Source organism: Euprymna scolopes, chromosome 14 (genome assembly GCF_053919585.1).
Source record: "Euprymna scolopes isolate OS-2025 chromosome 14, ASM5391958v1, whole genome shotgun sequence".
Taxonomy (NCBI): Eukaryota; Metazoa; Mollusca; class Cephalopoda; order Sepiida; family Sepiolidae; genus Euprymna; species Euprymna scolopes.
Genome location: NC_136495.1, coordinates 158,899,967 through 158,972,055, shown reverse-complemented (window position 1 = coordinate 158,972,055; position 72,089 = coordinate 158,899,967). Strand labels below are relative to the sequence as shown.

The window sequence follows — 72,089 nt, the reverse complement described above, 5'->3', positions numbered from 1 at the left end:
GTTTTAACACACTAATTTCAAAACAAACAAACCAGAAAAAAATACAAATAATCAAAAATAACAAAAACCTACTTTAAAGTGACTGAAAATATTTTATTTATTTATTCATTAATTTAATATTATTATTATTATTATTATTATTATTATTATTATTATTATTATTATTATTATTATTATTATTATTATTATTTATCAACATTAATTTTTTTTGTTTGTTTGTTTTCTTCAAGAAAAGTCAATGTTTTACTTTTATTTTTTTTTTTTTACCATAAATTGTTAGCTTGTTTGTTACGCTGTTTTGCTTCCTCCCACATTCTCTCGACATCGTTCGTTATTGCTTTCGTCGCGGGGTCTACAAAATACACCGTCAGGTGGTGGAATCCTTCTCCTCCCACTTTGTTATAGGCCCTTCAAAGGTGTTTTCATTTCTGTTTCTAACATGCAGAGATTTATTTCCTTGCCTGCCATTTTCTTTTTGGCGAGTTTGAAACTAAATTTGTTTGTTTGCTTTTTTGTTCATTCACTTTCTTCCAATTCGAATGACGAACAGCTAATGAATAAATAAATCACCAGAAAGACACAGACACACACACACACACACACACACACACTTAACATCACCAAAAAATACGAAAAACATTACATACAAAAATAAATAAATAAATAAATAAAAGTCGATTTAGCGTTTCAACATTTGAACAACGCTCAGTCGCTCAGAAGCTTAAACCGATGATTGCAGGAAGTCCCGCCCGATCCATGCTTTTTTTTTTTTTTACAAAGGCATCACCACATTATCAAGGCCCAGAGGCCACTCAAGGATAAGGGTTAAAGAGTGTACAGTAGAAATTGGTCAATATAGTAATCATTAGTAATGAAAATTTGGTAAATTTAATAACTTATATGGAACGGCTCATCAAGAACTTATTTACTTTCTAGCAGCTCCTGCCCAGATGTGGCAACAGTATTCCATCCTTGGACGTACCTGGCTCTTATATAGGTAGAGAATAGCATCAGCAGTGAGATATCTACTGGATCGATAGAAAGATCCCACCATTTTTCCAGCGGCCTTGGCAACAGATTTGATATACGTGTTCCATTTAAGATCAGGAGTAATGGTCAAGCCCAGAAGCATGTCAAAACTTGAGGCCTCCTGAAGACGAGAGCCATTCATTTCAATTGATGACAAATGTGAATTAGAATGTTGATGATGTAAAGAGAGAAGCTTGGTTTTAGATGCATTAAAAGTAACCAGCCACTCCTTTCCCCATTGTACTACGTGCTCAAGATCAGAGGAGAGAGAATTGGAGAGAACTTGGTCGTTTACTGTCTTAGATGTGGTACCATAAATGGTAGTGTCGTCAGCATAAATGTCTACAAATGATGTAAGGATATGATTTGGAAGATCATTAATGTAGATCAGGAAAAGAGTTGGGCCCAGGATGGATCCCTGAGGGACACCGGCATTAATACTGTGAGCTTCTGATTTTTGCCCCTCAACTACTACTCTTATGAACCTATCAGAAAGAAATGATTTAATAATTGAGAAGACTTTTCCAGCTATACCATAGCTAGCGATCTTATGAAGTAAACCTTTATGCCATACCCTATCAAAGGCTTTAGATATGTCAAGAGCAATTGCCCTAGAAAGATTGCCACCGTCGAGAGATTTGCTAATCCTATGCGATATAACTGTAAGGACATCTGCTGTAGATCTAGCAGAACGGAAACCATATTGAGTGTCACTAAGAAGGTTATTTTTGTTGAGATGTTTGATTACTTCTGTATTTAACACAGATTCTAGCAACTTACTCATGCCGCACAGGAGACTTATTGGCCTGTACTGAGAGGGGGATGAGCGATCACCTGAATTCTTAAATACAGGGCATACCGATGAGATTTTCCAGGGAGATGGGAAACTATTCTCCTTAAGACAACGTTTAAACAGTTTTGTAAGTATGGGCGCTAATTCAGGTTGGGGTTGCTTTACGGGAATTCACAAGAATCCGGGTCAAATTATGCCAGAGTACCAAATAATGATTACACCGGATTGTTACGATGACTTAAATTCGTTATTTATTGGCAGTTGATTTTCTGTAAATAATTCCACTTTTAAATTGTGTTTTCCATTTTTTTTTAAGTTTGATTTCTTTATATTTTCATATATTTTATTTCTTAATGAATTGGACACGAACAACAAAATTGTATAAATTTACTAAAGAAATCCGAACAAACAAAACAAATGGTCTGTTTTGAACACAAAAGAAAAAAAACGAATTCATTCCGCTTTTTTTTTTCTTTTTCTTTTTTGAATTCCTGAAATGAAAGGTAAGTTTTTTTCTTTTTTTTTTTTTTTTTGGAATTCCTGAAATGAAAGGTAAGTTTTTTTTATTTTATTTTTTTTTTTTTTTACATTTAATAAAATTCCATGAGTTAATTTTTAATTGCAACCCAATAAAAATATTGATTCCGCCATGCTTTATAACAAACATGAATAAAAAATATCGACGAATATAAAAAAAAAATGGAACTTGTACAGTTTAGTCAAAAATTAAAAAATTAAAATATCGAAAGAAGGTTATATTGCACGTATGGAACGAAGTTCTCAAAAAAACAAAATTTCACTTAATTTCATCAAGTAGTTTTTTTTTTTTTTTTTTTTTTTTTTTTTTTTTTTTTTTTACAGCGAAAAAACAATTTGTTATGATACCGAGCAAAAGGTTCGATTTTTAGGAAGAAAAGCTAGAATTAAAGATGGGAAGGGAGTGTCGGCACTTTAGGTGGAGTTATCTCCCCATGGCATGTTGTTCAGCTTCAGCAAATTTCACAATAGCTGACTTCAACGCGCTCTCATAAGAACGTGTTTTTCCGCTGTAAAAAAAAAAAAAAAAAACTATTCGATCAAATTAAATGAAATTTTTTTTTCGGAGAACTTCAGTCCAAAACGCATACGTACAATATAACCTTTTTTCGATATTTTGATTTTTGAATTTCTTGATTAAACTGTACAAGTGCCAAAAAAAATCTAAAAATCTAAAACTGACATTTAGATTTTTGTCAAAAATGTGTTTATTGTTAGTAAAACGTACGCGATTTTTGAGAAAATAATTTTTACCATAAACACAATAATTTAATTTGAAGTTGGTCGAATTGTTATACAACAAAGCACAAAAACTGGGTTTTTTTTCGATATTTAACTGTTTTAATATTTTTAAATATCGTTTACTGTGTACACTTATCTTTTATGTTGCTAGAGAATTCCGTTTGATTTTTGATGCTTTATCTAATATTTAAAATTTTAGAATGGGGGTCATTTTCTTTTATAAAGTTTACATCAAATGAGCACTCATTTATTGGTCATTACCAATTAGCAGAAAGGAAAAGATATTGGTAAATCTTTACGATCTAACTAACGTAAATTATGCCGTAATTTTTTTTAATTTATTTTTTTATTTTATTTATTTACTTATTTTTATTCATTTATTTATTTTGGCTATTACGTTTCAACAGCCTTAAAAATATCCATAGATTAGGAATTAAAAATGGTGATAATAAATAAATAAAGATTTTAGAGAGAGCTATCACTTTATTATAGCAATTTAGCATAAAATGAGCAGCAGTCTCCTGTGTGCCATGAGTAAGTTTCTTTGGTCCATGTTAAATAGAGAAATTGTAAACCTCCTCCCCAAAATATGTGACATCTACAGCTAATTTACTGCATGTAATTTCACATAGGATCAATGAATTTATCAATAGCTCTTGACATATTGAAGGCATTTGATAGGGTTTGGTATAAAAGTCTAGTTCAAAAGATTTCAGCTATGGAATATCTGGAGATGTTTTCACATCAAATCTTTTCTTTCCGGTCGGTTTTTGAAGTAGCTGTCGATGGGCAGAAATCCAAAACTCTAAGTATGAATTCTTGTGTGCATCAAAAATCCTACTCTTTTCCTTATTTTTAGTAATAATCTCCCAAATTACATTCTAAGTTCATCTGTCAAAATATATGCAGACGACACTGTCATTTATGACAACACTTCAAAGGCCAGCAACGACCAAAATCTCTCCAAGTTTCTCTCCACCGACCTTTAGTATGTGGTGCAATGGAGCAAAAGGTTAATGTATTAAAAAGGTTAGTGTATCAAAAACTAAGCTGTTATTTTTTCACCATAAATGCTCTGATCCCCAGTTGACCAAAATTCATATGAATTGCTCTTGTCTAAAGAAGTTCCCTGATTTAACAAGCTTCCTGCTCTGATCTTCACTCCTGGCCTACATCAAATCAAATATGTTGCCAAAATCGCCGTAAAAATGGTTCCGTCATTCTACCATTCAATACAATCCTCTACCTATATGAGAATGAAATATGTCCAAAAATTGAATACTATTGCCATATTTGGGCAGGAACTGCTTACAGCACCCTATCATACCTAGACAGAGATCAAAACCAGCTTGGAATCCAAGTAGTGATGCCCTTTCCTTTTCCTTGCTATATTTTTGCCACAAGAGAGACGTTGCAAACCTGTGTCCGCTCGATCGTTATTTCCATAGTGAGTTCTTGTTTGAAGCTTTATCTATGGTTCCCCTTTGCCAAACTTTCATGAGAAAGTATTTGTCTAGCTACAGGTAGATCAGCAATTTCTTCCACTCCTTATCTGTGCCTAAATCTAAACACTTGGATGTACGTCTGTCGATGACAACCTGTATGCTTCTATTGTCTAAGAAGGATCTAATTATATTCAGTATATGTCCAGTTATACCATACAATTTAATTTTCATTTGCCGCCTTTTGTGCCAGACTTTGTCAAAGGCCTTGGATATATCAAGGGCTACAGCCCTGGCTTTGCCTGCCTTATTCAGTACATTGTAAATGCGTTCAGAGATGACTGTTAAAATATCTGTAGTAGAACGACATTGCCTGAATCCATACTGTTTGTCAGAGAGAAGATTTGCTTTTGCAGGGTGGTGAACTAGTGCTTGATTAATTAAGGTCTCAAAGATTTTAGCAAAGAGGGGGAGGAAACTAATAGGGCGATACTTGAGAGGGTCTGTTCTTTCACCAGAATTCTTGTACACTGGTACCACAGAGGCCATCTTCTAGCTACTAGGGAAGCAAGATTCAGCAAAGCATTTATTGTAAAGCTTAGAAAGTATGGGGGCAAACTCAGCTGAACATTTCTTAATTAGTATAGCAGGGATGAGATCAGGCCCACACGCCTTTGAGGTGTCTAAGTTTTTTATGATATTGCATACATAAGAATGGGTAATTTTTACATCATCTAATGTGGTTTCAGTCTGCATAGAGATATTTGGGAGGGAGTTGTTTGTTGGCTCTAAGGTAGAGTTTGAGACGAATCGCAGGGAAAGCATTTCCATCTTCTCCGTTGCCATGCATGCGACCTTCTGATTGTTGGATAGTGGAGGAATTACTGATTACCATTTATTCACTACACTATTATAGATTTTCCAGAAATCACAAGTTTCTATCTTTTGCGATTCTATGCATTCCCTGATTATTTCAGCAGGCTTTCTTTTGACTGTCGCTATTTCTCTCTTACAATGAATTCTAGCATTTTTGAATTTGACTTATGGTGTACAAATCGTCGGAATACATGCTGTCTTTGTGCAATAGCAGCTGTACAATCTGTAGTGAACCAGGGGGTGAGTAGGGCTTGCTATAATACTTCCGTGTGGGAACATGTGTGTCAATGCCCACTTTGCACTATTCAGTTCTCTCATTGGCACGCTGTTCAATAGAAAGAGAGAAGATATCAGTCCATGGAGCATCTCGAATGTGTTCTCTAATGGCTTCCCAGTCAGCCCTGTTGTAGTACCTTGTTATTTTAAGCAATGGCTCCTCACCTTGAGGTTGAGATTTAAATGTGATGTCAACTGATATCACTAGGTGGTCTGCGTTTTCAAGTGGATTGTGAGCATTAGTCACACAATCCTCAGGTACTGTGGTGAGGAATAGGTCTGAAAGTGAATCCTGCTGAGGTTCACAATCTGGTAGGCGGATTGGGAACATTACTATCTGTGTGAGAGAATGGGCTATAGAGAAACTATAAGTAGAGCGTCCAGCTGCATCTGTGTAACCTGAGAAACCAAGCAATTTTTATGGTGGACATTAAAGTCAGCAAGCACATGTATTTGGGCGTTACTATCTAAGGAGAGTGCTGCTTCTATACTATCAGAGACATGATCGATTGGGGTACAATCCTGACTTGAGGGAGAACGGCCGAGAAAATACAAGTAACTAATGCAGTGATGAAATGTTAATCAAAAGCACATAAAAGCCTGGTCATCCGATTCAAGATTTTTCTCTCTAGTTTAAGGAAGGCTGCTACAGATATAGACTCCAAGCCAGTGCATATATCTATCAGAGTCCTTACAGCAAAGAGGGAGGTATACTGTCATGCTAAAGTAGTTAGAGGGGATCGAAGAGTGTAAGTTTGTTTCAGTTAATGTTAAGATATCCGGGGAGTTTACTAAAAGGTAAGACTTCACATCATCTACGTCTAAGCACACGGATATTTTTGGAATTGGTTTTGTTTATCTGGTTGTATCGTGATATTTGTTTGGATTGTCATTTCATTACGTTTTTGTTTAATGTCAGGTTAGGGGAACAGTATTGAGCAAAGTAGGCAGGTTTTGATGCCAAATATACACACACTGTGGTCCATTAGCCAAGTCCTGTCTAGAAAGTTGTGGCTTCATGAAAGCCCACCAGAGGTAGCAGCAGGGTCTCTTTCCATAGGCAACATGGCACTACAACTATCCTTTTGATAGATCTGCCACTCTAAGCGCTACCAAAGAGTTAGGGCTCCTGTACTGTCAGTTGGAAACAGCAGCCAGACAAACTTTCAATCAGGTACAATCAACCTCTCAGACAAGTCTAGTTAGCACAAGAGGCATGCAAGCAAACCCAATTTGCTCAGTTTCTGAGAGAAAGAGAAAAAATTAAAATAGGGATTAGGGGGATGGCGTTCAATGCTCTAGTCAGGAAACAATGCCAAGCACAGAGCCTATCTACTTCTTAAGCAACCGGGAATTTGTTTGAGTCACCAGTTCTAGGAAGGTTGTCGACCATGACTGAGGGAGTCTTTCTCTATGAAATCTAATGCGGGATAACAGAAATTCATTTTTATACAGGCATTCCCGCACTACCTCCAGGTACTTATTTAATAAATCTTCCTTAGATGTTAATATGTGATATGATAAAAGTATTTCGATTTATTTGGTTTATACTTACTAGCCCTCCCTACTATGAAGCATTTTAATTTATATTCAGTTTTATTTCTATGTTCACCTAATGCTATGTTGTTTGTCCTCTTACTTTTCTTCATCCTATTATTTATTCCCTTATTACTACTATTATCGTTATTATTGTCATTCTCAATGCTATTGGTGTTTGTTTCATTACCTATATTGAAGTATAATAGGTGGTTACGGAATCTATTTTTGAATTGGCATTTTGCTGATTCCAACCCTAGCTTTCAGTTACTATCTCATATCTATAGACAATATTCAGAGTTTCTAGAATTGCAGCTATTCCTGGGTTTCCTAATCCACATCCTTACTGATTTTGTTCAATTTTTCATTGTTGGAACTTATTATGTTTTTATGTTCTCTTTCCTTCATGAAAGGGTCAGGGGTTTATGTCATCTGTATACTGAAAGCCAACTTTCACTGAACAGTACCTAAGCTTCAACTCCCACCATCCATATAATATTAGTAAAGGAGTCGTCCGTTGCCTACAAGACCGAGCAAAAGTAATATGTAGTAACAGCAGAGATGTACTGTTTAAGAGAAATCCTCCACCAAAACAACTATCCAGAGAGCATGACATCAGTTCCAAGAAATCAGGACCAGACATAAAAGGACACCACTCAGAAACTCACCACAGTTTGTATACTGTACATGAAGGGCTTGTCTGAAAAACCGATATGCAATCCATATGACACCAGGACAGTCTTCAGGAGCGATTGAACTCTCTGGAAACAGCTTGTGAGAGTTAAGCCCTTTACAGAAAAAAAATCATGATTAAGAACTGTGTATATGAAATCCCATGTAAATGTGGAAAACTATACAAAGGTGAGGCATGTCGTCCGCTAAAAGTACAGTTAAAAGAACACAAAAAGCCGTAGTATGTGGAGAGATTAATAAATCGGGTATAGCTGACTATATCTAGAGGGAAAAGGAAAACAATCTTCCATTGTAGGACGAAGTAAAAATTATAGACAGAGAAGAACGGTGGAGAGTAAGACGACTCAAAGAAGCTGCACACATGCTGGGAGATAACGCATTACTAAGTAAACCTAGTATAGAAGTTAATAGGATATTGATGCCTCCGTTCAGTCTCAAAAGACAAAGGATACTCCCTGTAGGGGCAGCTGCGTATGTAATTGTGTGGCAAGGGTTGTGCAATCCCAACCACACCTCTCCTGAATCGGCATTGCTTGAGTCCAGTGGCAAGGAAAGGTTAAGGGCGACTGGAAACACTGCCGAGATAAGTGATACGATATAGGAACCATTGATTATAAACAATAGATAATATATACAGGTAATAAGCAAAAAAAATAATATACATATGCTATATATGATAATAATTAGTAATACATACTGATATTTACAACTTATAATTAGTAATACATACCTATATTTACATATGATAATAATTAGTAATACATACTTATATTTACATATGAAAATAATTAGTAATACATACTGATATTTACATATGAAAATAATTAGTAATACATACTGATATTTACAACTTAAAATAAAATATGTTTAAGGTTCCTTAAATTTGTACTAGAATTTCTGTGAAGACCCATGGTGCAGTGGTTAGAGCACTTTGAAAGATCAATTTTAAAATTGATATTTATATGAAGGTAAAATTCGCAGTGTGAGAGACCGAAAAATACAATTGCAAATTACTTAGGACCTCTATCCAGTCATGGCTGACGGAACAAGAACATTCTACTCCATGAAGTAAATAAAGTGTTCCATTCGAAATTCCATCCAAATTCCAGAGTATGACAGAAATATTCTTGATTTCTACAAAATACCCCTGAAGAAGGTCGGAGGTTGCATCGATCGAAATGTGAAAATCACACTCAAGATGAGAACAGTAGTCTGATGAATCAAGGAAATATGAAAAACCAATCCTCATCTCCAAAAGTCAGAAACAATATATAAACATAAATATATATAAACATAAATATATATATAACATATATAAACATATAATATATAAACATATAATATATAAATATATATAAACATATAAATAGTTAAATGGAATATTTAAATATGTATATATATATATAATATGCATGTATACAGCAACTCATTTTTTTAATGTCACAAAAACGGAGAGAAGTGAAGAGTATTATTGTCAGCTTCTAGTTTATGCACAAAAACTGTGAACGATTGTGCAGTTCATGTCCACTAGTAGATGACAAAACATGTCTTTTTTTAGATATAGCGTTGCTTTTACATGTAAGCGACAAGTTGATAAAAGGAACTCTAAATTGCATCTGTCTGGTTTCTCAATTTGCAGTTGAGATACATTGACAAAGAAAAGGTTCTCTGAGAAACTAAAGATTTACACATTTAGTATGATACAATTCCAAATTAATCCACTTGTGCTTTTTAGATGTAGCATTGCTTTCACATGTAAGATCTTTATCTGTTGGAAATCAATTCAAATATAGAGGAAATTAAAAGAATGTTGCACGCAACTACTTATCAATAGTAATAATAATAATAATAATAATAATAATAATAATACATTTAGTTGCTGTCTGTTACAATGCATATCTCAGGTGCAATTGCGGCTCGTGCATGGAACTGTGGGACTGCAACACCCCCAAGTATTTTCTACACAATATTAATGATGAAATTTTAAAAAATAATACGTTTGTTTTTTGTTATTATTATTATTATTATTATTATTATTATTATTATTATTTTATTTTATTTTTTTCTATGTGTACATTATAAAATCATTAAGTTTTTGTCGGTATCTCCAAAGTCATATAAAAATAAAAATAAAACTTGCTTGGAGCTGTGAAATTCACTGTTACACTTTCTTAATGAAATTCTCTTGTGCGCATGTGCGCTTCAGACGCTTTAGACCGCTGATAAAAGCTGTGGAGGAACTGTCGCTTGTCACAGCTCCACGTCTCAGACGCCCATGAAATTCGTTGTTTGCTAAGAGCGTGCGTCTGTATAGATATGATAACATTGTTAGTAATTGTCTGTATTTTTGAGATGAGGTGTTTTCATTGATTGAGATTGTCGGACTGACTTCCTCATCTTGGTTGTTATTGTCACAACGTTTCGGCCGTTTTGCTCACATGCTCGGACATAACAACCTACTGAGCAAACCAAGCATAGAGCTGAATGCAATTTGGATACCTCTGATAGAGAGAGAAAACCTTGAATAACAACATAGGTTTAACATTAACAAAAACCAACTAAGAATTGTCCTAGTGACATATGGCCGAGTGGTCCTCGACGTTGTATCAAAGTTTACAGTTACCCAAAAGATGCTGAGTTCAATCCTGAACGAAGGCAGTGAAAAAGTAACATTCAAAACAGAAAATCAGCAACTATGTCCCAAAGCCTAGCTGGAGTCCGAACACGGTACCCCCGTAATAATAATAAAGGGTTGGATTCGAGACTCCTAACAAACGGTTCCCCAGTTCGATACAAAACACCTGACAAAGGCCGGAGGGCAAAACGGCCGAAACGTTGTGACAATAACAACCAAGATGAGGAAGTCAGTCCGACAATCTCAAACATGATAACATTGTTATTAAAAAAAATAAAAAAGGAGGCTTATATACATTTTATTATTATTAAAATCTGCATATAATGTGTTCTTGTACATAAAACATTGTGCTTTTTCTTTTTTTTTAAATGCGCACACTTAGCATTGCGATTTAATTCGGTAGCAGACGGAAATATATAATATGCAGAAACTGATTTTTTTTTATTAAAAGTATTCGGGGATTTAACAGTGAAAACACGCAACTAAGGGTAAAAATCAAATATACAATAAATAAATCTTACCATAAAATGAAGTTACTTTTCCATCTACCTGCCTTTTTGTTTGTTTGTTTTAAGTAGTTTTAAATGCTATTTATTTTGCAACAACTAAAATTAACAAAATAAAAAAAACTGTTTACATTTTTTTTTCCTAGAAGCAAGCAAGCGAAGAAACAGTTTGTTGAAAATACATTTTAGTTAGAAATCTTTTTAACTTGTATGTTTTAGATATAAAAAAAATTAGCATTTATTTGCCTCCAATGAGGACAATGTTATAAGTTTTACACTTTGAAAAATGGGTTTTTTACACAAGGTTTTTTAATTAAAATGTGTTTGTAAATAAAAAAAAAACAATTTTTATAATTATGCATTTTTAAACTTTACATTGAATTTATCAATAGATGGGGCAGATAATACGCATTAAAAAAAGTAATTAGAAATCCTTCTGAACTGAGACAATTTTAATTTTTTGTTTTCTTTGGGGAGAAAGCTACATTAAAATTCGATGTTTTATAATGCTTATATATAACATACTATTTTCTTATAATAAATTTCCACTTTATGTCGATTTTTACCGGCATGGGAAAGTCAGTAAATAGCCAAGTTTGTTTGTTCTTTTTATATAAAATGCAAGTTGTTAAAAGATTTGTAAATAAAATTTCGTATTTTTGTTTGTTTGCTCACTATATAAAAATGTAAACTTTTTTATTTTGTAATTTATTTACAAATACGTTTTGTTATAAATACATTTTTAAAAATAAATTTTGTAAATAAACTGTTATTAAATAAAACGCTATTTTCAAATAGTAAACTCCTAAATTAACCCTCGTAGGGAGGCAAGTAAATTTCAAAGTTTTTCTTTTTTGTTTTTATAAAAAAAAATACGTTATTAAAAAATTGTAAATAAAATGTATTTTTAAAATGTTTTTCGTTTGTTTGCAAAAACGCAAACTTTTATTTAATCTGAAAAGTTTAAAAGGAATAAATGTATATATTATTTTTATTATTCTGTAAAGTGTACACAATTTAGAATATTTTTAATAAAAAAGTTTTTGCATATTATCCATTTCTGATTGATTATTTGTCTTTGTTATATATTTGAATATTTATTTGAATTTTGTTTATTATTTGATTAAATATTTATATATTCAAATTTCTTTTACACGATATTAAAACAATACGTAACATTTTTGAAGCATCACCCCTCTAATCTCAGGCATGAGCTGCTACTGCTCAGGTGAGATTGAATCAAGCACCACTGAAACGGTCAAGAATTTTTCCTGTCAGAACCACATACATCAAATACGACAGGAGAGGCTATTTTATATATATATATATCGATGTTTATTTTGTCACGTCGGTGCTAATCATATAAAATTATACTTGTCTATAGATTATAATCAAAGAAACGCTTGTATTGGCTGGTTGTCATGTTAAAAATTATTCAGCTATTTTTCTTCCATGTCTCATATACCTTTATCGATTAAATCAATGTAGAATTTGTTATTTTTCTCCAGTAATAGTCACAACAAAATATAATACTAATATGTAAAGGGTGATCCTTAAAATATTGATCTTCAGTTATTTTTTTATTTATTTACAGATGATCCTGCATGAACAGCTTTACTAAATTCTAATAGATCATCATGTTCTTTAGACATTGGACTATAGAAATTATTATTTTATTTGGAAGACAACGGAGACATCTGTGTGAAAATATATTTATCTGCATACTACTATTAAACAATTTCTCTGAAATAATGATGACGAAAATCACACATCCCAAAGATAATATATTGTTCAAATAAAAAAAAACGTCATTCAACCATAAATCACTAATATTTTACAGAAAGAATCCTGACTAAGAACTGTGTATATGAAATCTCATGTAAATGTGGAAAACTATACAAAGGTGAGACATGTCCACTAAAAATACAATTAGAAGAACACGGAAAAGCTGTATTACGTAGAGAGATTGAAAAATCGGGTATAACTGACTATATCTGGAGAGAAAAGGAAAATAATCTTCCATGAGAAAAACATAATAACAAGTGTTTCTTACAGATGTAAGTGTTATATCATTGAGAAGTAAGTGAAGTTTCTCAAATTTGCTTTAACATCTGTCAATTTAGAGTAAACATACGATGGTAAAGTTTCATACTATTAATAGCTGCGTTGATTATCTTGTTCAAATATAAATTTAAATGGATTTTAAAAGTTGATCTAAAAAATTGAGACATGAAAAACACTGGGGGAACCCACATTCTTGTAAAATGTGTTGATATTCTTTCTTCTAAAGATCGACAGTAGTGAGACATGAAAACTGCAACAATGGAAAAGCCACATTCGTCTGAATGGTGTGGATACGTGTCTTCTGAGAAATCCAATTTAATCAGACAAATGGTAACTCACAGTGGGGAAAAGCTACATTCTTGTGAAGTGTGTGGATATTCATGTTCAAAAAAGTCATATTTAATGACACATGTGAGAACTCACAGTGGGGAAAAACTATATTCGTGTAAAGTGTGTGGATATTCTTGTTCTGAAAAATCAAGGTTAGTTGTACATATGAGAACTCATACTGGCGAAAAGCCACATTCTTGTGAAGTTTGTGGATATTCTTGTTCTGTTAAATCAAGTTTAGTGAGACATATGAGAACTCACACTGGGGAAAAGCCATATTCTTGTGAATTGTGTGGATATTCTGGTTCTGACAAATCAACGTTAGTAAGGCATATGAGAAAGCACACTGGGGAAAAGCCACATTTTTGTAAAGTGTGCGGATATTCTTATTCTGAAAAATCAACATTAGTGAGACATATGACAACTCATACTGGGGAAAAGCCACATTCTTGTGAAATCTGCGGATATTCCTGTTCTGATAAATCCAGGTTAGTTGTACATATGAAAACTCACACTGGCGAAAAACCACATTCTTGTAAAGTGTGTGGATATTCTTGTTCTAAAAAATTTAATTTAGTGACACATTTGAGAACTCACACTGGGGAAAGACCACATTCTTGTGAAGTGTGCGGATATTCATTTTCTCAAAAATCAAAGTTAGTAAGGCATATGAGAACACACACTGGGGAAAAGCCACATGCTTGTGAAGTGTGCGGGTGTTCTTTTTCTCGAAAAACGACATTAATAAGACATATGACAACTCACACTGGGGACAAAACACATTCTTGTGAAGTATGTGGATATTCTTGTTTTGAAAAATCAAAGTTAGTAAGGCATATAAGAATGCACACTGGCGTAAAACCATATTCTTGTGAAGTGTGTAGATATTCTTTTTCTCAAAAATCATCGTTAGTGAATCATATGAGAATTCACACTGGAGAAAAGCCACATTCTTGTGAAGTGTGTGGATATTCTTGTTCTCTAAAATCATCGTTAGTGAAACATATTAAAACTCACACTGGAGAAAAACCACATTCTTGTGAAGTGTGTGGATATGCTTGTTCTCAAAAATCGTCGTTAGTGAAACATATGAGAACTCACACTGGGGAAAAGCCATATTCTTGTGAAGTGTGTGGATATTCGTGTTACGAAAAATCTGCGATAGTGAGACATATGAGGAAGCACTCTGGTGAAAAGCCATACTCTTGTGAAGTGTGTGAATATTCTTGTTCACAAAAATCATCGTTAGTGACTCATATGAGAACTCACACTGGAGAAAAACCATATTCTTGCACAATATGTAAATATTCTTGTTCTCATAAATTAAGTTTAGTGATACATATGAAAAAACACACTAGTAATGTAAGCCATACGCTTGCAAATTGATTAAAAAAAGAACAGAAAAAACATTAGACTATTCCAAATGACTATTGCCATAAGATGCAATATAATCAGAAACAAAACTAAAAGAACTCATGATTGATGAAACTTTTTCAAAAACTATTATCATAATATCTATCCATAAAAGAGCCTTCTCGTATATATTTAAATCCTAATGAAATCAAACATAATAGTCAACAGGTAATAATCTGATTTTTGTCTTACTGGTGCACGTTAGAAAAGAGTAAAATGTTTAGTTGAAATAAATAAACAATTCACAAGCGTCATATTCTTACACATTGTAAATATTACTATTCTATCATAAATAAAATGTGAAAATAATTCATAAAACCATTTTTGCATACTATGTATACATCTATATACCCAGTGAACCAGGTTGACTACTACTTCAAAGAATAAAGCATTGAGATGATCGGATTCTTTAAAGATCTCCTGGATGTATGTATGAGATAGCGGGTTAATATCTGGCATCATATAGTATGCGTCATCCACAGATAGATACAAAATGATAAGAAAATTAAAAAAGGAAAATAAGAAAAGATCAAATAGATATTGGATATAATCAATTGAAACAAACACAAATGAAATAACACAGTCGAGAATAACGCCTGGAATATTAAAGATATAGTTAGATCGATTCCAGTATCACTAAATACCTGCATGGCTAGGTGTGTCAGAATTGTTTGGGAATTTTTGACACCCTTAACACAAAACTGCGAATAAAATATACAAAACTCGTCATTTCTCTTTTTAAAGTGGCTTGTTTAATTTCTTTATGGAATATACTTCCAAAATAAACTATTAAAGTTTTTTTTTTTAAATAATAGAAATATTATTTTTTTATTTAAAAAAAAAACAGTGTTTACAAAGTGTCTGCGCACGCATGCAGCCATTTTTTTACGTAATGAAACGAATTGAATTGTACGAGTTACAGTTTTTTTCAATTTATAAATCTATCAAAATTTTTCTATTGGTTCAATTTTTACGATATTTTCAGGTTTAATGTGAAATTTTATGCTCTTTCCAATAAACTGAATATAATATTCTAGGCAAACGGTTTTTATTTTAATTCACCCCCATTTTGAAATGTCTATTAAAAAGAAAATGATTAATTTTCTCACCTAAGGTTTACATATCACAAATTGAAGATAAATGATCAATGCATAAAATAATCTAACTTAAAACAAAAAATAAGAATAGTTATTTGCACATTTACCTGTAAAGTCCAAAGTTTAAAACCTTTTTTTTAAACCATGTTTATTTTTTTAATTGAAACTTCATGTTCTGGTAAGATTCTCCAGTAAATATCGGATGCTAACAACAATTTTTTCTATTTCATTTAATGTTTTTTTTTGTTAGATATTTTAAAAAAATCACTTTATAAAGAAGAAATAAAATAAATTAAAAACTCATGTAATTCTTTAAGAGAATAAAAAATGGAAAAGTGGTAGAGCAAATTTTTTAAAACGGCTAAAATTGATGAGTGAAATGTGATCATTTTTCAAGTACGGTGACCCATATTTTCACGCACAAGGCGTGATGGCTCATGTGTATGCGTTGTTTGTACATTTTTAAAATAATTATATCCCTTTTAGCCATCCTTATTTCACAACTGGAAGAAAGACATGAAACACCGGCTTGCTAACACTAAGTGATTGCTTACATTATGGCGGTCTATTCAAATGGTTGCTTAAAAAATCTTTTGTTTAAAAAGTAAATGAAATATAAAATATAAATATGGACAAATTCTCGTAAATGAAGAATGGAAACACCCATTGATTAGTATTTTATATAGGTAAGTGATTTTTTTATTTATATATAATTATTTTATTTAGATTAAGTTAAAATTCGAATTTCGGAAAATCTTTTTTAAAGAAAACCGATTTAAAAAATATATATATATTGTATATTTTTCGCTTAAACCTTTTATTATTTTAAAGTTTGGTCTTTGCTCATTTTATTGAAAAAAATTAGGGGTTAAATTACATTATTCATGTTGGTATAAGCTTCGAAAGATAGCGAGTCTAACTAATCACTCTTTCTTGATGGCGACCTCTGACACTCCTACTGCATGGCTTATAAAAGGTGATACAACCTTCATATCCCCAAAATGGTTATACACAGCGCCTTAACAATTCCAGAGAAATCTTCTGTCTCTCTACAGTATAGAAAGTCTCCACTTGCTTGGTTGCATAATAATAATCCTTAGTTTGAAAAGTATCTTTTTTTTTGCATAGGCATCACCACTTATCAAGGCCAAGAGGCCACTCGAGGGTAAGGGTTAAAGAGTGTACAAAATTGGACAATATAGTAACCGTTAGTAATGGAGATTCGGTAAATTTGTTAACTTTAAAAAAAACAAGCAGAGTGCAGTAGGGAGTGATTTGACACCAAGAACAAGATGATTAATAAAAGCATCATTAAATAACATGTAAATGGATGAATGCTTTTGATTAACAAAACATCTGATAGTATCGCCCACTCGTGTTTACTATGATGCTTTTATTTTTGATTTTATCAGATCAATGCGATAATAAAGCAAACCATGGATCTCAATATAAAGATGTGGCAAACAAATATGTCTTTGATTTCAACATTCTAAAAAAAGAAAATACACCAATTAGAGAGGGGAAAGGAAGGGGATGGAAAGAGTAGAAAGACACTAATAGCGGGAGAAGGGAAGGGGAGGTAAATAGAGAAAAAGGAAAATAAATTTCTACAAAACAACTATGTCTTTGATTTCAACATTCTAAAAAAAAGTATTTTCCAAGTAGACAACTTATTTCTTAACTCAATTGTCTGGCGATAAATCTATTACTGACTAAACGTATGAGTGTTTAAAATCTGAACCAAGGCTTTCTGATGACTACGACTGATTTGCAAACCAGAGTGATTGTTACGACCATAGCCATTGGTCGGCTATTCCTATCGGCTGACCAATCAGGCGCTGCTGATTATTCAGGATTTGTCCGATTAATAAATACCAAAAGCGAAAAATTGAGTTCGCTCGTTTTTTTTTTTTTGTTGTTGTTTTTTCGCTGCTTAAAGAACCAAATCCGTTGCCACTGCATTCTTTATCATTGACGCTGCCTTATTGCAGTTAAGATTTCTTAAGAAAACTTTGTTCTGCCAGTCAAACACATTCACCTCCCGCTGCGCTGTTGAACATTATCGATGAAAATTGTGTAAATAAACGTTTGTTACTGTTTATAACAAGCGCTTCTCATCATTTTATTTGTTGATTGCTTGGCGAATTTTCTTCTCTTCAACACCAAATCCAACCTTCATCAACTGTACTGCGCTCATCTGTTCTTTCCACAGATTTTAAAGCAATGTGGGTGTGGAAGGAAACAGAACAACCATCGAAACATGTGGTAATCACAAGATCACCGGGGAAACTCGGTGTTGTTTAGTTATAATGCCACATTTGATTCAACTATGAATCCGTGAAGCTCGACTCACATCCTTCTAAATCTCAAAACTTTAACTTCTTGTTTTTCTTTTAAATCAAAATGGCACGTCGGTAGAGGAGTGAAGATCGATTTTGATTAAATCAGCAATCTTCTTCTGCCAAGGTTTTCTGAAGATCAACTCGGTTTCAGTATAACAAGATCTCTCCAATTCCACTACTTGACTTGATACCACTGAGTGCATGCGTGATATTCTTAGTATAAGAATATCACGCATGCACTCTTTCTCGATATGATGTCCAAATGAATGACGTAACATTCCCCTTAAATATCACTTGATATTGTGTGAAATCATTGTAATAGTTTGGATTTTATTTTAACAATTACCACACATACCTTGAAAAATTTTGGTGGATATCATCGACAAAACTATTCTACTAATTCTTGTAATCATATGTGATTTGCTTTTACTTTCAACAAAAAACACACATTTGTAAGTTTATGGTGTATATTATAGATACTTTTACTATACTTCTCTACAATTCTTGTAATCATATATGAATTGGATTATAATTCAATAAATACAATACATATATTAAAGTTTTCAGTAAATATCAATTTTTTTTTTACAAAACTTCTCCACAATGATTGTAATGCTATGTAATTTTGATTTTATTTCAAGAAAGAAAGTAACACTTACTAAAAAGACATAACAAAGAAGACAAAATTCTATTGTTGGCATTGGAGTTCCCGATATTTTTCTTGTAAATTTATTTCTAGAAAGACATCGAGGACATGGGAGGGACAATGTGAAGGTTGCCAATATCCTAAGTAAAAGTGATTTTTGTTGGATCAACTGGATTCGAACTTGGAACAATAGGTCGTCAGTCTGTGTCGCTAACCACTGGACCTCATCACCTCTCCTCAGTCTTAATATATATATATATATATATTATTTATATTTAATACAAAATATAAAAATATTTTGATTTTATGATGTCCTGTCAAGATGTAGCCAAGACTATGACATGAGAAAAATAAGTTGGCATCACCGAGTAGTGGCGCCTCTCTCTAAAAGAGGAGTTAGTACCTGGGAAGGTTCAACTCATGGCAACTAATATTTGCCTTTAATTCGCCAGAATGATGATAATGCGAAATATAACTGGTATAAGAACACGATCCAGGAACAGATACTACACGGTATGCTGATTGTCTAACAGACGGGCTAATTAACAGGTTTAAGTCTCGAATAATAAAAGAAGGTCATCGGAAGTTATCGGTTTCAAAATAAGTTTCAAGTTTTATAATGTAATCCTTTAATACTTTATGTAATATATTTTAGTTTTTTCATCCTTATCTTTTATTTTATTTTTTTTTTTTTTATTTTTTTTTCGTTCACCGTTTGGGCAATTCCTTTCTCTAATTTGAGTTGCTTACGTGAAATATTCAATTCCGCAATTTGTATATATGAGTATTATTTGGATTATTCACAGTATCGTTCTTATCTTGGATATTAACAATAGTTCGACTAATCCAATCAATAATGAAATGTTCAGTCTTAGAAAATAAACCTGGCTTTTATATCTTTATATATTTTATTTTTGATAAATTAGACACACAAAAGGAAAAATTAATAAAGAAACACACAACAAGCATTGAGAATTGACAAATATAAACTAAACTTCATAGCAAAACCATTCAGCACACTTGATTAATGAACAGACATTTTAACACAAGAAACGAAATGATTACATCGTGTTATGATGGCCTAAATTTATTGTTCATTTGATTTTCTCTTAAAATAATTTTTCATTTAAATCGAGGTCAGTATTGCAGTTACGCCCGGCCAAGTCTTGGTTGGTAGCAGAACGTGAATTAATTTGATTCGTCAGTTCTTAGCAGCATCGTTTATAAATAGAATCGTCCGACTGTGTGTGATCATACCCCATTATACAACCAAAATATTGCAACATCCTCCCTATTTTTTTATAATGGGGAAGTCCCTTGTGTTTGTTCTGCTCAAAAATAAATATATATTTTTATATTCACTTAGACATAACAAAAATTAGAAATCATTTGGATCTTAGAATTTTAGGATTTAAAAAGACGCCATTTTTAATTGTGTTCAAATGTCAAAAAGGAAAATTACAAAGAGGTTTTTTTTAGTAAAGGTATTAGTTACGCATTAGTAGGTTAAAGTGTTAATACAAATAAAATGGATACAGTTTAACGTCTTGTCCAGGACTATTTATATATATATATATATATATATATATATATATATATATATAGAGAGAGAGAGAGAGAGAGAGAGAGAGAGAGAGAGAGAGAGAAAATCTATATACATACAGGGCAGTGGAAAAAAAAAATATTCACTCGAATTCCCCAACAAGTTTTGAGAAAAAACGTTGTAACTTTATCCTTGTTGCGGGTTTCGTAAATACATCAGCGATATTTTGTTCTGATGATATGTAATTCAAAATAATTGAATTCCTTTTTTATCTCGTTTTTTATGAAATGGTATTTTATATCTATATGCTTAGATCTTTTGTTGATTATCGTATTCTGTGATAAGACTATACTGGCTTGATTATCACAATTAATTACTACGGGGCTTTTAATTAATTCTGGCTCTAAAATAGTCTTTAGGATATTTTTAAGGTAGAGTGCTTCTTGGGTCGTGTGTGTGATCGCTATAAATTCTGCTTCACACGTAGAGAGAGATACAATCTGTTGCTTTTTAGATTTCCATGAAATAATAGGCCCATTTTCTGAGAGTCTGAAACAATATCTAGATACACTCTTGCGATCTTCGTCGTTTGCCCAGTCTGAATCCGAAAAACCTTCTAATTTTAGGGGATTTCTTGATTTTCTAAATACTAACTTCTGTTCTTTAGTTCCTTTTAAATAACGCAGGACTTGTTTAGCTCTATTTAAATCCTTAATTGTTGGTCGTGATAATTTTTTTGACAGTTTTGTTACGGTATAGCATATGTCGGGCCTGGTTGCAGTCATTAAATATATAAGACTACCTATAATTTCGCGATATTGTGTGTCATTTATTATTTCAGATTTTATGTGTATATTTTTATTAATATCATTTTCGACCAGTTTAGAGCGTTTCTTGCACTCTCCCATTCCAAATTTTAATAGTATTTTGTCGATGTATCTCGATTGAGTCATCGTAACAAGTCCTTTGCTTTGAGTAAATTCTATCCCCAAAAACCAGGATATTTTGCCAAGATCGGTCATTTGGAATCTTTTACTTAATTTGTTCTTAACATCGGTTAACATTATGTCACAATTTGATGCGATTAAAATATCATCGAGCCACAAAACTAAAATCAATAGTGTATCGTCTTTGTGTTGGGTATATAAACAGGGGTCTACAGCGCATTGTTTGAATTGTTGTTTAATAATATAATCATGAAATACTGTATTCCAACACTGAGCACTCTGCTTTAGACCATATAATGACGTGTTAAGTCGCCACACGCTATTTTTATTTTTCAGTATAAATCCCTCTGGAGGGGTAATATAAATTTCACAGTCTATTGGGGCATTCAAATAAGCATTTTTTTTACGTCCATTTGATGGATGTTTATGTCATGTTGCGATGCGATTTGCAGTAAAATTCTGATTGTCGTTAGGTTTGTGGTCGGTGAAAACGTAGAAAAATATTCTATACCGTAAATCTGAGAGTACCCTTTAGCAACAAATCTAGCTTTGTACTGTTCTACGCCTGATGCTGCAGTCTTTTTTGTAAAGACCCATCTTGCAGAAATAACATGTTTATCTTTGGGGATAGCCACTACCATATACGTATCATTTTCGGTTAAGGCATCTATTTCTTTTTTCATGGCAATTTTCCATTCGTCATAATGTTCTGAATTAATTGTTTCGTTAAAGCTTTTTAGCGCATTTTCCATTGAATAGTAATAGTCGATTTGATAATCTTTTATATTGTCGACCACAACAAAATCGGGTCGCCTTCTATTTCTTTTGGGATATCTTTCGATTTTACCATCATCATCATCATCATCATCATCATGGATACTCTTGTCTCCGTCATTTTTATTGTCTCCGTTTGTTTTAATTATTTGAGAGAATATAATTTCATCTTCTTCATATGACAGGGTTTCGTCTGTAAAATTAAACGTGTCTGTGAATTTTACACATCGGATTCTTTTTATTTTACTTTTCTCTGGAAAAAACACTAAATTGGCTGGTCTGTTTTTATCGTATCCAAGAAATATACCTCTGTCGGTTTTAATTTTCAATTTACTCTTTTTATCTATATATGCGAAGCAAGTTGAACCAAATGTTGATATATATTCAATTGCTATAGGGTTATCTGCCCCTTTCCAAAACCCTTTTACTGTGGGATTCTCTCCCCTTTTATTGTAACTCTTCAGTTCTCCATGTTGTAAATAAAATACACACACATTGTGTGCGTCTTAGTATTTCGTCAAACAAAATGTGTTCATAGTATTTTTTTTTAACCTTTCTGGATGTCTCAGGCTCCGGTGATGAGGTATGTGTCCCCACATTTTTATTAAATGACTTCTACTCATTTTCAACATTGGTTATGGGCCCAGGGCCCAGTCTACGTGATAACGTCTTGAAAATAATAGTGAAGCAAACACGTGTGGTAATTTTTCGCCATCTTGGATTTTTTTTTCTTGTCGTCGAAGTTTTGTATTGTTTTTTTTCTTTTAAGTTAAATAACAATGGAAACAAAACTAAGCAACTTGGTTCCACTAAATGGTTCAAACTATAATACCTGGAAGGTCCAATGCAAAATGGCATTAATTAAGGATGGACTATGGAATATAGTTAATGAAACAGAAATTGTTCCGAACAAACGAAATGAGCCAGCATCCCACGTGAAATATTTATCAAGAAGAGACCGGGCTTTAGCGACTATTGTGCTCTCAGTAGAAACCTCACTACTGTATTTAATTGGAGACCCTGACGACCCTGCAGTTGTGTGGAAGAAATTGGCAGACCAATTTCAAAAGAAAACATGGGCAAATAAACTAGCGCTGAGAAGAAAATTATACTCCCTTAGATTAAAAGACGACGACTTTGTCCATGAACACATAAAGACTATGATGGAATTATTTGAAGAATTGGCTGTCATTGGCGATTCCATTGACGAGGAGGATAGAGTTGTTCACCTTCTGGCTACTCTCCCAGACGATTATAATATGTTGGTAACAGCACTTGAAGCAAGTCAGGACGTTCGTAAATGGTTGTTAGTGACTGAACGCTTGTTGCATGAAGAAAGCAAAATTAAAGAGAGGGAAATTAACAGTACGGAATTGAAAGCCATGACATCAAAACATCATGTCAACAAACGGGGACCTAAATGTTTTCACTGTGAAAAAAATGGACATATTAAACGTGACTGCCGTTTACTTGAAACAAAGAATGTTAAGTCGAACCCTCCAAGAAAGAAAGTTTTCTTTACTAAGAAAATACAGGACAACTCCAGCGACTCTGGTGAGGGTGAGTGTATTGGTCTTTTTACACATCATGCATTATTGTCTAATGGAAAAAGGAGTGACTGGATTGTGGACTCTGGAGCCACATGTCATATGTGTAGTGATATTGAAAAATTTTCTAACTTTCAAAAATTGGATGTAGCTGAGGAAATAACCCTTGGTGATGGATTCTCAGTTGAGGCAATACGAACAGGAACAATAGAGCTAAAAGTGGGTGTACCGGACGGGAAACATCAGAAATGCAGGTTGTATGAGACCTTATATGTTCCTAAATTGTCCTACAATCTTTTGAGTGTGTCCAGAGCCACTAAATCTGGAAAAACCTGTATCTTCAGTGACTCAAATTGTCAATTTTTAGATAACAAGCAAAAGGTGGTGGCTACAGGTTCCAAAATTGGGAACCTTTATTATTTAAACTGTTCTGATATAAATGAATCAACCCATGCAGCAAACTCCTGTTTAGATGGTAACACAAAGGAGGAGATTTGGCATAGACGCTTTGGCCACCTTGGAGAAAAGAAATTGCAAAAACTAGTAAAGGACCAACTAGTTACTAGCCTTGACTATAATATAAACAAGGAAATTAAGTTTTGTGAGCCTTGCTTGGATGGAAAACAGCATCGTTCATCGTTTCCAAAATCTGGAGGAAAGCGAGCAACTCAGCTTCTTGAAATTGCATAGCGATGTTTGTGGAAGGATAGAGGCAAAATCGCTTGGTGGTGCCGAATATTTTGTCACGTTCATTGATGACAAATCCAGATTTGTGTGGATATATGTGCTCAAAAACAAACGAGATGTCCCCCAAAAATTCAGTGAATGGAAAACTATGGTGGAAAAGTTCACTGATAAAAATATAAAGGTTTTACGAACCGACAATTGAGGAGAGTATACTTCAAAAGAATTTGAAAACTACCTGAAGAAGGAGGGGATTAAGCACGAGTATACTGTTCCAAAAACGCCAGAACAAAATGGTGTTGCAGAGAGGATGAACCGAACATTGGTGGAGATGGTTCGATCAATGCTATCGGATTCTAAGCTGCCTAAGAAATTTTGGGCTGAGGCATTATCAACGGCTTCGTATATTAGAAATCGGAGCCCAACAAATGCAGTAGAAGGTATGACACCATATGAAGTGCTGAAGGGACGTAAGCCTAATGTGAAACACCTACGCATTTTTGGATGTGATGCTTTTGTCCATGTACCGAAGGATGAAAGATTCAAAATGGACTCAAAAGCAAAGAAGTGCAAATTCCTTGGTTACGGGATTGGTATAAAAGGGTATCGACTCTTTTATACCAGAAAATCCAGAGTGTTCCATAGCAGATATGTAATCTTCAATGAATCAGGTTCAATAGCTGAACAGGAGAAAGAAGAAATTGTAAATCCATCTCTGGTAGAAATTGGACACCAAGATAGCTCCGATGATGAAGACAACCCACAAGAGCTAACAGGACCCCGAAGATCATCAAGGCTAAAGAAAACCCCAGATCCGTATGGCGAATGGGTTTACATGGCTCATAACTTAAATGACCCATTGACCATGAAGGAATCACTTTCTGGTCCGGAAAAGAATGAATGGTTGAAGGCAATGAATAACGAAATTTCTTCCTTACATTCTAATACAGTATGGGACCTGACGGAATTGCCCAGTGGACGAAAAACTATTGGTAGCAAGTGGGTGTTCAAGCGAAAATACGATGCTGATGGTAATATGGAACACTATAAAGCTCGACTTGTAGCTCAAGGTTTTCTTCAGAAGCAAGAAATCGATTATGACGAGACTTTCTGCCCAGTTGTGAGATTTGAATCGGTACGAACAGTTATTGCACTAGCAGCACAGCATGATCTGAAGCTGCATCAATTGGACATAGCCACTGCTTTCCTGAATGGAGAGCTGAAGGAGGAAATCTACATGAGGCAGCCAGAGGGTTTCAAAGTTAAAGGCAAGGAACATCTTGTCTGTAAATTGAAGCGAAGTATTTATGGCTTGAAGCAGTCCCCAAGATGTTGGAATGATGCACTGCATGGTCAGCTGAAGAAGATGGACTTCAAACAGTTGGAAAGTGATCCTTGCATCTACATAAAATCTTCAGGGGGATACATTTTCATAACAGCTGTTTATGTTGATGACATCATTGTGGCATGTAAATCCACAAGTCTTATTGAAGATTTCATGAAAGCGATATCAAAGATTTTCAAAATAAAAGATTTGGGAAAACTACACCATTTTTTGGGTGTGAAGATTATTTATCCCAAAGCAGGAAAAATATGGATTGGACAGCCTACATACACAGCAGATGTCTTGAGAAAGTTCCAGATGGAGAATTCCAAACCTGTGTCTACTCCAATTGATCCCGGAACAAAATTGACGAAGGCAACGGAAACAAGTAAACTGGTCAACAAAGAGTTGTATCAGTCTACAGTTGGGAGCCTATTGTACCTGTCGACAAGGACACGACCGGATATTGCTCATGCCGTTGGAAATGTTTCGAGATTCTGCTCTCAACCTACAATGGAACACTGGAAGGCTGTGAAACATATCCTCCGGTACTTAAACGGTACACAAGGATATGGTTTACTTTATGACAAGAAGAAAACCACCAATCTCCTGGGGTACTCCGATGCTGACTGGGCTGGTAATTTGGATGATCGCAGATCAACATCTGGATATGTTTTTAAGCTGAGTGGTGCGGCAGTCAGCTGGAGAAGCAAAAAGCAAACCTGTGTTGCTCTATCAACAGCCGAAGCTGAGTACATGGCATTGGCAAGTACAGCACAGGAGGCTGTTTGGATGCAGAATCTTCAAAGTGCCTTGCTAGGATCTCCAGTAACACCAACCCTTATATATGAGGACAACCAGTCAACCATATGTATGGCAAGGAGTCCACAGTATCATGGAAGGGCCAAACATGTGGACATAAAGTTCCACTATGTTCGAGAACTGGTCGAGCGGGAAACTGTTAAGCTCGAATACTGTCCAAGTAAAGAGATGGTAGCCGACCTACTAACTAAAGGACTTGGAAGCACACAGTTTGTAAGGCTCAGGGAACTTTTGGGACTCCATAAACTATAATGCAGACTGTCAGCAATTGAGGAGGAGTGTTGATATATATTCAATTGCTATAGGGTTATCTGCCCCTTTCCAAAACCCTTTTACTGTGGGGATTCTCTCCCCTTTTATTGTAACTCTTCAGTTCTCCATGTTGTAAATAAAATACACACACATTGTGTGCGTATTAGTATTTCGTCAAACAAAATGTGTTCATAGTAATTTTTTAAAACCTTTCTGGATGTCGCAGGCTCCGGTGATGAGGTATGTGTCCCCACATTTTTATTAAATGACTTCCACTCATTTTCAACACCAAATATATGCATTCTGCTTAAATTTGTTTTTTTTTTTTTTACCACAGAAAGATTCATATGGCGTTTTAGATAGTGTTTTGTTAAAACACCTGTTGCGTATATAGGCTGCCGCCATAAGTGCGTACGTCCAGAGGTTTTGGGGGAGTTTTGATTCAATGAGTAGGCATCTTGCCATTTCAAAATGTGTCCGCCATGCTCTTTCAGCAGTCCCGTTTTGGTGTGGTGATCTAGGAGCTGATGTTTCATGCCTGATATGATGGTTAATTAATAAAAGTTCAAAGTTTTTATTGGTGAATTCCGTACCGTTGTCAGAGCGAATACACTTGACTTCACCGTAGGGAATCATGTCGGCTAGATATTTTTTAGTTACTAGCAGGGTATCAGATCTGTTCTTTAAAAAGTAAACCATTTTTAAACCTGGATGGTCATCTTCGAAATTCAACACATATCTATAATGTTCTCCGCCATCGGTTCCACGGGACCATTCAAGTCACAATGCACCATTGATAGGATTTTTTGGCCTTCTTGTCGGGTATCTTGCTTTCATAGTTTGTCATTTTCCCTTGCGTACAGACGTTGCAGTTGAAGTTTTTTATGTTTTTATTTTCATCCATCAACTACAGTCGGCAACTTTTAAATATCAGGAATATTGCAATGTCCAAGAATTTTATGCCATGTCTGTAGATCATGGCAGGCGGTTTTCGATGGGACTAGGTTATTTAAATAATATATAGTCTCCCATCTTTTTTAATGTCGAATACAGTTCCATTCGGGTATACCAGTTTTGATTTATTGGGGCTAAAGTTTATATTTGCACCTTGTTTTGTGGCAGCTTGTACAGAAAATATATTTTGTTTAAATTTTGGGATTAGAAGAGCGTTTTCTAGAATACAGAAACACCGTTCACCTTTATTGTTCTTTAGCGAGATTTTAGTATCACCTCTTTTCAAAACGATATCGTTTAATCGACTCCCGTCAGCACATTTGCACAAGTAAAATGGAAATTCAATTAACTTTCTTGAAATTATATTTTTGGATTTTACCGTCATTGGATTATTTATCTTTCACCAGACTATCCATTCACGTGTAATCACCTGTTTCTTCACCATATTCCCTCTGCTTCACTTTTTTGTTATCAAGTAAGATCTTTGACTTACTTGTTGTTTCATCAAATACTTTTGCATGCAAAATCCGATCCCGCATTTTTCTAATTCCTACCCTCTGATGAGAAGGAAAGTATTTCTTCGAAACTCCGCGGATTAAGGACTATCCACTTATCAAGTGTTTCCTTTTCAGATTAAATATGTTTTAACTCTTTTTCCAAGTGTTTTTTAACATGTTTTATTAACTGTTTGCTCGTATTATAAGCTCTAGCACCTATTTGGTTTTATTGAGCTTTTACATCTGGCTGAGATAACTTTATAAATATTAATTCTTTAATATTTATAATATACTTTAGTTTTACCATCTTGGATCAATTTGGTAAATTTAATTGTAATTGTTATATATATATATATATATATATATATATATATATATATATATATATATATATATATATATATATATATATATATATAAGTGAAGCAGAGGGAATATGGTGAAGAAACAGGTGATTACACGTGAATGGATAGTCTGGTGAAAGATAAATAATCCAATGACGGTAAAATCCAAAAATATAACTTCAAGAAAGTTAATTGAATTTCCATTTGCACAAGTAAAATCCAAGGAAATCCCGTAATTGGAAGATGGTCCAAAATAATCCAAAGGCTGAAATACATTGAATAATTCACAAATATGTACAAGGGAAAAGGGGAAAAATTCCAATAATATTAATAAAAGAAAAATAAGATATGCTTTTCACACTGCTGCCGAGACATAAATATAAATAAGAAAGTTCAGGGAAGAAGAAGAGGAAAAAAAGGGGAAAAATTCAATGGTGATAGAATTAAATACAAAATAGAAAACAAAATGTCAAAATGACCCAGACAGGAAATGTGAAAATGCGCGAAAAAATATATATATGGCAAAATAATATAGGTCAACTGAAATGTATAAGTTATTACTTAAGAAAATGTCAGCAAGAGTTGTTAAAAGACACTAAATGGAAAATAAATAAATTAATTAATTAATTAATTACTAAATAAATAGAAAATAAATAATAAATAAACAATAAATAAATAAATAAAAAATAAAAAAATAAAATATAAAATAAAATTATTTAAGGGGAGAGGATGGCCGGTATCTGCAAATTCAGGAAAAAGCAAGAAAGTAAGTAAGCAAATGCATATAGTAAAATATAAGTAAATATACATACAAGATATGAAAGTGTGGGTAGATTGATATATTAGATAGATAGGAATATTTAAAGACTAAAACAGAAATTGCACATAAAAACGGTCAAGCAAAGAAGAAATAAAGAAATAAAATAAAGGATTATTAAATTATGAAGTATTAAGAAAGTATGTAGAAAAAGCGATAAAGATAAAGAAAAAATTATATATCTATCTAAAAGGTAAAAGTAATAACTATGTATTTCAAAATTGCCATAATTAAATTTGGACTTATGTTTACAGAAAGAGATCAGTTCATTTTTAGAATTTATTATATTGTTACTTTGAGGGGAAGTAATTATAGTTATAGCTTCAGTTGTGCAGAGGCGACATGGCTTAGAGCCTGGAGTATAAGACTTAACTTTTTTATGATGGTCCATTTGATTGAGAAGGGGGTATTATTAAAGTTAAGTTTTTTAATTAAAGTTGTTAGAGAAGTTCCTTGGTTATTATTAGAATTATGGTTGTTAAAAGAAGAAATGTGGTTTGATATTTTTTTCTTAATTAATGTTGAAGTAGCGCCGATATATATATGTACTTTATTAAAAGCTCGAGGGCTAGTATTAATATTAATTTGCTGATTTGTATTAGTTAAATGGTTTGAATTTTGTTCATAGTGTTCAACAAATGGTGGGACAATGTTTGTATGAAGACTATTTTGGAGGGGATAATGAGTGTTGTTAATGTTAGGATGGCTGTTAGGAGCAATATTATTATTATTATTATTATTATTATTATTATTATTATTATTATTATTATTGCTAGTTGTATGATTGTAGATGGAGGGACTGCTCGAGTGGTATATTGGATTAGTAACTATATCAGATGGAAGATGGTAAGAAGGATAACTTGAAGACGAAATATTAGTGTCTGTTGTGGGAGGATTGCGTGGGAGCTCAGTAATTGTGCAAGAATATATAACATCTTTATGGATGCAATCATTAATGAGTGGGCAAAGATGCTTGTTATTACAATTACACTTAGTTTTGGGTTTAATTGGGAAAGGGATTTTTTGGGCTGATTTAATTTTTTGTTATTAGATGTTAAGATTATTTGTGCTAAATTAGGCATTGTTGAATAAGAAATCCTGATTAAATTTTTATTGAAAATAGAACTATATCTGTGTGGGTATTTGAAAGTGTTTTGTACAATGTTGAAGAATTCCTTAGGTATATTAGTTTTGACATTTAGGCTAAATGGAGGATTAAACCAAATATTTTTCTTTCTCCTGATGCAACTGGGTGGGTTAGAGGTATTGCAATTAGTATTTTGGTTTGGATTATATATGTAGACTGGTTCATTGTTATTGATAGCAACAGATCTTGTTATTTGAACTGGTTTCTTACGAGTCATATTGTGTGTGATTACAGATTTAAGGCGGCGTGCAGAAGGAGCATAATTGTTGTATTTAATCTTTTCCTTGTGTCCTGAGTTCCATAAGGCATTATTGAAGAAAGTAGCATTTTGATTAAAAGTTTTTTATCAGCAGAAAGAGCAGAAATTCTTCTAGAGACGGATGTTACTATAGATTTTATAATTGAGTTGGGGTGGTTAGAAGATTTATGGACGTATAAAAGCGTAAGATTAGGTTTATGATAGGGGCTATGAGTTTCAGTGTTAAGATTAAGTGTAACATCTAGAAAATTTGAAACTTTCTTGTTTGGTTCGATAATTATAGAGAGGCCAAAGTTATTAAAGAAGTTATGTAATTTTTAATTGTTTTGTTGTACTCTCTTGGCCTGGCTGTTGTAGTAAAAAGGGCGTCGTCTCTATAAAGGCCCCCTTGGATATGTTTAAAGTGGTATTTAAGTTCTTTCAGTAAGAAGAGTCCCACTAAATCGGTAACTTGTACAAAGTCAGAAGTATCCATCAAGATGTCAAAATTATCAGGGGTATCCTTTCTAGTCCAAATCTTATTGTCAAATTGTATAAGGGACTTTCTCGCTAGGAGAATTAATTTAATTTCTAAATTAATTAAGTCAGAATTTCTTTTAGCAAAGATAAGAGCCTTATTTAAAAGGATCGGAGAAATTGATTGATAATAATTTTGTATGTCAAAGGTTATGAAGTTAAGGAGGTGTTTATTTTTAAGGGAGACAAACCAATTAATTACGGAATCTGAATTCAGCCAAAGAGGGAAACTTACTTTTTCTTTAATAGAAGGGATGATTCTATCTAAGATATTTTTGCTTACAGCTCCTAAATCAGAGATGGGCAGATCAATCTGATGGAGGTTTTCATAGAAATTAGGTTTATGATTCTTGAGGGTGAATCTAGGGGTACCCGGAGAAATTATTTCAGTGAAGTTATGAATATTCATAGAAGTCAGTAAAAGTTTAGCTTCAGAATTAATGGAATCTAAAGTCTTAGGAGGGACTATTTTATAAGATTTATTAAGTTCTTTATAAAAAAGTTTTTTTATATGTAGGATAGTCAAGTTTATAATAAGTTTTTGTGTTATCAGCAGGGACAAATATATGTTTATTCTTTTTAACTTTTTGGCAAAATTATTTATTTTTCGAATAACCGTATTATAATGGTGTTTTTGTTTCTTAAATTTAATTTTTTTGACTAAATTTAATATGGAATTCTCAAACTCCTCGAGGTAAGGGTTGTATTTGGGGTGGGCATTGGTTTTTAATCCGTAAAATTTGGCAGCAATTCTTTCGAATTTCTTTTGTTCTCCATGAGAGTTGATAGGGAGTTCATTTGTTAAGATTTCTGGGTGAAGTTGGTCTTCAGAGGAAATAAGCGCTTTGAGTTTATTTTTAATGCTTAAGTCATGGTGATAAGCCTTCCACCTTATATTTTTTAGGAAAGTGTTCAAAGCGAGAACAAATTTGTAGTTATATTCTTGTTGGATAGGAATAGGGATATTTTTGGCAAACAGAGTAATGTGTTCCTTTTCAAACATATCTGGAGAAATAAAAATTACAATTAAATTTACCAAAATGATTCAAGATGGTAAAGCTAAAATTATAACTATTAAAGAATTAATATTTATAAAGTTATCTCAGCCAGATGTAAAAGCTCTATAAAACCAAATAGGAGATCGAGCTTATAATAGGAGCAAACAGTTAATAAAACATGTTAAAAAACACTTGGAAAAAGAGTTAAAACATATTTAATCTTAAAAGGAAACACTTGATAAGTGGATAGTCCTTAATCCGTGGAATTTCGAAGAAATACTTTCCTTCTCATCAGAGGGTAGGAATTAGAAAAATGCGGGATCGGATTTTGCATACAAAAGCATTTGATGAAGCAACAAGTAAGTCAAAGATCTTACTTGATAACAAAAAAGTGAAGCAGAGGGAATATGGTGAAGAAACAGGTGATTACACGTGAATGGATAGTCTGGTGAAAGATAAATAATCCAATGACGGTAAAATCCAAAAATATAACTTCAAGAAAGTTAATTGAATTTCCATTTGCACAAGTGAAATCCAAGGAAATCCCGTAATTGGAAGATGGTCCAAAATAATCCAAAGGTCGAAATACATAGAATAATTCACAAATATGTACAAGGGAAAAGGGGAAAAATTCCAATAATATTAATAAAAGAAAAATAAGATATGCTTTTCACACTGCTGCCGAAACATAAATATAAATAAGAAAGATCAGGGAAGAAAAAGAGGAAAAAAGAGGGAAAAAATTCAATGGTGATAGAATTAAATATAAAATAGAAACACAAATGTAAAAATGACCAAGACAGGAAATGTTAAAATGTGCGAAAAAAATATATAGGGAAAAATAATATAAGTAAACTGAAATGTACAGGTTATTATTTAAGAAAATGTCAGCAGTTAAAAGACGCTAAATGGAAAATAAATAAATAAATTAGTAAATAAATAGAAAATAAATAATAAATAAATAAATAAAAAATAAAATATTTTATTTATTTTATATATATATATATATATATATATATATATATATATATATATATATATATATTCCAAAAATTTCTTACCTATAAAAAAAAATACTAAACCTCATGATTGTTGCAGCATAGTGGGGGAATTGTTGATTGGTCCAGTACTGAAATTTTCATTAAAATTGGGTGATTCCCTGGATTTTAGTGAATTTTTAAATGAAAGAAGGGGTCAAAATGTTTATGCATTTTCAGGATTTTTCACATACACATCGTTTCTTGAACCTTTCTTGGTTCAAATCCATTTATGTCATTTGACTGACTTCGCTGTTTGTACAATTCATTCCTCTTATTTGAGTTGAATTTGTGAAATATTCAGTTTCGTAATTTTTTATATGAGGATTATTTTGATTATTCTGACGACTGTTCTTATATTGGATATTAACAGTAGTTTGACTAATCGAAATAATGATGAAATGTTCGGTCTTAAAAAAAATGAACCTGATTTTTATATTTTCATATATTTCATTTTTTAAGGAATTAAACACAAAAGGAAACAGTATTAAAGAAAACCCAACAAGTATTAAGCATTGACAAATAAAATCTAAACTTGACAGAAAAACAATTCGACACATTACACTAATGAAAGGACATTTTTACACGAGGAACGAAATAATGATTACACCGTTTTAAGATGACTTAATTCATTGTTCTTTTGCAGTTGATTTTCTTTTTAAATAATTTCACGTTTAAATCGTATTTTTCATGTTTTTAATTTTTATTCTGTTTTATTTTCATATATTTTATTTCTTAATGAATTGAAGACACAAAACAAAAATTGTATCCATTTACTAGAGAAATTCTAACAAACAAAAATTTTCTGTTTTGAACGCAAAAGAAAGAACGAATTCATCTCGATTTTTTTTTTGTATTAAATTTCTGCAATTAAAGGTAAGTTTGTTTTTCTTCATTATTTTTTATTTTTTTATTTTTTTTTTACACTTTAAAAAAATTGCATTCAATAACTTTTAAAATAATCTTAAACATTAAAATAAGTTTATTTTTATTGCAATCCCAAAGTAATAAATAAATATCGATTCCGCTATGCTTTATAACAGACAAAAAAAAACGTATGAACGTGCCTGAGATTAGTGGGGGTGCTGCTTCAAAAATTTTACGTATTTTTTTAATATCGTGTAAAGGAATTCGAATATATAAATAAATATTTAATCAAATAATAAACAGACATTCAAATAAATATTCGATTATATAACAAAGACAAATAATCAATCAGAAATGGATAATACGCAAAAACTTTTTTATTAAAAAGATTTTTTTAAATTATGTACACTTTACAGAATAAAAATAATATATATACTTATTCCTTTTAAACTTTTCAGATTAAATAAAAGTTTGCGTTTTTTGTTGTTTTTTTTTTTTTTTTTTTTGCAAACAAACGAAAAACATTTTTAAAAATAACTTATTTTTTATAAAAACAAAAAAGAAAAACTTTGAAATTTACCTGCCTCCCTACGAGGGTTAATTTAGGAGTTTACTATTTGAAAATAGCGTTTTATTTAATAACAGTTTTATTTACAAAATTTATTTTTAAAGATGTATTTATAAGAAAACGTATTTGTAAATAAAATGCAAAATAAAAAAGTTTACATTTTTATATAGTGAGCAAACAAACAAAAATATTTAAAGATACAAAATTTTATTTACAAATCGTTTAACAACTTGTTTTTTATATAAAAAGAACAAACTTGGCTATTTACTGACCTTCCCATGCCGGTAAAGATCGACATAAAGTGGAGATTTATTATAAGAAAATAGGATGTCATATATAAGCATTATAAAACATCGAATTTTAATGGACCTTTCTTCCCCAAAAAATTAAAATTGTCTCAGTCCAGAAGGATTACTAATTACTTTTTTTAATGCGTATTATCTGACCCATCTACTAACAAATTCAATGTAAAGTTTTAAAATGCATAATTATAAAAAAAAAACTGTGTGTTTTTTTTTAACTTACAAACATTTTAATTAAAAAATCTTGTGTAAAAAATCCATTTTTCAAAGTGTAAAACCTCTAACATTGTCCTTGTCGGAGGCAAATAAATGCTAATTTTTTTTATATCTAAAACATACACACTAAAAAGATTTCTAACTAAAATGTATTTTTAACATAAACTGTTTCTTCGCTTTTTTGCTTCTAGGAAAAAATGTAAACAGTTTTTTTTTTTTTTTTTTTTTTTGTAAAGTTTAGTTGTTGCAAAATAAATAGCATTTAAAACTACTTTAAAGAAACAAACAAAAAGGCAGGTAGATGGAAAAGTAAATTTATTTTTATGGTAAGATTTATTTATTGTATATTTGGTTTTTACCCTTGGTCGCGTGTTAGCTTCACTGCTAAATTCCCGAATACTTTTAATAAATAAAAATAAACAGTTTCTGCATATTATATATTTCCGTCTGCTACCGAATTAAATCGCAACGCTAAAAGTGTGCGTATTTAAAAAAAAAAAATAGCACAATATTTTATGTACAAGAACACGTTATGTGCAGATTTTAATAATAATTTTAAAAAATATAAGTAAACCTCCTTTTTTTTTCAATAACAATGTTATCATATCTATACAGGCGCACACTCTAAGCAAACAACGAATTTCACGACAGTTCTTCAAGCGGCTTTCATCGGCTGCCTAAAGCGTCTAATCCGCGCATGCGTACAAGAGAATTTCATTAAGAAAGTGTAACTGTGAATTTCACAGCTCCAAGCAAGTTTTATTTTTGTTATTATATGAATTTGGAGATACCGACATTAAAGTTAATTATTTTATACTGTACACATAGAAAATAAAAAATAATAATAATAATAATAATAATAATAATAATAATAATAATAATAATAATAAACAAACGTATTATTTTTAATTTTATAATTAATATTGTGTAGAAATAACTTGGGGGTGCTGCTGCAGTCCCACAGCTCAATGCACGAGCCGCCACTGTGTATGAATCTCCGATTTTTAAAAAAATCTAACAATATTATTCAATCTGACATTTAGTTTTTTGTCACATATGTGTTTATTTAAATAAAACATTTGATTTTTGGGAATGTTTCTCGTAAACCTAAATATTTAATTCTGCGTTTTTGTAGGCACCGCCAAAAATGGCCGAAAATTAAAGTTGTTGTTGTTTTTTAAAACGAAATTACATTTATTAAAATCCATGATTTCTGAGTAACTTTTTTTTTCCAGAAAGATAAAATCCTGAATTTTATCATATAGAAAGCTGAATAATGTAAAACGTTTTCTACTATTTTTAATTAAATTTTAAATGTTAAAATTTCCCCAAAAGTTAACAATTGACATTTTTTGTCTTGCACAGCGTATATAAATATTTTTCAAAAAAAGTTTTTGAAAGAATTAAGTTGTTTATTTTTAGTCTAACTAAGATTTAGGCTTATTTTTTATGAGAATATGCAAAAATATTATAATATAAGTACCTGGATTTCAAATAATTCCACTTATTCATATAGGCAACCAGTTAATTCGCATCGATTTGATAGTGTTTACGTTCCTATTTATTTTTGTAGTTGATAAAAAGCAACCTACGGAAGACCAAACTTGCACAAAAAAACTTATTTTTCACTGAGGGAAATTTCAATGTATTATTAACGCTGAGGCTGGCCAGCACCAGATGGGTGACCATTTTGATGAGTTTGGTTTTTAATGTGTATGTGTGGGGGTTAGGCTCCCAAAAATGGAGGGGGGTTTAAAGCACTATAAAAATTAAAATTGACCCAGTCTAGAAAGATTTCTCCTTCATTGAACGAGGAAGAACTGTAGGGTTTTTTGACTACATAAGCAACCCCGAGGCTGGCCAGTACTAGATGGGTGACCATTTTGATGAGTTTGGTTTTTAATGTGTATGTGTGTGGGGGGTCAGGCTCAGGCTCCCCCAAATGGGGGGGGGAATTTAAAGCAGAATAAAAATTAAACTAAATTACATAAGCAACCCTGAGGCTGCAAGTGGCCATACTAAAATAATAACTTTATTTAGAAAGCCATTCTTAACATGGGGGGTGTTCAACTATTCTGCACTTTCACCTAATAATTGAATGAAGAAGGTTTAACCATTTCTTTTACAGTGCGTATTTTTCGCAGTATAAAAAAAGTACTGTTTCTAGTTTAAAATTAATTTTTCACTGTAAAGTTTCGTTTATGGCAGACAGACGAACAAATGTCCGCTATAGTTTCGGTAAAATAAAAATAAACACGTGTAATAATAAAAATAATAATAAATTTTTATTTACCATCCATAATTTTGTCTCGCAATGAAAAGAGAAGCGTCTCGTTTCTATGTGAGTGTCACCAACCAAAATTGGGTACTACTGTACTGATTCACGCTTGCACCGGTTTTGGCAGTCACGGTGATCCCACCAAATTATTTCAGCGCATATGGTTCACCGTAGTCGAAAGGCGGCAAACGTTATCAAAAAACTGATGATATAATTTTAACACAAAGGGCACAATATTTATCGATTTTTTTTGTATCGATTCTTCAAAGAATTCCCTGTTTAATAATGGTCAGGCATTATTCGGCTCGCTAAAAAAAATTTATTAATTTATTTATCAAAGATTTTTAAATGGCTTTTTCCGTATAAATATTTTTTTAAAAAAATTATTTTTTTTTTTTTGCTTAGCTTAAATTAATTATTTTACTTAACATATTCACCGAATTTCACACTCCAAAAGTCAAAAGCAGAATAATTAAACACAATCAAAGTTATGATATTCAGACGTCAAAATAAGGTATGTAAACAAGTGTTTTTTGTTTTGTCTTTTAAATCTATAATGCCGTCCCTTATAACAACGGAATATGTTTTGTTTAGTTTCAGATGATTATTTTAAGCATATTTGGTACCCCCCAAAAAAAACAAGGGGGGTTGTAAGCAAAAAAAAAATATATATGTAAATATCGTTTATGAAAAATAAGTACACTGTTATAAAGTTCATTCTTCTCTTAATAATCGCTGAAAATTTCGTATTGATTGGATAATTACCTGATTTTTGGTAGATTTTTAAAAAGACGGTCCGTCAAAAAGTACTTACCTGCCCCTCCCCCAGTTTTGGCGGTGCCTACTTTTTTGGTATTCAATTATTTTAATATTCTTTTCTTATTTTTTTAATCGTTTTGTCTCCACTTAATATGTCGCTAAAGAATTCAGTTTGATTTTTGATTACTTATAAATCAATATTTTAAATTTTAGAATGGGGATCACTTTCTGTTATGAAGTTTACATAAAATGACCACCTATTTATTGGCCATCACCAATAAGTAGAAACTAAATGTAGAAAAAAAAGGAAAAAATATTGGTAGATCTTTACTATCTAATCCAACATAGTTTACTCCATAAAAAAAAATAAAAATAAAAATCTACTTTTGGGGGCTATTAAGTTTCAACACACTTTAAAAAAATATCTGCAAAGAAGTAATAAAAAAAGAAGAAGGAGAAGAAGAAGAAGAAGAAGAAGAAGAAGAAGAAGAACAGCCTATCCTGCCTTGACAGAGTACAAAATAGACTTCGTGGCTTAGTGGGGGATGCCCTTTTCTCTACCCTGCAACCTCTCTCCCACAGAAGAGACGTTGCGAGCCTGTCCTTGTTTTATCGTTATTTCCATGTCAGATGCTCGTCTGAACTCCAATCTCTGGTCCCCCCTCGCCAATCTTTCACGAAAAACACCCGTCTAGCTGAATCCACTGTGAAAAATTTCCCCCACTCTATATCTGTGCCTAAATCAAAACGCAGATTCCATGAACAAAGCTTCTTTCTTAGAACTGCACGCCTGTGGAACTCTGTTCCGTCTGCCTGCTTCGCTCCAGACTACAACTTGGATGTCTTCAAGTCCAATGTTAACAAATTCCTAATGAACCGCCCTCTTAAGTAAACATTTCAGCAAATCTCCTCACTAACGTAATGTACTTGCAATAACCCTTATCCCTGAGTGGCTTCCGGGCCTTGATAAGTGGTGACCACTGTGTAAAAAAAAAAAAAAAAAAAAGAAGAAGAAGAAGAAGAAGAAGAAAGCAGTCTCAGAAGAGGCGGACCTCTGAAATGGGGGGGGTCACTTCTTACACACAAAAAACGATTATAATTTCAGTCTATGTACTGCCGAAGCATGTACTCTCTTGCCCAATCTCAAATTGCCCAGCACCGAGAAATGAAGCTCATTTTGTAGTTTCCAGCATCACGCGCACACAAGATTATGCGAGAACGCACGTAATAAAATGCTGGCCGCCATCTTTGTTTTTCCTTTTCTCAGCCTGAACTCACTCGCTGAGCACCCACGGCAAGACTTGTTTTTTCTTAGCTTCTAATCACATGCCTCCCTGATCTCAAGATCATATTTCGTAGTCTCTCATCCACTGTGGCGGTCGCCTCTCTCTACTTGACCTCTGAGGTGTCTCGTCCACCTCCTGTTGCTGCATATTCCCCTCCATTGCTTCGCCTTCCACTGGTTTGATGTCGAGAATATGCCTCGGTACTCTGTCCACCACGATGTTGTTTCTAGTGTTCCTCCCACACGCGACCTCTACTCCATTGTGTGGTGCAGCGCGCCCCCAGTGGCTTCGCCCATACCTCATCCCCAAGTTTAATGGTCCCTGTGGCCTCTGCCTCTTTGCTTGCCGGCTCAACCCTGGGATATCTCCAGGAATATGCGAATGTTGACAGTTGCGGAACCGTTTCTGGCACTTGTCCCAATCTAGGCGACATATTATACCAGTAAACAGCTTGCTCAGGTGAGGTGCCTCTTCTCTCCGCAACTGCCTTTATGGTGCGGTGGTTTCTCTCCACGATCCCGGTTGCTACTGGGTCCGTAGGCAGCTCTGAAAAATTGTTGGATATTCCACCTCCTCATTACTTCCGTCACTGCTACTGACTTGAATGCGGTCCCGTTGTTGGTGAACAACTCTTCCACGGGACCTCGCTCCAAAAACACCTCATCGAGGATTGCCGCTATTTCATTGCCTGTTCCTCCACATAGCTTCTTCCATAGGGCAAATCGCCTGGGCCCGAAGTCAATCATGGTCAGGTAAAGTCCACCCCTGTAATGGGTGACATCGCATGCCAGTCTCTCCCAGGTCCCACTCACCCCCAATTGACCAGCTTCATGCATGCTTGGAGCAGGATCAATCGACTGACATCTGTCGCATGTCCTGACCACTTGCCTCACTTACTCCTTGGTGACACTCAGGTCGACTTTCTTCACCAAGTACTACGTCCATATGGTGCAGATTGTGCAGCTCTCGCATGCCAACATCATCTAGATCCGATGCAGCAACAAAATCTTTCTTTGGCAAAAGCCAACTCTTCTTCACTCTCATGAGAGCATCTGCTCGGTTCTTCTCAGAAGCCACAATGTCTACGCGATGCTTCAAACAAAACTCCTGCATCAGCTCAGCTAGCATCCCAAGCCTGCGCTTCACAAACATCTCTGCTGCCCCTTTCGTTCTTATCCTTTTTTCACTTGAAATGAGGGACTTTAGCCAAGCAAACAACGTGGCAGAGTCTGTTTTGATGCAGATGTCATGCAGTCCACATTTCAAGGCCAGATTGACCTCTTTGATTAATGCATCTAATTCCGCTACATTGATGTGGCTGACATCACTTTTCTTCCTTAACCAGGCTGTGTCTTCTGCAACCACTCCTCGAACTTCCAAAACAACTCCTGTTGCCATGCTGCTTGCATCACACCACACAACTCCATCCAATGTTCGTGGTATGTTCCAGGTTCCCCGGACTGGGTCTTGCCGTTCTGCTTCTTTCAGGAGCTCTTCCATCATGGTGACCGTTCTTCCCCCCACTTTATCATTCCATCCTCTTCCTTCAGCATGCCTCTTTATGTAGCTGCATTCTGGTCTAAGCCAGCTAGCAATGGGATAATGTTCGATCAACTTCCCATATAGCGAAAAAGTTCCCGTCTGTTGAGCTCTTGCTCCAGTTATGGGATCTCGTTCCCCCTGCAAAACTCTAGGCTGCCTGACACACCTCGTTTCAGCCTTAGCCCCAAAGCAGCCCCTCTGTCTAATTTTTCAGGTGCTTTGGTGACCAACCCAAACCTCTTCAAATGAGCCACCACCTCCTTGGCAGTTACCAGAGTCTCATTCACCAGAATGTCGTCTATGTATGAACTCACTGTCCCATCTCTTTTTCCCATTGTCTACAGAATCTTCCTGAGGATAGTTGACATGATCTTGGGTGCCGAATTCAAACCGAACCCCACTCGCGTAAGGCAGTAGGTTTTGCCTTTGTACCAGACTAACTGGTATTTCCAGAGCTTCTTGGCGATGTGGAGTTGTAAATAGGCAGATTTTAGATCTACCAACGTAAACGCGCCATTCATCTGCCTCCATTCTCTAATGGTCTCACTGCACACATCTATGGTGTCGTCTCCAGTATGGCACTTAACATGTTGGTTCAGCTCTTAGAAATCCAGGACCGGTCTTACTTTCCCTTTAGTTGGTTGCAGAACAGCCATCCAAAGCAGCAGTTTACCCTCCTCAATGCATCGGTCCACTTCTTGTTCAAACTCCTTTCTCGCCCCTCCTCTAAGCGAATTAGTGTAGCATGCCACCCTTTTTGTCAGCGATGGCGCTTGATGTTTCCATGCCCACTCCACCATCCACTGCTCTCCGTCAAATTCGGCTCGGAAGTCCTGATCTTTGATCAACATTTTTCTTTCCTCCCCGGCCATGTTGGTCCCTCCGGGGGCTTGCTCTGTCACTGCACACTCAGCTAGTCCGAACCTCACATTGTTGCATGTGATGGTAACGCATCCAAGTCGGCATATAAAATTCATTCCAATGATGGCTTGGACGCTAGACACCAGATGATCGGTGACAATTGCATGGACCCTCATCCAGTGTTCAGCAATATCAATAGTGATGGTCTTCCTCCCTCGACACTTCACTCGCGACCCATTGAATGCCGTCACTTCACCCTTCCATTTCCATCTTCCGACCAGGGTTGTGTGCACCATGGTAGTTGTACAGCCAGTGTTGATCAGGGCCATAACTCCCTGTCCTTCCACCATGATCTTCTGCTTGGGCATCTGCTGCGAGTGCGCCACTATTCCCGAATCAAGGCGGCCGCTGGCGCATCGGCTTCCCCTTGCCAGTTTCCCGAACTCATGCATTTCACCGCTAAATGGCCTCTCCAATTGCATTTGTAACATGCTGTCCATTGTAAGAACTTCCTGCAGTCTCTTCTCATGTGTGGTCCGCCACATTCAAAGCATCCCACCCTCGGGTTCGGCAGACTCTTGCCCACATCCTGCTGTATCATTGCTGTTGTCCCTCCAGACTCTGTGGGCTGGGTGCTCACCAAGATCTTTGCAGTTTTGAGCAGCTAACTCACATCTAGCGTCTCCACTCCTAGGACCTGCTGCAAATGTTTTGATATCTCTTCCGGGAACCCGGTAACGAAAGTCATCTTGACTACGTGACTCGTGGCATGTCCCCTGATGCCCGACAACTCAACCAATCTCCTTATCTCATTCGCGTAGACATCAACAGATTCACCAGTCCACCTCTTCTCCTTCAACTTATTAAAGGCCTCGAAAGGCCCCTCTGCAAAAGCTTCAATCAGTCGACCCTTAATGGCGTCCGCATCACCCTGTTCTCACTCGCTGAGCTCCAAATAGAGGGCCAGCGTATCCCCTTCTAGAAACAGTGGTATTACTGCAGCCACATCATCCAACTTTTGAATCCTTGCCACAAGGTCTACTTTTTTAAGCCACGCCACCACATCACCGTCGCCATTAAAAGGCTTGATCATGTTGCTTAAGCCAGCATTGGCCATCGCCGAAATAGCTTGAAGAATAAAGCAGTCTCAGAACAGGCGGACCTCTGAAAAGGGGGAGGGGTCACTTCTTGCACACAAAATACGATTATAATTTCAGTTTATGTACTGCCGAAGCGTCTACTCTCCTGCCCGATCTCAAATTGCCCAACACCGAGAAATGAAGCTCATTTTGTAGTTTCCAGCTTCATGCACACACAAGATTATGCGAGAACGCACATAATAAAATGCTGGCCGCCATCTTTGTTTTTCCTTTTCTCGGCCTGAACTCACTCGCTGAGCACCCATGGTAAGACTTGTTTTTTTTTAGCTTCTAACCACAAAAAAAAATAATAAATATTTAAAATACTAGAGAGAGGGGTCACTTTCCTATATGAATTTAACGTAGAATGAACACTTCATCACCAGTTAGTTGTCAACAAGATGCGTAATCGTTATGTTTCCAATTTTTATTGCAAGGCGAGGAGGAACATTTTTGCTTTCTCACATAGTTTTTTGTAAGATATGGTCGCATTACTCGTTTCAAAGTAAATAAACGCTTCAAAATAAGTCATAAAACGACAACACATTTATCTGGGTAGAAGAATGGGTGCTAGTGCAGAGAGTGATCTGCGCTATTTTTTTAATCGTATTTCCAAGTTTAATTAAAGTTTTATGATATGTTTTTTTATTCAATTGTAAGGTATAGAATAGGTACAAAACACCCTCCCCCTCCCAATGTTAAGAATGGCTTTTTAAATAATAACGTTATTATTTACGTCCGAATCACTCTCTGCACTAATACTGAAGAGTGACATATCTTAGCTTTGGTAACATTTGTTATATATTTGCTTTTTTTGTTTGTGTTTTGACCTCTGAAAATACAATTCAACAGGTAAGTCTTTGGGGGATTACTGGAAGGTCACTTCCATACCACTGTAACAGTTATCCTTGCTCCTCCTGGACATGTAATCCTAATATGCGTGATCCAGTTTTAGCTGTTCTGGGGTTTTGCTTGGCAGACAAAACTTCTCCAAATGTTCATTAACATAGATTGCAGAACACATATGCTCATTCACGAAAATGTTGTCAGTATAAGAAGACATAGCTGCGTTTATGATTTCATTCTGACTGGGGACAGCATTAACAATGGCCCCCAATATAATAGAGGCAACATTGAGCTCAAATCTGACTCAGGGAAGACAATATCATTGTCCCTTGATCTTCACTGTTTGGAACAGTCAAACAGATTTGTCAACATATACTTGCAAATAGGCATAGATCCAGCACTGCAACATATGGACCTTGCTGTCACCATTCCCTTAATTTTTGCAAGAAATCATGGAAGTATACACATTCATGTATTCATTTAGCTCTTTTATAGCAACCATGAGGAGGATGAGACCCTTTGAGGGGGCTGTATTTGTCCTCCGGATACAGTAGCAGCCAGCCGTTATTGATCCACAGTTGCAGTTCACGATCATATTCCTCTTGAATTTGTGCTGGAACTGAATATTCTGCAAGACTATGTAATTCAATGTAATTGGAGGTTGGTCCCCAGCCGATTTCCACGATACAGTTCACTTCCGAGTGTTCTTTTCATACTCTCTGGAGAAATCAGGTTCAGTAATGGTGATAGCAGCAAAATTTGTTTTGCTGAAATGTGGAAAAGTTACCTCACCGACACTAGACACATCTGCTTCTTCCAGTCGTTTGGTAGCATCCAGCCCAAGCAACAAATCAAATGCAAGTATCTATCCAAAAATAAGGTGTTTATGTGAATGCTCAGCTTAGCACCAATGTTAGCTTGTACTACTACTCTTCCACAGCAGCTAAGTGAGCTTCATTCTGCTGGGATCACAGGAGTCACTTTCCTTGTCCATTCCTTATAACACGACTTGTGAACCATTGATTGCATACATCCAGTATCCAGTAGAGCTGTATGTGATAGTCCATTGATGCAAACAGTTACATTTACAACAGTTTGAGGAATGAGATTGGTGCTGAAATTCCCACCCCTGCTCATTTTCTGGACAAAATTGAGTAATATGCCCATACCGTTGACATCGATAACACTTGATATTCTTTGGGAACAGCAGCACCTCTGATTGTCTCACTATCCAGTAGACAACTGCTTGCCCTGTAATTTTGTCCATGACAATTGTAACACCACTGAGAAGTATTTGTCTCCTTAGGTGTGCTTCGTGCCAACTATGCAGCTATTGCATCCTACTCTGTACCTCAAGTGCAGTTTTTAAAATTGGCACAAGTGCATGCCAGCACATGAGACAGATGTAGGTTATCCATCCTGGATGATTCTGGTAATAGATCTTCAGCATGCTCAGGCAATCCAGCAATGAATACATATTGTACGCACTCATCCGATACATTGCCAAACAGGACCACAAGCCTTCACAGTTCTGTTAAAAATGCACCAACCATCTCACCTGGTTGAAAGCAGCATGCTGCAGACTGCTTCCATGAAGCAAAAGGATCCAAGGCAATTGCTGGACGACATACTCGATACGTTTGACCTGACTCAGTTGACATCAGTTGAGTTTTCTTCAGCCATTCCACTTTGACTGTTTGGAATACTGGAATAAGCTTTGAGGCAAAGGCCATAATAGCAGAAATAGTTCACGAGAGAAGGGAGAAAATAAAAAATATTGTTATCACATATGGCAGCACCACTGCGATAACTTTCAAATCAACTGGATAATAAATGAACACGATCTACAGTTTAGCTGCTAGTAAGTTTGGTGGAAGCCCAAACTTCATCCACCAGGTATGCACGTTATTCATCATCATCATCATCATCATCCAAAAAAAAAGAAAAACAGAAACAAAGAAAGGTCATCCACTACAATTATGACATATTTTAATTTAACCTTTTCTGATTTATTCCCTGGATCATTTGTTCCGGTTCGTTCTATTCGTTAATCTAGTGTTCTTCTGCTTATAATAGATCATCATATTTGTAAGCCTGTTGAACTCCCTTTCTGTTGTGTTTTTTCTTACCTAGAATCTTGGTCTTTTCCAAAAAAAGGTAAATATGTACCTGTTGCATTTGCGTTGTATAATGTGGTTTCATACCTTGTTTGTAGCGACTTCCATATAAAAGAATGTTAACTGTTGAATTTGATTGAAGCAGATTTTAAGAAGGCAACGATATAATATCTTGATTACAAGGAATGCATGGAGACAATCTACTGATAATTTTTTTAAATTCGAGTTTAAAAATCGTAGAATAGTGTAGGGTAACGTATGACTTGACTAGCACGTGTGCATGATTCAAAGGGTCGGTCGTTGAATGAAATGAAAGAGAAAGAAAGGAAAAACTAACATGGTGAGATAGTTTGTTTTATGGTGAATAATCACGTGACTGAATGTTTATGCAAATGAGACTGGTCAATAAAAGCAGACGTGAAGCGAGCATAAGGCGAGTTGAAAGAAGGCATGTTACTTCCGCAGATGTGTGAAAGTCAGCTAGAAAGATCATTGCGTTTGGAAGTCAGAAGTTTTGACAACAGTGTCGAATTTAACCGAGAAATTGGTGATTTGAAGTGCAAAATAACAAACATTTGTACTTATTTAATTATAAACTTTCTCATAATAGAAAACAAAAAAGAAAGAAATGCAAATTTTCAGTTTTATTATTTAATGTGTATAACATCTGAGTAAGTTTAAAATAATAGTTTGAATAAATATGAATGTGTTGTATTCTCATAAAATATTTGGTTACATTTTCAAACGAAAGTCATTTATGAAATACGGTGATCATTGGATTTGCATAAAAACATAAAAAATGAAAAGTCAAATAAAGAAAAAATACGGAAAATAATGTTGAAATAACTTCAATTGCCGATGTTTCCTTCCCAAAATTAAAAAGCAAATTCATTCTTACAACAGTTGCTTCCTGGTAGAGGTTAAACAAAATGTCTGTTGATCTCACTTCCTTCCTTTCTCCCCCTCTCCCACTTCTCACGCCATTTTTATTGATTTTCCCCATCAGATGACCTGAAAACATGTGAATTAGGTTTGGTATAAAAGCTCAGTAAATCTCTCTTTCAGATCCCACTTAAAGGTAAGTTCGTTATTGTTGGCATTTTTACGTACAGCCACTCATGGCGCAAATACGTTGATGCTTGCTTCTTTGATGACTCTCACAAATAAATTGAATTAAAACCCAAAGAAATATGGTTAAGTCTTTTTTATCTGTTCATGGTAATCTAAAAATCTATTATCTTACCGATATTCAAAGATGAAGCATTAAAATACTGATAAGTAAACAATCTGTTTACAAATAATTTTAGTGTCTAAATCAGAGGTAAGCGGATATTTCTCCTAAAATATAATTTGCTTGGAATAATACAATTGGCAAGTTGGGAAATATATGAGGAAAAATAGAAAATGTGGTTGTTCTAAGAAAGGAAAATGTCAACATCAATCAATATGTGTTAATGGTATTGTCATCAAATGTTTAGTTAAAACCTAAATCAAGCTGTTAGTTTAGATGTTTAATATCTGCTTATAGTAATTAAAATATTGAGTTTTACTAATATTTAAATATCTAACATTTAACTGATGAGTCAATGCTTGTGGTTACAAATAATTTTTATGTTCAGATGATTTCAGGGTGAACGGATATTTACAGTCAAGGAAGCCGACACAGAGGCAATTCTGAAGTCTTACAATATAAGGAAGACGGCTATTAAGGTCCAAAGATTTCTAGCATCTATAGCAAACGGTCATTTTGCTGCTTGTCAGGTGATCATTAAACGTACATAAAAAGATAAAACAAAAATAAATTAAAACTTAAAATGCAAAGAAAAGCAGTTAGTGTTTATTATCTGTTTATGGTAATTTGGAAATTCGTCATTTTACTGATATTTAAAGATAAAACATTAAAACACTAATAAGTTAAACACCTGTGGCTACAAATAATTTCAATGTTTTGCTCAATTAGCAGTAAACAGATATTTCTCCTTAAAATCATTAGCTTGGAATAATAAAGTTTTGAAAATTGCTGAATAGATGAGATTAAATTGAAAATGTAGTTGTTCCAAGGAAAGAATACGACAATATCAATCGATATGCATTAGTTGCATTGACATAAAATGTTTGGTTACAACCTAATAACACAGGTTATATGTTTAGTGTCTGTTCATAGTGATGTACTTACTAATATTTAAAGATAAAAATTCAACACGCTCATGAGTAACAAATAATTTTTACGTTAAGATGATTTAGGGGTGAACAGATATTTACAGTCAAAGAACCAGAGACAAATAGGAATTCTAAAGTCTAGCAGTCCAAGGGAGATAACTCTTAAAATAGAAGTTTTTTCAGCATCTAGAAACAAATTGGGAAGAGCTGGGATTTTGCTGCTTGTGGAGTTGGTTGGGAATATGCTTTTTACTCACATTCACCCCTAACAGGGCATATTGCCACTTGTACATAAGAGACTACTATTTGTGACAATGCCTAGGAAAGATTAACAAGATGTTGGTTTACATTAGATTTAAACTTCTGCATATCAGATGTGGCAACAATACTCCATGCATAGACAAATGGTGGCTTTGCAGAGGTATAGGATATTCTCAGGTGGGAGTAGTCTTCTAGCACAATAGAGGGAGTCCACCTTCCTTGCAGCAGTCTTTGTAATGTCCTTAATTTATTTGTTCTAGTTCATATTGCCTGTGAATATTAGATGAGAATGTCTTAATTAATATTGCAGGGATGAGATTAGGCTCACATACCTTGGAGGCATCAAAGTTTTTTTTTTACATCATGGACATGAGAAGAGATGATTTTCACATCTTCTAGTATGGCTTCAATCCATTTGGGAGGGAGTTGTTTGTTGGCCCTAAGGTGGAGTTGGAGACAAATCACTGCACAAGCAGTTCCGCTTTCTCAGTTGCCATGCATGCAACCTTCTGGTTGTTGGATAGTGGGGGAATTACTGATAACCCCTTTTTCAGTACAATATTATAGATTTTCTATAATTTTGCGATTCTATTTATCTCTTACAATGATTTCTAGCATCTATAAATGTTTGCCTATTCGTATTTATGACATACGAACTTGTAGAATGCATACTGCCTATGTGCAATGGCAACTGAACAATTTGTAGTGAACCATGGGGGTGAGTGGGGCTTGCTATAATACTTCCATGTGGGAACATGTGCTTCAATACCCACTTTGTACCATTCAGTTGTCTCATTGGCACACTGTTCAACAGGAAGAAAGAAGATATTGGTCGATTGGGCATCTCTGGTGTGTTTTCTGATGTTTTTCCAGTCAGCCCTTTTGTAGTACTTTGTCTTCTTGAGCAATGGCTCCTCATGTTGGGGTTGGGATTTAAATGTGATATCCATTGATACCACTCAGTGGTCTGCGTTTCCAAGTGAACTGGGGGTATTAGTTACAGAATCTTCGGGTACTATCATGAAGAATAGGTCTAGACATGAAGCCTGCTGGTGTTTACGATCTGGGAGGTGAGTTGGGAACATTTTTGTCTATGTGAGTGAAAGGAACTATATAGAAACTATAAATAGAGCGTCTAGCTGCATCTGTGCAACCTGAAAACCAAGCAAATTTTTATGGTGGATATTGTAATCACCAAACATATGTATTTCGGCGTTTCTATCTAGGGAGAGTGTTGTATCTATACTATCAAAAACATGATCGATTAGGGTATAGTCCGGTCTTGGAGAGAACAGTAGAGAAAGTATATGTAGTGGGAGCACAATTGCTAGTAGTTCATCATAGAACATTCTATTAATGTACTTATAAAACATAGGGATGCAACATTGATAGTTGGAGCTTAGACAGATGGGGCACATATTACATCTCCCTCTTTTTGAAACATGTCTAAGATGAAGATAGTTGTGATAGTTGTGCCTACATGCACTTTGTAGTTGTTTAGGATTTCTCATGTTTGAAGCAGCCTTTATAATGTCTTCTATAAAGTATTTGAAAATTAGTAATTTAAAAATGTGTTTGTATGAATATTTACTGATAAAGACATTCAACTCGTTGATAAATTAAACGCCTATCAAATAATATAATATTTCCTATATTCAAAATGAATTTTGAGTAAAAAGATATATTTCCTCAAACAAACGTTATATTAGAATAATACGATTGACAAATAAAAGATTACAAAATAACAATTATAAACAATTAAAAATAAAAGCACAGAATTTGTAGCTTTTCAAAATTAGTGATTGCATATCTGTACATCAAGATTATACATGTGCTTGAGTAAAATTGATATTGTCTCTTATTCTAAGAATGATAATAACATTATATATATATATATATATATATATATATATATATATATATATATATATATATATATATAAGGCTGAAAATCAGAAAAATGCCAGGTTGTATATACTTTGGACTACATCCAATATAGGTTGGTTTTGTGTCAAGTTAGAAAATATTTTGGTATTTTCTATATTTTTTATTAAATTCATGTAAACAACATAAATTAAATAGAATACTAATATATGAATATCAATATTAAAAATATTGAATTTCATTTTTTTATTTACAGATGTTCCTGCTTGAACACTTTTATTGAATTTTAACGGATAACAATTTTCTTTAAATACAAAATGAATTCCTTATGTGGGAGACAACGGCAAAATATGTGCAATTTTTTTTGCTGAATACTAATATTTTACAATTTTTTAATATCATACATCGTCAAATTAATTTGTGAAATATATACATGATGTTCAACTCAGAAGTTATTAAGAGATTGCAAATTGCAGAAAATCAAATTTGCTTCAACGTTTGTGAATTAACACTGAAAAAGCGAGAAAAATATACTTTTGAACAACATTGGTAATCTTGTTTCAGGACCATTTTAAATGAAACATGCAGGTACAGAAACAAGAAAAGACACATCATTGTGAAGTGTGTGGATATTGTTTTAGTAAAAAATCAAAGTTAGTGAGACATATGAGAACACACACTGGGGAAAAGCCACATTCTTGTGAAGTTTGTGGTTATTCATGTTCTGAAAAGTATGATTTAGTTCGACATATTAAGATTCACACTGGAGAAAAGCCACATTCTTGTGAAATGTGTGGATATTCTTGTTCTCAAAGATCAACGCTAGTGAGACATATGAGAACTCACACTGGTGAAAAACCACATTCTTGTGAAATGTGTGAATATTCTTGTTCTGAAATATCAACATTAGAGAGACATATGAGAGCGCATACTGGGGAATATCCACTTTTTTGTGAAATGTGTAAATATTCTTGTTTTGAAAAATCAAAATTAGTAACACATATGAGAACTCACACTGAGGAAAAGCCATATCATTGCGAGGTGTGTGGACATTCATTTTCAGTCAAATTCCGTTTAGAGAGACATATGAGAACACACACGGGGGAAAAACCATATCATTGTGAAGTGTGTGGTAATTTTTTTTCTGAAAAAGCAAAGTTAGTTAGACATATGAGAACTCATACTGGGGAGAAGCCATATTCTTGTGAAGTTTGTGGATATTCTTGTTCTCAGAAATCAGATTTAGTGAAACATATTAGAACTCACACCGGGGAAAAGCCACATTCTTGTGAAGTGTGTGGATATTCTTGTTCTCAAAAATCAGATTTACAGAAACATATGAGAATTCATACTGGGGAAAAGCCACATTCTTGTGATGTTTGTGAATATTCTTCTTCTGTTAAATCAAAGTTAGTGAGACATATGGCAACTCACACTGGGGAAAAGCCATACTCTTGTGGAGTGTGTGGATATTCTTGTTCTGAAAAATCAACATTGTTGAGACATATGAAAATTCACAATGGGGAAAAGCCACATACTTGCACAGTATGTGATTATTCTTGTTCTCACAAATCAAGCTTGCTGATACATATGAAAGAAACACACAATTAAAAAAGCAAAATTTGCTGCGTTCTGTTCTAAGAATTCGCATTTGTTCATATTATAGATAGAGGGTATTAAATGAAACAAACCTGAAGGAACTCACGATTGATGAGATTATTTTAAATTGCAATAAAACAATGAAAGGGGAGTATATATGGACTAACTTGACGGAAAAATGCTTTAAAAACGACATATTATTTGAAAGATATAAACATGTTTTTATAGGAGAAAATAAAATAGAATAATAAAAATGCTTGCGAAAATATATAACAGTCATAAAACGACAACATCTATATTCAAAAGTATAAATATACCAGTTGTGATAGGAACAAATCTGAAGAAAATCTTGGAAACAATCCCTGGAAGACCCAGCTGGCACAAAATAAAGATAGCAGCTATAAAGGGAACCACATCTATTCTTAAAAGAGCCCTCAGATATTAATTTATATCGTAACGACATCAAATGTTTGCTCCAGGACGACGCCCCTTGATCACTTAAAACAAACAAAGTAAAATAATAAGAAAGAAAATAATTTCAAGAACTACCTGGCAAATATACCCGGTGAACCGACTTTCACAAATATTCAAACGATTGCACTTAAAGTGAAAGTTACAATCTTAAAGATATCACAAAATTAAAATGTATAAGATAGCAGGTGAATGCCTAGAATTCAGTGGGAACCATAGAACACAATGCCAAGAAAATAAAAAGGAAAATAAACAATGGACACAGTAGATATTGAAAGTAATCCAATGTAAGTAAAACAAATCTGAAATGCCACAGTCACCAATTACACTTGGGATTTTATTAACTAAGAACAAGTTCAATATTAAAAAATCATACATAGACTACTTAGAACATTTCTGGTTAGAACAGCATCATTTCATATCAACTATAGTGTTTGTTTCATGAATCTGTTGATTTGTAAAGAGGAAACAAAAATGGCTAATAAAATGAAATACTACACCATATCATCATTACAATGAGATATTAATTCCTAACAATCTGCTGTAGAAGTTCTTTACTTTAAACAATGCTGATGAATCCACTATCTTACTACAACACAGATGTTCTTTCCTGACCTGGTTTTATACATAATCTCTGAACAATGCTCGTCAGAAGGGTACCTCAAAAAGACCAAATATAATTCAGCAGGAAGTGTTTGAGCATCAATTACCAGTTGCATACAACACCCAATAAGCACCCGTCTAGCTGAAACCACTGTCAAAAATTTTCCGCACTCTTTAACTGTGCCAAAACCAAAACGTAGATTCCATGAACAAAGCTTCTTTCTTAGAAATGCACGCCAGTGGAACTCTCTTCCGTTTGCCTGTTTCCCACCTGACTACAACTTGGATGTCTTCAAGTCCAACATAAACAAATTCCTGATGAATCGCCTCCTTAAGTAAGACACTTTATCAGGTCTCCAATACTAATGATTACTGCGATACTATCCCATTCACGCAATAACCCTTATCCCCGAGTAGCTTCCAGACCTTGATAAGTGGTGACTTCCATGTAAAAAAAAAACTATTAATCTCTGGTGTGTTGCTAAAAAATGAACAATCAGAATTCAAGAGGAAGTGTTTTGGAACCAAAAACAGAAACAAGATCATTACTAAGGCTGTAGAAATTAGCAGAGAATTCAAAGCTTTGCTTGGATTAATTACCGAAATGCAGATGAAAGTGTGCCACACTTGTGTCCGCTACAATGCTTCACATATATTTATGCATATGAGAATTCGTACTAAACAAAATTAATCAAAAGTCTGAGATATAACTCTAAGTTATAAAATAATAAAAAATATCAGAACATGAAATGACTCGAAAACAAAGTAAATTAAAATAATAAAAAATATTATGGCATGAAAACAGTAAACTTGTAAGAAAGTAATAAAATTGTTGTGGTAGGTGCAACTCTTCTATTGAAAAAATATGTGAAATTAGAATTCTTACAAGAACAAGTTGTAGCCAAACTCTTTGAAGATAAATTACATCATATGTAGTGTGTGTTTGCCTTTATAGTTAATAAATATTATTTATCCAAATGATAGCACATTGGATAGAAACTTGTTCATGAAATTTGTGTTTGTTATACTTTTAGTATTGTTTGATCTGCTGGAGAAATAATGTTACTGTTGTAGATCCGTGCTAAGGGTTATAAATGAAAGAAACCACAAGTAGTGTAAATTGTATAAAATATAATATGTATTTATTATAAAGAATAGAGGAGCCACTAAAGTGGTATGAGAGGAACGTGTTCGTAGCATGCGGTTAAACATGGTATGAATGTCTCCGTTTAGTCTCTGAAACCAGTGGTATTCATAAGACTGGTTGATTCCACTTAGTATTCAAATAGGGGTGATTTGTACCCCATAACAGTTACATATACGTCTTCAACGATTTAAGCATTTTCTCATTAATTTTACATCCTTTTTTGGATGTTACAGCATTGTTTAGCCTACCCGTTATGGAATGAAGTTCTCCGGAAAAAAAAGTTTCAAGTAGATTTTTTTTTACAGTGAAAAAACAATTTGTTATGATACCAAGCAAAAGGTTTGATTTTCTATATATATAAAAGCGAAAATGTATGTGTGTATGTATGTACGCTTTTCCTCAATGTCCACAAATGGCTTCTTTCAGAGAAGCGCTTGCTCGGTTAACAACTTCTTAAAACTGTTTATATCATCTATAAATTGTAATATCTCAGAGTTATCCACGGAGCTCGCCTGTCTATTTAATTTTATTGACTTTAAAACGTTAATTATTTCACATTTCCTGCATTGGCACGCGTTACATTCGGTTTTCGGTATTAAAAAAAGCGAAACTCGACTCTAATCACAGGCCGAAAGCCAGTTGTCTCTGGAGAGCTAAGTAACGCTTGTTCAATGTCGACTTCGTCATATCAGAGTGTAGCTTTCATTTCGCTCCTCCTAATAAACAAACCGATTTATTCAAAACTGTCCCGCACAAAATCGTAACTGCTGAATACCTATCGCCGTCACGTCAATCAAAAACGCGCACCTGCTTTTTTTAAACACTTTACTATTTTCCAACTGCGCGTCGTTTTTTTTTTTTTTTTTTTTCACATTTTCGGGTTTTTTTCACATACCCCGAAAAACACCCGGGCAACGCCAGGTACCCCTCGCTAGTTAGGAATAAAAGCTAGTAGTAAAGATGGGGAGGAAATGTCGGTGGTTTAAACTGAGTTATCTCCCTGTGGCGAGTTCTAAAAATCTAAACACAAAAATTTAAAAAATTCAAAGATATCTATCTTCAACATGCTGTCATGAAAACGTGTTTTTCCGCTGTAAAAAAAATTTTTTTTTTTTTTTAAACTACTCGATCAAATTAAGTGAATTTTTTTTTTTTTTTTTTTTTTTTCGGAGATCTTCAATTCAAAACGGATACGTTTTTCCGATATTTTCATTTTTTTAATGTCTTGATTAAACTGTACAAGTGCCTTTATTTTAGATAAAAACAAAGAAAGAAAAAATTGTAAAATTTATTTTTAAACAGTTTTAAGATTTTTTCAAGATGTGTATATTTTGGGCGGTTTATTTGAATCGGCAGACGATCTTTTCGGGCCTTCTCATTGGCTGTTCTGGGTCACGTGATGTAAATAAAGAATATCCGAAGTTTTCTTGTTTAGTAAAATTAATAAATATAATCAGATTGGAAAATGTTTCCAGGCTGCTTAGCTCGATCTTTTTCTGGTCTCCGGAGAGACATTTATACCCCTGTTAAAATGTTTCTTCATTAAAATCTTTATAAAATTTTGTAATTAGTCGAGACGATTGATTTCAAAATTGATTCATTTGGGCTATGATATCCTTTCGTAAAGTAAAAACTTTCGACAAGACTGCAGTTTAGGTGGAAAAATAATCTCGAACCCTTTATGACATAAAAGGAACAAAACTCCCTAATCACCGTTATGTTACTATGCCAACAATATAAAAGCAATGATGTCGATATTTCACAAGTTAACAGTTTTAAGCAGAACTTCTTTTTTTTTTTTTTGAAATATAAACAATATGAAAACAACTTTTTTAAAAAAGGAATAAACACTTGTTGTACATATTTTTTAAGCAATATATACAGAACTTTTTTAATTTTTCAACTATTTTAAAAGAATAAACAGTTTTTTATTCATTTTAAACAGAACTATTTTTGGCGCTCCTACACTGTTGGGACGAAATTTCGGAAATCGTAATATTGAATTTTATATGAAAACAATAGCATCTACGTTTTCCTCGTATTTTTAAGATGATTATACCCAAAAAATTTCGAAATCGATAAGGTAGGAAATTATTTATTAAAGAAAATAAAATAGAATTTTAAGAAAATTATTGTATTCGCTTATGTAAGACACATTAGAGTTCGAAAGGGAGGTAATTTTCCATTTCGATATTTAAAAAAATGGCTAAATTTTTCACCTACTTTTACACGATTACATTTTAGTTTAATAATTCAGTAATATTCAGGTAGTTTCGACTGCATAATTTGGAAGCTAACATTGTAATTTATTAGAATTGACAAAAAAATCGGTAGAAACCATTATTTTTTCTTTGAAAACTCCATTTATTGACTACAACGTTTCGTTCTGATAGTGTAGAAGCGCTCCTTCTTTAAAAAAAAAGTTTTAAACAATATAAATATTTTTTTTATAATTTTAAACAATATAAGCCTTTTTCTTAATTTAATTTTCATCAATATAAATATATTTTTTGTACTTTTTATGTTTAATTTTTAACAATATAAATAGAACTTTGGTGCTAATTTTTGGTACCGCGCTATTTCATTTATTTTTCAGGTTAAATTCAAGTTTCACAATATCTTTTTATCATTAAATTGTTAGGTGGTAGCACAGAATAGTTACAAAACACCCTCCCTATGTTAAAAATGGCTTTCGAAATAATAACGTTATTATTTTAGCATGGTATCATAAACAGATAAGTACCGAATTTTTTATAATTTTACATGGTAAATTTTTACTTGGTTTCCATCTTACAACTTTTGAAAGGTTTTCGGGTATGCTGAAAACGAATATTGCATTTAAATTTTCCGCAAATAAGTAATTTTATGAATATTGAGCAATATAATTTTTTATTTATTTGTGGTGGGCATAGTTTTTAACTTTTAATTTTACACACCAAAATAGATTTTCTTTTTTATAATTTTGAAAGAAATATTGTTCATGGACCTTTTCCGATTTTAATTTTAACAAACAATATAAACCTTTTTACATTTTAATTTTGAAAGAAGGAATTGAAAATAATTGAAAGAGAATACACGTAAAAATTAATAAATGGCAATAAAATACTCATGTGATTTAATAATCATGTGATTCAATTTTGAATTAGAAAAAAATCACATTAAAATTATAAAAAGTTCTATTAATATTGTTTTAATTAAAATAAAAAGGTTTTCATAGTTTACAATTATAAAAAGTTCTATTCATATTTAAATTGGTTTTATATTTTCCGATAATTTAATATTTCTATTTATATTAATATTGTTTATCATTTAAAAAAAAAACGGTATTCATTGTTTAAAAATACATTATTTTCATGGTAACGTAATGATGACTACAGGAATTTAGTTCCTTTTAAGCGATAAAGGGTTCGAGATTATTTTTCCACCTAAACTCTAGTCTTGCCAAACTTTATACCGGGAAAATGACCTGGGCAAAGAATTAAATATTTTGACAGAGTCAAAATATTAAGAAGAATTGCAATTTGGGTACTCATGCAGAGGGTGATCCGTGCTGAAATAATAACGTTATTATTTAAAAAGCCATTCTTAACATGGGGAGAGGAGAGCGTTTTGTACCTATTCTGTACTTTAACCTTACAATTGAATAAAAAAACATTTCATAATACACTAATTAAACGGGGAAATACGATTTTAAAAATAGCGGGGATCACTCTCTGCATTAGCTGTTGAAAGTCCGATAACTCTTGTATCCCTATTACCTCCCTTTTCCCTGTACATATCCCATAACCCCTTTTTGTTCTTCCCCTTTTTGCAATAAAGAGTTCTCCTCATCAGTCAACACGTGTATCTATTTTCCTCCTTTGAATTCCTGTCCATTTTTGTCTCTACTTCACTAAAATGCACCACTCAACAGGTTATGGGCCCAGAAGCGATAATGGAAACAGATGGAGCAGATTATCTTTCGACGGAGATGAAGCCAAATACGAAATTTGGGAAGTAAAATTCTTAGGCCATTTACGTACGCTCGGTCTAAAAGACGCCATCTTAGGCGTAAACTCTACAAATGAACATGACGATGAAAGAAATGAGGAAGCGTATGCCGAACTGGTACAGTTTCTAGACAATAAAAGCTTATCCCTGATAATGAGAGAAGCTGCAGACAATGGAAGAAAAGCTCTAAAAATATTACACGAACATTACGCAGGAAAAGGGAAGCCGACAGTAATTTCTTTATACACCCAACTAACGTCCCTCAAAAAGAATAGCGATGAAAGTGTCACGGACTACGTTCCGTTCTAACAGCCCTCAGAAACGCCGGACAGACAGTGGACGACGCTTTAATCATCGCGATGATATTAAAGGGATTACTTAGCCAGTTCGACCCATTTTCTATATATGTGACTCACAGCAAGAAAGAACTAACGTTCCCGGTATTTAAAACCGAGCTTCACAGCTTTGAAGAGACTCTGAAGCACAAAAACGAGTCTAGCAGCGACGACGTGATGAAACTAACTTCCTCCTTTTCGAGAACTGCTATAAGCAACAACGACCGCGATGAGCGAGACACTACATGCTACATGTGCGGCGGAAAAGGGCATATATCTACAGACTGTGCCAACAACAAACGAAAAATGTGGTGCAACTACTGCAAAGCCACCACTCATAAAAGAGAGTCTTGCCGCTACAAACGTAGGGACACTATGAAAAAGGCAGCCGACATTGAAGAAGAACACACGTTCACATTCAAAATGGAGGACTACCATATGCGGAAGACGACGTCACCCACGGGTTTGCTTGTCGACGCTGGTGCCACTTCTCACATCATTAGAGATGAGAAGAAATTCAAAAATTTCGACCAAACATTCCAGTCAGAAAACCACTACATGGAGTTAGCGGACGGAACAAAAACCAGCGGCGTTGCATTAAAAAGAGGAGACGCAGAAATACACTTAGTAGACGAAAATGGAAACCGCGTCACAGGTACTTTAAAAATGGCGTTATTGATACCTTCCTACCCACAAGACATTTTCTCCATAAAAACTGCTACTAAAAACGGAGCAACAGTCATTTTTAAAGAAAATAAAAATGAACTCGTACATAAAAACGGCAGAAGGTTCAAAATATATGTACATAAAAGACTGTACTATTTAACGACTACACAGAATGAAACCACCGAAGACAGCTGCCATCAATGCTATGACGTCGACACGTGGCATAAAATACTCGGTCACTGTAACTACGACGACTTAACGAAACTACCCGCTGTAGTTTGTGGAATGCAAATAAAACCAAAAAATGCAAGCAATAAAAATTGCAATATTTGCATTCAAGGAAAATTCCCTCAAAGCAGAAACAAACACCCAGACGAACGAGCAACCAGCATACTACATCTAGTCCACTCGGACTTAGCCGGCCCTATAAACCCGGCAGACCTAAACGGAAACCGATACGCTGTCTCGTTCACCGATGATTTCTCCAGTGCTGTATTTGTATATTTTATTAAAAATAAAAATGACACCACACTCGCCGCCGAAAAATTCATTGCGGATATCTCACCCTACGGCGAAATAAAAATACTGAGGACAGATAACGGCTCAGAATTTAAGTCGAACGATTTCCAGAAATTAGTCCGCAAAAACAAAATTAAACATGAGACCTCAGCACCGTACTCACCTCACCAGAATGGAACAGCCGAAAGAAATTGGCGGACACTGTTCGAAATGGCGAGATGCATGATCATAGAGAGTGGATTACCCAAAACCCTGTGGACCTATGCTGTCATGACATCCGCAGTTATACGAAACAGGTGTTTCAACAACCGCCTGAAACAAACTCCATATTACGAAATAACCAGGAGGAAACCCGACCTCTCGAAAATGCACATCTTCGGTTCGGTGTGCTACACCTACTCCAACACAAGAGGGAAACTGGACCCAAAATGTCAGAGAGGGATATTTATCGGATATGACAGAAACAGCCCAGCATACCTAATCTACCACCCTGAAAGTGGGAAAGTGTATAAACACAGACAAGTAAAATTCATCAACAACTCTGACGTAGAACAAAACCAAACTTCTCCACCAAGCAATAATGAGGACTTCCTCCAAAGAGATTTGACAAAAAATCTAAAGCCGAAAGAAGACCGATAACAGTCTAGTGTTGATAGACCACTCAATATCATAGAAGAAAGCAGTTATACACGGAGATACCCAGAGCGGGAACACAAGATGCCCAGCTACTTAGAGGACTATGTAACGACAGTTCAAGACGAGAGTGGTCACACACTTGTCAATCTCGACTACTGCTACAAAGTCGCACATGGTGTACCACACACCTATAAAGCAGCTATGACCTCCCCAGTAGCACACCATTGGATCAAAGCAACGCAGGAGTAAATCAATTCCTTGAAAGAAAACGACGTGTACAAGCTGACACTTCTACCCAAAGGCAAAACAACAATCAGCAGTAGATGGGTATACAAAATTAAAGAAAACCCTGACGGATCCCCGAAATACAAAGCAAGATTTGTTGCAAAGGGTTACAACCAAACCAAGGGGGTAGATTATACAGAGACTTTCTCCCCAACAACTGACATCACATCAATCCGCATACTAATGCAAGTAGCTATCCAATACGATCTCATCGTACACCAAATGGACGTCAAAACGGCGTACCTCCATGCCCCAATTGACCACGAGATTTACATGGAGCAACCAGAGGGATTTGAAGTGAGATGGAAAACGGGCGAGAAACCAGTCTGTATGTTAAACAAATCCCTATATGGACTGAAACAATCGGGCAGAAATTGGAATCAAACCCTGCATGACCACCTCACCAAAAATGGTTTCATTCAGAATAGAGTGGATCATTGTGTCTACATGCGACACAACAGTGAGGAACGAATCACCATCATCTCATGGGTCGACGATTTAATTATCGCAGCTAATAATAATGATTCGCTCAACACCACCAAGCAGATGTTGATGTCCGAATTTCAGATGAAGGACCTTGGAAAACTCCGGCATTTCTTAGGGATAGACTTCGACATAACTCAAAGTCGTATACTGATGAGCCAGGAACGGTACGTCACAAAAATACTGGAAAGGTTCGATATGACCAATTGCAAACCCAGGACAACTCCATGTGAACTAAAGTTTGATCTAACCGAAAATGACTCTGACCTCATCGACCCCAGAAAGTACCGTGAAGTCGTCGGCAGCCTAATCTATCTGATGATCTGTACCAGACCAGATATAAGCTATATCGTTGGCAAGTTGTCCCAACACTTATCAAAACCGCATGAGCAGCATTGGACGGCAGCCAAACATGTACTTAGGTATATAAAAGGTACTATGCAACACCAACTATGCTATGCAAAATCAAACGATCAACTCCAGTTATTCGCGTACAGCGATGCCGATTGGGCATCAAACCAATACGACAGACACAGTATATCTGGATACTGTTTCAGCCTAACAAAAGGCGGCCCACCCATTTCCTGGAAGTCAAAAAGACAACCCACGGTAGCGTTATCCACATGCGAAGCCGAATATGTGGCATTAGCAAAAACAACCCAAGAAGGTATGTACCTCACACAATTACTAAAAGAAATGGACTGGTATAAGGAATACACACCCATTAAAATATTCGAGGACAGTCAAAGCGCTATAGCACTTTCTAGCGACCCAGTGCATCGACAAAGATGCAAACACATAGACATAAAATACCATTTCATCAGGGACGCTTTGAACAACGGCAACATAAAAATTATCTATTGCCCCACAACAGACATGCTCGCAGACATCATGACCAAACCCCCAACCCGAGCAAAACTAGAAAAATTCAAACCACTTTTATTCGGGCTTTAAATTCGTTTTTTTTTTTGCCGATGTGATGCTCTTATATATACGCGTATTCTTTCTTTATAAACACAAAATAAATAAATAAATAAATAAATAAATAAATAAATAATAATAATAATAATAATAATAATAATAATAATAATAATAATAAACAAATAAGTAAATAAGTCAAAAAAAAAAACGCTCACACTGTAAGAGCAAGCGGGGTGTTGAAAGTCCGATAACTCTTGTATCCCTATTACCTCCCTTTTCCCTGTACATATCCCATAACCCCTTTTTGTTCTTCCCCTTTTTACAATAAAGAGTTCTCCTCATCAGTCAAAGTCAACACGTGTATCTATTTTCCTCCTTTGAATTCCTGTCCATTTTTGTCTCTACTTCACTAAAATGCACCACTCAACATTAGCAACGCAATTTGTTTTAAAATATTTTAGAAGAGATCCAAAATATTAAAATATTTTCAGTAAACTTTGAATGGAAGTTCCCAGAGGGAGCTATCTTCTTTGGGACAGACGTTTGATATTTGGTAGTCTGTGAGACTAAATTGTTAAAAGGAATATTGATTATTTATCGTAAGGATAAATAATAATAATAATAATAATAATAATAATAATAATAATAATAATAATAAAAAAAAGAATATAAGAGAATGAAGTAAGAAGATTGTTTCAGATTATTCTCTATAAAGAAAGTTGGCGATTTTGCAGAGACGGCTGGCACTGCTGGCCGCCAGCAGTGCCAGCACCAGCACTACAGGCTGACCCGGTACTTTTAAGAGAGGGGGACACGCCAAATATCTACAGCGGTGGATTTAACGACTTATTTAACAAGAAAACGAACGAAATAAAAAAATTAAAAAAAACATTTCGTTTTTCTGTTACATAAAAAGTTATAAATATAATTCGTTCCTTTTCCTGTTAAATAATTCGTTAAATTCATCGGTGTAGATATTTGGCGTGTCCCCTCTCTTAAAAGTACCGGGTCGGCCTGTAGTGCTGGCTGGCCGTCTCTGCAAAATTCGCCAGTTAACGAAAGTTTCTAGAGCTCAGATTTTAACTCTAATATAAATTTAAATTAAAAGAATATTAAAAGCTATATTTAGCTATTTAGCCTTTGTTTTTCAACATTTTTCCCTTTCAAATTCTTAACAAATTTTTCCCGAGAAAAGGGCACCCCTGAATTGTTTTTCATAAATTTCCTCAGTCTGGCAAGATTTCCGAAAAAGAAGAAAAAAGAACCCAAGAGAACTATTTTCAATAGACTTTCCGTCAAATTTAATAAAAAAAAAAAAAAATGAAGGAACTCTTTTATAAAAGAAATTGTGTGCTTCCTTTTTTGTAAAGTTTTGTTTTAAAGCTCAAAAAAGATCTTTATGCTAAAAAAAATGGTAGTGTTGTTGTACTGTCCCGAAAATGTTCGATAACTCTTGGCGGTTCACAATTTACTATGACACCGTCTAAGCAGGTGCGCGTTCATATTAAGTTGATTTTATGCAAACGAAATTGAATAAAATACACCGTCTAAAAGCACGCGGTCGCTTTTTCATTAAATTGCGATAAATTTGCACTTTTTTTAATACGCACGTTAAAGTTATTTCAAGTTATTACGAATACACAATTATTTAATTTATTTTTAATTTTCACGTTTTAATTTTTTTAAGTTCTTTCTAGTTATTACAAATTAATTAATTTATTTATCTTTATATTATTTATTTATTTTTATTTATCTGTTCAATATGAGAACAGAAATTGTTAACCGTGTGTTAACAATTGCCGAAATGCCAAACTTCTGATGGATATGTGTGGAATTGTCCCTCAGATTCTTGCAAATCCACAGCGACTGTCAGGAAAGGCTCCTTCTTTGAAAGAAGCCGCTTGCCGATAAGTAAGTTGCTGACATTAATATTCTGGTGGAGCATGGAAATGATCCAGTGCAGAATAAAAGATGAAATCGGTGTATCGGAACACACAATAGTTGACTGGATGTCTTTCATCCGAGAAGTCTGTGAAAAAGATATCATAGACAAGCCAATGATGCTGGGTGGAATACAAATAGAGACAAATGTACCAAAAGAAGTTGAGATCGACGAATCTCTATTCTTCAGGAGGGAATATAATAGAGGGAGAGCAAAAAATGGAGTGTGGGTTTTTGGAGCCGTAGAAAGAGGAAGTAGTCGATGCAATCTTGCAGTGGTAGAACGAAGGGATCGGGACACACTATTTCCAATTATAAGATCTTGGATTCTGCCAGGGACCAGGATCATCAGTGACGGATGGGCGGCCTACGGAAGTATGCCCAGCATGTATAGTCACGATAAGGTGCTCCATGAACAAAATTTCGTAAATCCAGTAGACTCATCAGTCCACACACAAACTGTGGAGGGATTTTGGTCCCACATAAAAAGAAAACTTAGGAGAGTAGCGACAAATGAGAATTTGTTCCACTCTCATCTCATGGAAGAGTTGTGGAGACGACGCGAGAAGGAGGAGCACGCATTTCCTCGCATCATTAAATGCATTCGAGAGCAATTTGCTTAAAACAAATGTTCCTGTTAAATAATTTTCATTTTATTCAATATTTTGTTTGTTCGTGTTAAATAAATTTTATTCAATATTTTTCATTTTTTAATGTCTATGCAAAACTGCACAAGTACCATTTTATTCAATATTTTGTTTCGAGAGCAAAGTGCTTAATAAAAATGTTCCTGTTAAATAATTTTCATGTTATTCAATATTTTGTTTGTTCGTGTTAAATAATTTTTATTCAAAAACTTAAACAATACATGTCATAATATAGGCTAAGAGACTATTAGTCGCCTAGAGTTATGCCCCTTGGCCCGTGACGTATGAATCTCGTCCGCCATTGTTTCTTAGTGCAACGTTTACTACTAGACAATAAAGAACGCATTTTACACCACCTTCGAGTCTGTTTATCAATGCTTCCAAAGTATGTATTATCACGACATCCGAAATCCCCTTCTACGGCCACATAATCTCAAGAGACAGTGTCAAGCCAGATCCCCGGAAAATAGAGGCGATCACACAGATGCAACCCCCCGAGGATGCAAAGCAGCTCACCAGCTTCCTAGGCCTGGTGAACTACTTGAACAAATTCTCTCCACGACTCGCGACACTGACAAAACCCCTACGTGAGTTAACATCGAAGAAGAATGACTTCACATGGTCTTCACAGGAGCAACAGGCATTCGAAGAAATCAAAAAAGAGATCGGAAATCATACGACACTCCGATACTTCGACCCTAAAGAACCAATAGTGCTACAGGTAGATGCGTCTTCAATGGGTATAGGCGCGGCTCTGCTACAAAACGACAGACCAGTAGCATTCGCGAGCAAAGCACTTTCCGGACCAGAAACACGCTACTCAAACATAGAGAGGGAGATGTTGGCCATCGTCTTTGGCCTGGAGAAATTTCACAGTTACGTTTGGGGCCACAAAACGACAATTCATACGGATCACAAGCCATTGGAGTCGATAGCATTGAAAAATCTAGCACAAGCACCCCCAAGACTGGCTAGAATGTTATTGAAGGTCGAGGGATATGATTTTACTGTAAAATATACCCCAGGAAAAACAGTTCCAATTGCAGACTGCTTGTCACGAGTAGCACCCAGACCCAGTGGGCACATTGAAGGGATTGATCTCAACGTCCATAGCATGATCTCATACCTCAACTTTGCGCCGACGAGAGTTGAAGATATAAGAGTGGAAACATCCCAGGATCCACTCCTAAAGCAACTTGTAAGCATGGTATTGACCGGCTGGCCTTCCAACCGGGCTGACTGCCCAGGAATTCTCCTGCCATTCTGGAATTTCAGAGATGAGATTGGGGTCCAGGATGGAATTCTACTCAAGAGCCAGAGAATCATTATCCCAGCCTCGTTGCAAAGAGGCATACTGGAAGAGCTGCATGCTTCACACCAAGGAGTAGAGAGAACGAGGTTACGAGCGCGTTCAGCGGTGTACTGGATAGGGTTAAATAAGGACATAGAAGATATAGTCCGAGAGTGCCACACATGCCAGAAATACCAAGCCAGTATCCCGCCCGAATCAATACTCCAGCACGAAACCCCTACGTACCCCTGGCAGTACGTCAGCACAGACTTGTTCACATTGGCAGGGAAAGAATATCTGCTTGTGGCAGATCAGTACAGCCGAAACCCCTTCGTACGACGCCTTCCGTCCGCCTCATCAATATCCGTTATTAGAAGTATTAAGACGATATTTGAGGAACAAGGAGTGCCGGAAATCTTGTACTCGGACAATGGTCCACAATTTACAAGTAAAGATTTCAAGGATTTCGCCAGGACGTACAGCTTCCAACACAGGACATCGTCCCCACATTACCCCAAGTCTAACGGATTCGCCGAAAGAATGGTGGGAACATGCAAGAAAATTTTGACGAAGGCAGGGGAAACTGGTCAAGACAGCTACCTAGCAATGATGGCTTACAGAGCCACGCCACTGTCATCAGACATTAAGTCCCCGGCAGAGTTACTCAACGGACGAAAAATACGGACACCCCTAGTATCCAAGCAACAACTTGGCGATGAGCAGACTAGGACAGCCATACAGAAACAGAAAGATCAGTCTAAGGTCTGCTATGACAGGAAACATAACAGACACCACTCCCACCTACATGCAGGACAGAATGTCTATGTCCAGCAGGAAAAAGCAAAGATATGGGAGCCTGGAAAAATTCAGCGCTCCAGCGTGACACCCAGATCCTACATAGTTGAATCCGAGAACGGCAACACCTATAGAAGGAACAGGCAGTTCCTCAGACCAGCTGGGAGGAGATCAACAACCGCAAATAGATCCGACCAACCTCGCCCCAGCGACTCTCCACCGGATCCCACCCAGAAGGAAGGTCCCCCCCCTAAACAAATCGAACAGCCGACCACCGAACAACACTCCAGCGGCACGCCTCACACCCGAACTGAGAAACTCACCCCCGAATTAAGAAGATCTCAGAGACGAGTGAATGCTCCTCAGAAACTGAACTTATAGGTTACACTATCCTAAAAAAAAGAGACAATACCATTACCCTAGAACAATGGAGACAAGCTAAATAATATATTAGAGACTATGTTATCCCTTAATCAGATAAAGGCTAAATATCGCCCTTGGACTATATACATATATATGGAAGGGAAGGGATGTCATAATATAGGCTAAGAGACTATTAGTCGCCTAGAGTTATGCCCCTTGGCCCGTGACGTATGAATCTCGTCCGCCATTGTTTCTCAGTGCAACGTTTACTACTAGACAATAAAGAACGCATTTTACACCACCTTCGAGTCTGTTTATCAATGCTTCCAAAGTATGTATTATCACGACAATACAATTATCATTTTATTCAATATTTTGTTTGTTCGAAATTAATAAATTTATTTGTAATAACTTGAAATAACTTTAAAAAAAATTAAAACGTAAAAATTAAAAATTAATTTAATAAATAATTTTGTATTTGTAATAACTTGAAATAACTTTAACGTGCGTATTAAAAAAAAAACGTGCAAATTTATCGAAACTTTAATGAAAAAGCGTCGGGTTATTATTTATTCAAATTCGTCTGCGTAAGACGGTGTCATAGTAAATTATGAACCGCCAAGAGTTATCGAACATTTTCGGGACAGAGTACAATACTACCAAAAAAATGTCGTCTGCTTATTTAAAAAAAAAAAAAAAAAAAAAGGAGAAAAGAACAAAGCAAGGAAAATATACAAATGTTCGCTGCAATCTGCATTGATCCAGTTTTTTTTTTTTTATATATAGAAAGCTCAAACTATGAGTATTTTATTTTTTATGTTTTTAATGTTAAAAAGAGTTTTGTTTTGTTTTTTTTAATCGCATATGGACATGTATGCATTGTCTTATTTATTTTTTGTCTTTTAAAATAAATTTCTTGTTCGACTTTTGCACGTAATGTAATTATTTAAGTGGTTATATTTTTTATTTTAGTTCTAATACAGAGAAACAAATACACGGACTTGTTTATTGCAGTTAAAAAAACTAAGTTTTCTCAAATATTACGAATTATTAAAGTTTTAAAAGTTTTAAAACTTAAAATGAATAAAATATTTTTAAAATATTTAAACATGTTTTAATATCTTTTTAAATATTTTATTTATTTTAAGTTTTACGTTTTCTTTTATTAAGCACAATAGGCACCTCCAAAATTCACCACAGAATTAAATCCCCCACCCCCACCCCCACCCCACTATGTGTAAAACCATGTAACTTTATTATAAATTAATATTATGAATATAACTTTTGTGCTATTTAAAAGAAGGGCAAAATAAACCAGTAATAATTTTTTTTCATCGTACGAAAATAATGAAATTGCGAGACGAAAATCGTGTTTTCATAATTGGCGCTTTAAAATAACGTTCCCATGCATTTCGAACGTGAAAACATACCCGTGTTTAATAAATCTATCAAAAATCAACTAATGGTCAGATTTTCGTAAAATTTTCGATACTTATCCATTTTAGAATGAAATTAGGGTTTATATTACTGTACACATAGATTTTAAAAAGTTGTCAAAAAAACAAATACATAACAAATAAATGTTATCAAAGCCAAGATAAGTTACTTTTCTACCTAACTGGATATTTTTTAGTGTTTTTATTTGATGTAACAAATGGTTTTGGGTATAATTAAGCTATTTTTGTACAAACAAGGTGTTTTTTTTTTTGTTGTTTTTTTTTATTTAATTCAATAGCTAAGGAATTTACTAATTATCTTTGAAATTGATCCAGAAAACTAATATTTATCTTTTAAAGGATTTTTACAATGAATTTATTTAACTTCAAAATTTAGTTAAATTTGGTAGCTCGCCGTGAAAACATTTTTTATAACTTTTTTTTTTTTTTCACATGTACAAATATTTTTTTCCTTTATGAAATTAACTTTAGGCTTTAATCTTTCAAATACAATCAAAATGTAGTCGGAAACCTACAAAAAACTTATGATAAATCGGCTTTCAAAACTAGGTCCCCCTATTTTTATTCGTCCATTTTTGCTCGTACCTAATTATTAATTATTAAAAGCATAAGACAACAGCACACTTTGTTTTATTTTCAAAGTTGTTTTATTTTGTATACATTTATATTTTGTTACGTGGTTCATTACTTCAGATTTTATTTTGTTTTATTTTGTATAAATTTATATTTTTTACGTGGTTCTACTTCAGAATTTATTTTGTTTTATTTTGTATACATTTATATTTTGTTACGTGGTTCATTACTTCAGATTTTATTTTGTTTTATTTTGCATACATTTATATTTTGTTACGTGGTTCATTTACTTCAGATTTTATTTTGTTTTATTTTGTATACATTTATATTTTGTTACGTGGTTCATTACTTCAGATTTTATTTTGTTTTATTTTGTATAAATTTATATTTTGTTACGTGGTTCATTACTTCAGATTTTATTTTGTTTTATTTTGTATAAATTTATATTTTGTTACGTGGTTCATTACTTCAGATTTTATTTTGTTTTATTTTGTATAAATTTATATTTTGTTACGTGGTTCATTACTTCAGATTTTATTTTGTTTTATTTTGTATAAATTTATATTTTGTTACGTGGTTCATTACTTCAGATTTTATTTTGTTTTATTTTGTATACATTTATATTTTGTTACGTGGTTCATTACTTCAGAATTTATTTTGTTTTATTTTGTATAAATTTATATTTTGTTACGTGGTTCATTACTTCAGATTTTATTTTGTTTTATTTTGTATAAATTTATATTTTGTTACGTGGTTCATTACTTCAGATTTTATTTTGTTTTATTTTGTATAAATTTATATTTTGTTACGTGGTTCATTACTTCAGATTTTATTTTGTTTTATTTTGTATACATTTATATTTTGTTACGTGGTTCATTACTTCAGATTTTATTTTGTTTTATTTTGTATAAATTTATATTTTGTTACGTGGTTCATTACTTCAGATTTTATTTTGTTTTATTTTGTATAAATTTATATTTTGTTACGTGGTTCATTACTTCAGATTTTATTTTGTTTTATTTTGTATAAATTTATATTTTGTTACGTGGTTCATTACTTCAGATTTTATTTTGTTTTATTTTGTATAAATTTATATTTTTTACGTGGTTCTACTTCAGAATTTATTTTGTTTTATTTTGTATACATTTATATTTTGTTACGTGGTTCATTACTTCAGATTTTATTTTGTTTTATTTTGCATACATTTATATTTTGTTACGTGGTTCATTTACTTCAGATTTTATTTTGTTTTATTTTGTATACATTTATATTTTGTTACGTGGTTCATTACTTCAGATTTTATTTTGTTTTATTTTGTATAAATTTATATTTTGTTACGTGGTTCATTACTTCAGATTTTATTTTGTTTTATTTTGTATAAATTTATATTTTGTTACGTGGTTCATTACTTCAGATTTTATTTTGTTTTATTTTGTATAAATTTATATTTTGTTACGTGGTTCATTACTTCAGATTTTATTTTGTTTTATTTTGTATAAATTTATATTTTGTTACGTGGTTCATTACTTCAGATTTTATTTTGTTTTATTTTGTATAAATTTATATTTTGTTACGTGGTTCATTACTTCAGAATTTATTTTGTTTTATTTTGTATAAATTTATATTTTGTTACGTGGTTCATTACTTCAGATTTTATTTTGTTTTATTTTGTATAAATTTATATTTTGTTACGTGGTTCATTACTTCAGATTTTATTTTGTTTTATTTTGTATAAATTTATATTTTGTTACGTGGTTCATTACTTCAGATTTTATTTTGTTTTATTTTGTATAAATTTATATTTTGTTACGTGGTTCATTACTTCAGATTTTATTTTGTTTTATTTTGTATAAATTTATATTTTGTTACGTGGTTCATTACTTCAGATTTTATTTTGTTTTATTTTGTATAAATTTATATTTTGTTACGTGGTTCATTACTTCAGATTTTATTTTGTTTTATTTTGTATAAATTTATATTTTGTTACGTGGTTCATTACTTCAGATTTTATTTTGTTTTATTTTGTATAAATTTATATTTTGTTACGTGGTTCATTACTTCAGATTTTATTTTGTTTTATTTTGTATAAATTTATATTTTGTTACGTGGTTCATTACTTCAGATTTTATTTTGTTTTATTTTGTATACATTTATATTTTGTTACGTGGTTCATTACTTCAGAATTTATTTTGTTTTATTTTGTATACATTTATATTTTGTTACGTGGTTCATTACTTCAGATTTTATTTTGTTTTATTTTGCATACATTTATATTTTGTTACGTGGTTCATTACTTCAGATTTTATTTTGTTTTATTTTGTATACATTTATATTTTGTTACGTGGTTCATTACTTCAGATTTTATTTTGTTTTATTTTGTATAAATTTATATTTTGTTACGTGGTTCATTACTTCAGATTTTATTTTGTTTTATTTTGCATACATTTATATTTTGTTACGTGGTTCATTACTTCAGATTTTATTTTGTTTTATTTTGTATAAATTTATATTTTGTTACGTGGTTCATTACTTCAGATTTTATTTTGTTTCATTTTGCATACATTTATATTTTGTTACGTGGTTCATTACTTCAGATTTTATTTTGTTTTATTTTGTATAAATTTATATTTTGTTACGTGGTTCATTACTTCAGATTTTATTTTGTTTTATTTTGTATACATTTATATTTTGTTACGTGGTTCATTACTTCAGATTTTATTTTGTTTTATTTTGTATAAATTTATATTTTTTACGTGGTTCATTACTTCAGATTTTATTTTGTTTTATTTTGCATACATTTATATTTTGTTACGTGGTTCATTACTTCAGATTTTATTTTGTTTTATTTTGTATAAATTTATAT

The 72,089-nt window shown here is 33.8% G+C and overlaps 1 long non-coding RNA gene across 1 annotated transcript; it reads left to right on the top strand.

Moving 5' to 3' along the window:
- The first annotated feature begins 34,036 nt into the window (after positions 1 to 34,036).
- LOC145293311 (uncharacterized) lies at positions 34,037 to 54,189 on the top strand. Its single transcript, XR_013869709.1, has 2 exons — positions 34,037 to 34,294; positions 50,761 to 54,189. It is a non-coding gene; the product is annotated as an uncharacterized LOC145293311 (long non-coding RNA).
- Positions 54,190 to 72,089: the final 17,900 nt, after the last annotated feature.